This window comes from Musca domestica, unplaced genomic scaffold (assembly GCF_030504385.1).
Source record: "Musca domestica strain aabys unplaced genomic scaffold, Musca_domestica.polishedcontigs.V.1.1 45, whole genome shotgun sequence".
Lineage (NCBI taxonomy): Eukaryota > Metazoa > Arthropoda > Insecta > Diptera > Muscidae > Musca > Musca domestica.
In genome coordinates, this window is record NW_026712335.1 from 7,839,020 (window position 1) to 7,911,108 (window position 72,089).

At 35.3% G+C, this 72,089-nt stretch overlaps 3 protein-coding genes across 4 annotated transcripts; 1 reads left to right on the forward strand and 2 right to left on the reverse strand.

The window, feature by feature from the left end:
• Positions 1-14,835: 14,835 nt before the first annotated feature.
• Positions 14,836-17,672, reverse strand: LOC131804482 (uncharacterized). Its single transcript, XM_059127423.1, has 2 exons — positions 16,530-17,672; positions 14,836-16,459 (listed from the first exon to the last, which is right to left on the reverse strand). The coding sequence occupies exons 1-2, from the start codon at positions 17,639-17,641 to the stop codon at positions 14,836-14,838; spliced, it is 2,736 nt and encodes a 911-aa protein (XP_058983406.1). The 5' UTR covers positions 17,642-17,672.
• A 6,702-nt stretch (positions 17,673-24,374) lies between these two features.
• Positions 24,375-28,157, reverse strand: LOC131804506 (CUE domain-containing protein 1-like). 2 transcript variants are annotated; one of them, XM_059127482.1, is made up of 4 exons: positions 28,012-28,157; positions 27,714-27,941; positions 27,526-27,654; positions 24,375-27,456 (listed from the first exon to the last, which is right to left on the reverse strand). In XM_059127482.1, the coding sequence occupies exons 2-4, from the start codon at positions 27,744-27,746 to the stop codon at positions 26,596-26,598; spliced, it is 1,023 nt and encodes a 340-aa protein (XP_058983465.1). In that variant the 5' UTR covers positions 27,747-27,941; positions 28,012-28,157; the 3' UTR covers positions 24,375-26,595. The 2 variants fall into 2 exon arrangements, with proteins under 2 accessions (XP_058983465.1, XP_058983464.1); XM_059127481.1 differs by having other exon boundaries at positions 27,714-28,127.
• Positions 28,158-39,773: 11,616 nt separating this feature from the next.
• LOC131804529 (uncharacterized) lies at positions 39,774-42,146 on the forward strand. Its single transcript, XM_059127514.1, has one exon. It carries the CDS (start codon positions 40,734-40,736, stop codon positions 41,625-41,627), a length of 894 nt encoding a protein of 297 aa, XP_058983497.1. The 5' UTR covers positions 39,774-40,733; the 3' UTR covers positions 41,628-42,146.
• Positions 42,147-72,089: the final 29,943 nt, after the last annotated feature.

A 72,089-nucleotide genomic window follows, 5' to 3' on the forward strand; every position in this document is an offset into this window, starting at 1 on the left:
TTGTGATATAAACTCCTAATCTACTGGGGTTTTCCTGTAATTATGAAATAAATTAGATTGTGTTGCTTAATCGGAATAACAATTTTTCCCTCCACCCTAATATAGCAAACATTCCAAACACTTAGATTAGCATTACATACATACATATTGTGTACATCCATATAGGTATGTTTATAAGAAGTAATTGCACATGTTCACCATTCTAACAATCTGTTGCTCATTGGGGTTGGTGTCTTATGTTCTTTTTTTCGTCACTCTTACATCTTCTCTTTGCGTTTTTGTTCGTATTTGGGTTTTCCCAAAGAGATGAGTGCGGACTACCGTTGGGGCAAGTCTATCGCAAAATAGCAGCAATACTTATGTGAGTATTTATGTACCCTTGAATGAGATGGGAACTTTTTCTTGTCTTCATTCGTGTTGCTTAGTCACACATTATGGTCATAGATGGGATTTAGAGGGAGAGTAGCATGGGAGCCAGCGGGGCCCTAAGCGGCAGGCCTTTTAGTCATTGTATACCCTCAACCATACATTATGTAACTCATCGAAATAATAATATTAGACATAACAAAGTATATATTCTTAACAGCGTAAAATTTTAAAGACGATTTAAATTCTAAGACGATTTAACCCTGTCCGTTCGTCTATCTGTCCGTCCGTTGTAATCACGCTAGAGTCCAAAACGAATAAAGGTAGGTTGATGATTAAGCTGCATTTTTTCAATGGAATTGTCTAAAGTGTATGCTAGAAGTTTTTCTAAGCACTGCACTCCCTCGAAGCGAAATGTTTATATAGGTCCACGATATCGAATAGCCCACATACAACGGTACCCCCCCCCGATATTCGATATTTTCACGATTTTGGGACACTATTTATTTAGAATTCGTAATGGAAACTACTGTGTATGTCAGAAAATTGGCCCATGCAGGTCTAGGTCTTCGTATAGGCCCCATATATCATTATCTCCCTATATTCGGTATTTTGACTATTTTAGGTACATTTTTCACCGAAATTGTTTGAAATTCATATTTGAAGTTCTAATAGGTACTAAAGCCTGTGACAAAAAATTGGTAACTCTCCCATTCGGTATTTTGATATCCGTATTTATTTCAAATTTCGTATTTGAATAGTGTATGGTTTATGACAAAAGTTGCCTATGCGGTCCGCGTCTTCGTATAGACCCATATAGGGCTATATACACTATTTTTATTAAATTTTACACAATTTTTATACCCTACACCAGGTGGACAGGGTATATGTCTTGTGCATTTGTTTGTAACAGCAATGGAAACGAGATACCCCATAGTTCCTTTTGATGATCTGCATAGAATCACATTCTGAGTCGATTTATGCATGTCCGTCCGTCTGTCGTCTGTCCATGTATTCTTGTAAACAAGTACAGTTCGCATTTATTGCCCTATCCAGATGAAATTTGCACAAATCATTTGTTTGGCCCAAGGACGAACCCTATTGAAATTGGAGATATCGGTCAAAATTTAGATATAGCTCCCATATATATCTTCGTCTGATTTGCCTTTTATGTGCACCAAACGTGTAATATCATCCCGAATAGTATGGAATTTGCACGTACGATCAGATTGGACCTGCAATAAGTATGCCAAATTTGATCGAAATCGGTTCAGATATAGCTATAGCTCCATATATATGTTCATCCGATTTGTTATTTTGTCCTCCGCAGTCGTAATATGCACTCTGTAATAACAATATTTGGGGAAATTATCAACTACAGCTCAGAAATACATTTGCTAAATTTTATCGAGATCGGTTTAGATTTTATATAGCTCCCATATATAACTTCGTCCGATTACCTTTGTTTGTGCACCAGCGTCTAATATTTGCCCAATTTGGATGAATTTGGCACTTACGATCAAATTAGGCCTGAAATAAGTATGCCAAATTTGATCGAAATCGGTTCAGATATAGCTATAGCTCCCATATATATTGTTCATCCGATTTTTTATTTTGTCCTCCGCAGTCGTAATATGCACTCTGTAACAACAATATTTGGGGAAATATATCAACTACAGCTCAGAAATACATTTGCTAAATTTTATCGAGATCGGTTCAGATTTGAATATAGCTCCCATATTAACTTTCGTCCGATTTACCTTTGTTTGTGCACCAAGCGTCTAATATTTGCCCAAATTGGATGAAATTTGGCACTTACGACCGAATTGAGTCTAGAAGCTAGTATGTCAATTTGGTGAAGATCGGTTCAGATACAGCTAAAGCTCCCATATATACTGTCTATCCGATTGTCATATTTGTTACCCACAGCCGTATATGCACTCCGTAACAACGATATTCAGGGAAAATATCAATACAGCTCAGAAATGTCTTTGCCAAATTTTATCGAAATGGGTTCAGATTTGGATATAGCTCCCATATATATCTTATCTGATTTCAAATTAATTTTGCACCAAATGGGCAATACAAGTCTGAATTTAAAAGATACAAATGCTTCGGCATATTTAGTCTTTTGAACTTTAAATTATAATTATAATCATAGCGTGTATGATTGAATTTCTCCCATAAAAACTTTTAATTGTTATGCGCAGCTCTACTAAATTAGCAAAGTGGTGTAGGGTATCATAAAGTCGCCCGACTCGCCCGACTTTCTTTACTGGTTTAATCTCATTTTTAACCTGTCTGATTTGAATTCACATTTAAAGAGTATTTAAAGTTTTAACCAACCCACAAATCAACTATAAACTCTAACTCTTTTGTAAAATATGTTGTAACCCCTAAAATATTCTCCATCAGGTCAGCATACCTTTGTGTGCGGATAAAGTTTACTTTATGATGGAATGAATGGCACTAAATTATAAACAGCATTTTTAGAATACTTTCTTGCTCTCGCAGGAAACATGTGTATGTTTGTATGTATGTCCTAACTGTATAATCCTGTAACATTTTTCAAAGTTGACGAAAGTTGCTTCTTGGTATTGAACTAAAGATGAGTGAGAAGAGCCCACAATACGAACACACTGTATGGACGAACAATCGAACAGCGGCATGCTGCTCGAGGGGACCACATAACTTTCCAGTGAATCTGATGAGCTGTTTAGAGTTCCATGGCAAAACTTTGTTATTGAGTTTCAAAAATTGATTTATTTGGTATTTGTCTCAAAGGAATCTATGGAAAAAATAAATTCGAAAGTAACACGGACACACACCCACACAAATACATGCACACAATTGAAAAGTTTGAGTGTGTGTGTGTGTCGTGTTCTATTTAAATTGATTATTTGAAATGTTAAGGATTTTGATTGATTCAATGAAAAAAGCAAGCAATGGTCTGAAAGGGATAACGATAGATGGAAGGTAACAAATTTAGAAAAGGATTTACAAAGTTGGCATTCTTTGTTGAATAAAGTGTTTTTTCCTTTAAGGATTGTTGCGCTTAGAAGGGATTATGTAGTTATGTACTTTACTATGAGTGGTTGAAATATTTGTGATTTAAAAATAAACTGGGGAAATGCCATTGAAATGGTGAAACCAAGAAAACAAACATAGGATATGAATGATGGAAATAACCTTAAAAATTCACAATTGAAAAAATATTCTAAAAAATCAGAATTATGTCCCTCAAAACATATTCTTAAAACATTTTCCTAAAACATCTACTATTATTGTCATTGAAAAAATATTTACCACAATCCAAGATTTTGACTTTGAATATATTCTTCAAAAATACACGTCAACGCTCTTAAAAATATATTCTTAAATATTGAAGTTTGTAGATCTAATAGTGTTGAACAAATATTCTTTAAAAATCTACACTTATACAGGGTGAGATGAAAAAACTGCAAACTGCTGTCATTTTTAAGCCACCTGAGTAGTGTGCTTATGGGGATGTTGGGAATTCACCACGATTTATCACGGGAATTCACCACGATTTATCACGGCAAATTCTATTGGGGATGTTGATTTGGGTAAATTCACCACGGTGAATTTTAATGGGGATGTTGTCTTGGGAATTGTACCACGGCAAATTCTATTGGGGATGTTGATTAGGGTAAATTCTCCACGGTGAAATATATTGGGGATGTTGTCTTTTGAATGTACCACGGCAAATTCTATTGGGATGTTGATTAGGGTAAATTCTCCACGGTGAAATATATTGGGGATGTTGTCTTTTGAAATGTACCACGGTGAAATATATTGGGATGTTGTCTTTTGAAATGTACCACGGTGAATTATATTGGGGATGTTGTCGTTTGAATTGTACCACGGCAAATTATATTGGGGATGTTGTCTTTTGAATTGTACCACGTCAAATTTTATTGGGGCTGTTGGCGTTGGCGTTGCTAGTTTTAATATGAACTACTAGATGGCGCTAAGTTTAGCGCAGACACAGTCCAAACTGTGTATGGATGGTGACATTTCAAGTTTTAATATTCACCACTAGCAAAAAATGTATTATGATCATATCGAGTGGAGCTAAAGAGATTCACCATGTGAGAAGTGAATATAGCAGAAACACATCTGAAAGAGGTAAGTATCGAAGAAAATCATTTTATCTAGATGGCTCTCAGAATGCTTTTATATAGTCAACATGCTGATTACTGCAGTCAAATGTGCTTATTAATTTATTTGAAAACATATATTTCAAGAAATCGACTTCAATAAATGTGATAATTATAGAAGAGTTTCAATTGACAAATATGCTGCAATTATTGATATTTCAGGGGTTTTAAGAAAAACGATAACGAAGTCGAGTGGGTTGAACACGAAAATCAGCATGTTGGCTATGCAAAACATGATGAGATAAAAAGACAAAACTAACTTTTCGTTGTACTTGTTTTAATTTGTCATAATTTTAGCGACTCAAAAATGTTCAGTCATTTCCCTCGAAACGATATAGGCGACATCTAACGGTGAGTTCCATCCATACTATCCATAAATTATGTTGTAGCATAGACACACTCCAAAACTATTGAAATATGATCATATCGAATGGGGCTAGAGAGATCCACCATATGAGAAGTGAATATAGCAGAGACAAATTTGGTTAGTATCATAGTCAACAAGAAGATGTGTGTTCTATTATTTTGTCCAGATGGCTCTCCAGTCATTTCCCTCGAAACGATATAGGCGACATCTAACCACCAATTAATTGTTGTAGCATATACACACTAAAAAAAATGCTGCTGTAGCCAATCAAAGCAAATTCTTCTTGTGTGACAGGCATTTTGATACATTATATCGATCGCTTTTTGATAGTTTTGTCGATGAAGAATTTGGTTACATTATGTAGCAATTTGAGAGAATTGAAACTGAAAGAGTTTCATGACAAACCCTGCATCAATTCGGTATTGAAGATTGAAGGGATTTGAAGAAGGAAACACCATTGTTTACATTAACTAACAATTGGATTTCTGTGAAATGGATATGAGAATTTGGGGGGAAGCGTTGTTGCAGAGTTTCATGACAATTCTGCTTCAACGATAGATTGGAGCATGAATGAGAACATGCTTAACTATGCTCAAAATTAAAAACTCTAGTAACTCTGTAATATTGTGAAATTCGCGTTAAATATTCGTATATATAGAAGACAATTTCAGTAAGGCTCACAGTATAAAATAAACATTGAACGTGATATTATGGCGAACGCAGATTTAATAAAACTTATTCAATTCTTTCAGTTATAAAAAAATAATAACTTTGAAAGAAATGGAGGATAACAAAGAATACAACATCCATGGCGCCTTTAGAACAAATACAAAATATGGGGAAAGAATTGTGCTGAAAATTAATGATGCTATCCTCTATTTGCCGTCAAGATTCCTCTCGCTGGCGGATGATACATAAAAGAAATAGCTGGTGGGGGTTATTCTGTGACGAAAACTGTGTTGAAAGATGGAAGCGGAAAGAGTCTTTACAAACTAGAATTAAAACATTTGGATCAACCAGATTATTTTTATCAACCATATTTAACATAAACTGAAAAGTAAATAAATATTTTGTTTGAAACTAAAAATTGCAAGCTGTTTTCATTTAATGTGTGCAGAGAAATATTTCAGTTTATTAGTGAAGCTTTAGAAAGGAAGATGTCTCTTCTTAATAAGGAAGACGAACGCTTAAAAACCTTTGCTCGCTGGCCTTTAAATTATCCAGATCCCAAGACAATGGCTGCAGTAGGACTTATTATACTGGAGTAGGAGATATTACCAGATGTTATTTTTGTAAAGTAAACATTCATAGTTGGGATCAAACTGATTGTCCTGTTACTGAGCATTCAAGGTTGACATATCGTTGTCCATTACTGGAAGGGCGTGAAACAACTAATGTCCCAACTATTTCAAAAAATTGGAATTGTACACCTTCTGAAATTGGTGTAGATGTTTGTGGTCGTGGAGCGAGTAAATGTTCACCCATTTTCTTATTATTATTCACTTTCATTACCTTTAATGCTTTAAATAAAGTTTTATGCAAATAATACAGTTGCTTGTTTTTATTTATTAACTTTATTAATTTCATCGTCTAGTATGTAGCCAAGTTCTTTCCAGTTTTGGTTCAATGAATACAAATATCTTAAATATATTATTTACGGCACACTTAAATCTAGTGTCCAAATGTATAGGACAGTTTGTAAAATAATTTTGGCAAGCTCGAAGTTTCATATTATTTTCTAAATTTATAATGGTAGAATGAATATATTTCTGTAAAAAGATTTTCTTTTCTTGTCCAACAACAAAAATATATTGATAATTGTTCAATGGTGTAAGAGCTTTCTCGACATCATTATAATTTTTTTCTCCATCTGTCCAATCTAAGCCATTCACATGTGTCTTGGTGTAGGCATTTGTTCTGCATGCTTCCCAGTAAGTTCTTTTATATTAAAAGGTGGACGAAACAAAAATAATCTGGAACAACAGAAGCACCACACATATATGATAGTTCCTTCACGAAAATACTCTTGTGGTTTCCATGGCAATATTGAAATCAACCAGTGCAATATCCGATCTACTGATTTCAATCATCTTCTTAGGAAAGTTGAATTTGAATGGAGGGGATATCATCGATGTTGGAGTATTTATAAAATTTTGTTCATTTCCAATAAAAACTTTAAACAAAGATGTCCACAATTGTATGTATGAAATCGTTGATCTCTTTATAATTGTATGTAATAGCTGGTCCAAATAGCGTAAAACTTCTATCGGGGGTTGAAGATTACCGAAACTGTCGTAATAGTCGATATTATTATTGATTTTATTATATGCCACCCAATGCGTGCCAGGTCCACTGCTAACATCCAAATTTATGATACCACATTCAATTCGATGTGGTTTCTTAGGTAGATTATCACGCATATAAACACCTCTAAAGTGAGGTATATATTTTTTCCCAAAAAAACTAATATTACATCGGTTAGAGGACCTTTGGGTAGCTGCTTAATTAGTTTTTTGGAGTTTTATTTTCATCAACATAAATTCCATAGCCCTTTTTATATGGTTTGAGATAGAGACCTTTACCCATAGCTATAGCTTCTATTGTTTGTTATGTCTGGTTTGTTCATCCAACTCTTGTTTGGCTTTTTTTGCATTTAAAACGGCATTGGTAATTGCTGAACTACCCGATGCTAAGGCTCCCAATGCTCCTAATCCAGTTAGAATGGGAATGAGAGGAAGAAATCCACCTCTTTTGGGCACGCTTATTACTCGCGGTATAGCGACCTTTGATTTTTTTCCTCGAAACGTCTTTTGTATTTCATGTCTGGCTATTTTTATGGCTTCATCAATATCAGTTGGTTTTTTGCTTTTAAGGGAACTTGTAGCTTTTTTTAAAGCGTTTTTAAAAAGTTGTTGACCCAATATTTGTTTGGGGTTTTATTACCCATGCCTAGCTTTGTCTTAGCCTTCATTATGTTAGTTACAAGATATGCGCTAATTTTTTCTCCAATGTTACTATTTTTCGATTTTACTCGCTCCCAAGCCCGTTCAGTTAGTTCACGATCAGCAATGTGACGTTGTTCAATATCTTTATTTTGTGAATAGGCAATATCGTGTGCTCTACACGCTGCATCTAATGGATTAATACCTTGATCTCCTCTTTGAATACGTTTTCTAGCTTTGTTCCAGGTCCACAAAATTGATATCCTGGTAAATGAAGTTCAACGGGTAAAGAGTTAATCAACTTATTTACCAGTCCTCCTCCTTGAACGTGTTTCTTTCTAATAAATCGCTTCGTGTTGTAAACAATCATTTTATACTTTTTAGCGGGACGCTGAACGAAAGAAATATCGATATTTGATTATATTATAAATATGAATGTTTTCTTAAAACTACTCATTAGTTTAAATCATGAGATTACTGGAACAACAAGCTAAAATAATTGTTCAAAATGTGGATTTTATGCAAAGAAAGACCCCTCGACATAGTACTTTGCTGCCTGATTCTATACGAGCCTTAATAGTAGGACCATCAAATTGTGGAAAGACTAATGTGATGCTTAGTTTGATAGAAAGCCCCAATGGATTAAAATTTGAAAATGTTTACATTTACTCAAAATCGCTGTATCAGACAAAATATGAGTACCTAAAGAAACTGATATCCACTATAAAGGGGATGAGATTGTATACATTTAATAACAATGACGATGTTATACAAACGGACGAAATAAAGCCAAACTCAATCATGATTTTTGATGATGTTGCATGCGATAAACAAAACAACATTAAAAATTACTTCAGTATGGGGCGACATAAGAATGTTGATTCGTTTTATTTGTGTCAAACATACACACGTATACCAAAACATTTATTGCGTGATAATGCGAATTTTATAATCGTGTTTAAACAAGATGATCTGAATTTAAGACATATATTTAATGATCACGTCGGATGTGACATTAGTTTTGAAGATTTCAAAAAAATTTGTCATGAATGCTGGAAGGAAAAGTATGGATTTCTAACGATTTCCAAGGATGACGAAATTCACTCTGGAAGATACAGAAAAGGCTTTCATATATTTATTCAACCTTAATATTATTTAATGTATTTGCAAATGTTAATTTATATTAGTGCACCTACAGCCATGGAGGAGGAAATGCTGAAACGGCTTGTTAAGTCCAGAAATGTCTTGAAAAAGAAATTTCAAAGCATTAAAATGGGTGAAGAAGCTAAAACTACAGAATTGAAAAATACTTTCAAACCAATAACGGAGCCAATAAACAAACTACTAAAGCTTTCAACTGAAAATACTTCCAAAATGATTATGTCTAAGAAAGAGAAAATGGAAATGTACAGAGATTCTATTATTACAAGTACACCCCTTAAGAATTATAAACCAGATGTTAAGTTAGATTCCAATGCATTGGAGGGGTTAAAGCATAAAGTAGATTACACACAAAATTTCGATTCCTTTAATACATCACAAGACGACGACAAATTTTATTCCAACAATGAGGAACCTATGAATCTATCATTCTTGAAGAAAATTAAAAAACTAGATGTAGTCTATGGTCCACACAAAGATAACAATGGAGAATGGAGATTTGGGGACCAACCACTCAAAATAAGCAATGAAAAGATTATGATTGGAAATAAAAATTGGGCATTAACACCCGGTTTGTTTGAACTGTTGTTTTATCAAGACCCCAAGAACTATGATCATACAGAACTCGATATTTACAAAACAATATTATTAGACACAAATGCGCATAAAATAAACTATGAATCTAATGGACGAACAAAGTCCAACAGGGGACAAAAATATAAGAAAATAATAAAAAATATAATAGAGGATACTCACAGCGGCAAAGGCTTACTGACAATAAATCCTGGTAAACCCAACTATATATACTGGGACGATCCCAACGAATTGATAGAACGATTAAAGCTGTTGTTGGCATCACAACAAGCCGGAAACAATAACCATACTAATGAAATTGTTTCTATTATCGAGGAACTGCGAGAAGGAAATATAATATATTAAATAATACTCTCAAGGAGCATACAACATATGACTGTTGACAAGTTTGGACATCATTACAATCAAAAAAATCAATCAATAGCAGTGAGAGAAAATGTTTCGAGATTATTGGGAGTCAATATTGATGAAGATAACAACCTTAACGTGCAAAATAAAAAGATTAGGAATGTTGCATCTCCAGCAGAAGGAGCGGATGCGGTCAACCAAACATACGTACATACGCAAATCAAGCACATTCAAGAAATTTTAAAGAAAAATTTCATTCAAGAGTGCACCTTCCTAAGAGAAGAAATATCACAACTCAAACGTTCACAAAACGAAATATTTAAAGCCTTATCGCAAGCTCCATTCAACTCACCAGCTTTAATATATCATACCGAATAAAACAATGGAAAAGCGGGGTTTGGTAAATGAACTTCATCATCAAGCACGAAAAAACTTTCCAAGACGAAGGGTTATTACAAAGGGTATTGATGATCTCTGGCAAGCAGATTTAGTTGAAATGGGCATTTACTCAAAAGCAAACAAGGGGTTCCGATTTTTGTTAACTGTCATCGATACATTTTCGAAATTCGCATGGTGTGAAGCCCTTAAAACAAAAACGGCAACGGATGTTTCTATGTCTTTTGAAAAAATCTTACAAAGAGGAAGAATTCCAAAAAATTTGCAAACCGATGATGGAAAAGAATTTTCAACACAGATTTTAAAAAACTAATGCAGAAATATTCCATAAACCACTACTCCACATATAGTGTATTGAAGGCCTCAATTGTTGAGCGTTTAATAGAACTTTGAAGTCGCTAATGTGGAAGGAGTTCAGTTATAATGGGAATTATCTATGGATTGATGTTTATAGAGAATTGGTTAAACAATACAATAAAACACCTCATCGAACAATAAAAATGGCCCCTATTCAAGTAAATTCATCGAATGAGAAGGCATTGTTGCAATCTGCTTATAACCACTTAAAAATTTTTAGGAGACAAAACTTTCGTGTGGGTGATCATGTACGCATTAGCAAATATAAACATCATTTGAAAAGGGATACACGCCAAATTGGACTACGGAAATATTCAAGATAAGAACAATAAGAATAACAAACCCCGCTACTTATTTATTAGAAGACTATGAAGGAAATCCCATCCAAGGATGTTTCTACAAAGAAGAACTTTTACCCACAAAATATCCCAACACGTATTTAGTTGAGAAAATTTTAAAAACAAAAGGTAATAAAGTCTTGGTTAAGTGGCTGGGATTCTCAGACAAACATAATTCATGGATAGATAAGAATCATATCATATAATCTTAATATGTAGATATACATATATATACAAGCATATATTTAAATAAATAAAAACCCATATATACGTATGCATATTTTGTGTTTCAATTATTACGACAAAGAATTTTGCAATGTCAAGAACGTTTACTGTGTCCGGTAAATCTCCAATTCTACATTCAACATATTTACCCCCAATTGAATTGGGAAATAGTAGTTATGAGTGTTGCCTAATAGATTTCCAATCATACAATTCAATACCCAATGTGGATAATGATAACAATCTCTTTCACATTGGAGACAATATTATAAAAATACCTATAGGATCCTATGAATTGCAAGATATTGCGAATTACTTGGAAACGGAATATAAAACTATCCACGAGAATAGATCCATTGAAATTAAGGCAAATAATAATACGCTAAAAGTAGAAATCATGTCTTCTCATGATCCTATTTACTTTGATAAAGAAAAATCTATAGGCAAGCTTTTTGGTTTTACCGAAAAAATCTTAGAATCTGGGAAAAAACATACTTCAAACCTTCAAGTCGACATTTTAAAGGTTAATGCCATACAAATACACTGCAATATTGTAACTGGATCATTCATGAATGGGTCGCCAACGCATATTCTACATGAATTTGCTCTTAATGTTCCTCCGGGATATAAATTGGTAGAGAGACCAATGAATCTCATTTATTTACCAGTGAACGTCAAAGAAATCGGTCGTCTGGAGATAAAGATAGTAGATCAAGAAGGTCGCTTTATAAATTTTAGAGAAGAAGAAATCACGCTACGTATTCATATAAGACCAATGCAATCATGATTATCTACAATAAATACAATCATAAACAAATACCAAGACACATTCAACACAAAGTTGTCAAACCGACAAGACCTACAATTTCAAAGGAAAATAAAGAGTTTTTAAAACTTATTAAGCTTAAAGTCAAACCAAATGTCTGAAATACTTAACATTAATGAGCGTCCATTCTCGGATGAGAATATTGTAAAGAGAGACTACCACAGCTATGTTCCATATATTCAATCATTTAAAAATAATGATGAAATTCGGATAAGTATACAAAATCAGGATCTTTACATACTTCCATCGGAGAGTTATCTATTCATTGAAGGAAATTTGAAAAATAGCAAGGGAGAAGTATCGCAAAATGCAAGACTGAGAAATAATTGTGTGGGATACATGTTTGATGAAATTCGCTATGAACTAAATGGAGTTGAAATTGATCGTACTCGTTATCTAGGAATAACTACAGAAATTAAAAATTGGATTTCTCTAAGCGAATCCGAAAGTAAGGTTATGAGCAAAGCGGGATGGAAAGCTGATAATGATTTATCAGTAGGATACTTTAATTTTTGTGTACCCTTAAACCGTCTACTAGGGTTCGCAGAGGACTTTGATAAAGTAATTTGCAACAGCAAGCATGACTTGATTCTTTTGCGTAGTGCCAACGATAAAAATGTGTGTTATTCAACCATGGATACGGAGGAAATTAAACTCACCATAACAAATGTTGTATGGAAAGTACAACACATTCAATTATCAGACTATAGAAAAATCAGCTTCTTGAAAACTATTAAGGATGGAAAAGCGTTGCCTTTAGCATTCCGCAGCTGGGACTGCTACTTTAATCCAACTTTTGCTGGTGGAAGACAACACAGTTGGAGTGTTAAATTGTCTGTCAATCATGAAAGACCACGATATGTTGCTTTGATATTTGAAAAAGACAACAAGCTGGAACATTGCGAACTTAAAAACATCAAAGTTCACTTGAACTCTGAAACCTATCCTTACGATGATTTGAATGTAAAGTTCGAAGAAAATGGCTATGCAGTACTATATGACATGTATACAAAGTTTCAACAATCATATTACATGAGGGAGCCACAACCACTTCTTACATATGCAAGTTTTAAAGACAAGCCCATCGCCGTTATTGACATTAGCAATCAAAACGAAGCTGTTAAGAATGGACCAATCGATTTAAAAATCCAATTTGAAACCAATAAACCAATTCCACAAAACACTTCTGCGTACTGTTTAATTATACATGATCGTCTGGTCGAGTACGTTCCATTAACAGGAATTGTACGAAAAGTAGTATAATCTATTTTATACTCACCTTTGCAAAAATATTTCAATAAAACGCAATTTACATAAATTTATAAACAAAAATATTTTGTTTTATTTTATAATAAGAATAGTTAAAGACTAGTTAAAATATAATACACTTATATTTACTTAAAAATTAAACATTTTGTGTTGCGAGAAAATATTAATATGATGACATTTATAGTGAGTAAAGACAATTAAATTAATATTATTACTATGCTCTTTTATCTATATATTGAAACTTAAATCATAATTAAATTTATATTTTAATCCAAGTCCATTGAGACAGATTCATTTGAGTTATTTACATTTGTTTCATGAAGGTTATTTAATCTATAGTGGCCCCAAGCATAGGTGTGAATACCATCCTCTAGAATAAATCGTTTATCATCTTGATGGCTTAGCGATATTTTAGTAATTTTGTCTGTATATATTGTATGCTGTCTTGACCTAAACGAAAACATGGTACCGTAAAAAACCTTTTTGTTATAAAGACATTCTCGATATTTATCTATAGTATACTTTTTTAGGACCGACTTTTTAACTCCCTTAGATTTTTTTACTTCTTCGCTATCAACTACATTGATGGCATACATTTTAGGACGAAGGCCTACAAATTCAACCATTGTTTTTCCGTCATTCTCATCTTTCATCATGCCAAGTTTTTTCTTATTAATTAGAGGAAGTTTATATTTATTTTCTTTTGAAAACCCTGAGGTGTCAAATCTAGCCAATATTTCATCTAAAGATAATTCGGAATACAAATTTCGTCCGTAAAATGTTAATATGAACGAATCTGTATCCATATAATTTAGAATAAAATCCTCACCAAATTTCACTTTTAGAAAATCATACAGAAAATCATACATCACCCACTTTGATAAATCTAATATGCAGAACCCTAAGTACAATGGTCTATCATATTTTACTCTGACATTCCTAATTTGAATAGCAACCATATTTTCGGAGAATATCGAAAGGCTGTGAAAATTTGGCTTCGAGATTAATTTACTAGCAACATTCCTTCTTCTTTGGTTTGCCTCATCTACCCACATTGTCACAATTTTCACAGTTTTTCTTTTGTCGATATTCTCCATTGTCTTACCGAATGAAGAGTTATTCAATAATTTAAAAAAATCTTTTTCAAAGGCATTTTCAGCCTTTTCCCTATGTTCATTATTCTTCAGTATGTAAGGAGCTAACCAAGCGCTTTGTGTGAAAGCCAAAACTCTATGGACTTTCTTAAGAATTAGTCCATGTTTCAGAGATTGCTTAAGTAATTTGTAGTGTATGGTGTATGATGTTTTGTCAGTAAAATCTGCAATCAGTTTTTCAGTTTTTGAGCCTTCAACACACTTTTTCTCCGCCAAAAAAGGTAAATCGTTATGTTTGTCGTGAAGGTGCGGTGGATATTCAATATCAACCTCTAAAATAAAACCAGTAGGAGCGTTGTCAGGAATAGATAATATTACAGCTGGATCATTGAATTTCTCCATTTCATAACCCTCCACCCATCTAAAATCTTTTCAGGGAGACACTCAGTCATAACTGTACCATATAAATTATTTACATCCAAATAATAGATATTTACCTCTGGTTTGGCACTATTATAATTGGGAGCATCTTCATTATTTGCTACCGAGTGTCTGTTTGAGCACTGGGTAAGCCCTCCCCGAATACCATTTTTGCAGAAATTGTACATGTCTATATCTCTGAGTAGCTCAAGTTCGACTTTAGTACATAGTAGCATTGCATCCCAAGATAGAGATGGTGCTGTGAGATATTGACAAGGGTCCAGTTCGTGAATTCGCATACATAAGCTCCTGAAATTTTCAAATACGTCTGCTAAAAGCAAGACATCAGCTTTTAAGTACAAATCCATGTAGTCTTGCATAGTTTGACATCGAAAATGTGACCAAACATTTGTTGCATGCCTATAATCGTCTGACGAGCATTCAGTATCGGTCAACTTATTATAAAATTGGTCTATAGGGGGAAGTTGTTTCTCCTTCAATTTTTCAAATGATGACATATATTCGTAGGGAAATACTCCTTTCCTAGTCATAAGTTCAAATGATTCATCATCAGGAAAATGAGATCTGACAGCAACAAAAGAATCTCGAGATAAATTCCTTGCTAATTTATCCAAACTAGTAGGCATAAATCGAAAACTATCTAAGAAACGATGCTCTAATCTATTCATTTTCTTTTTCTTCTCTTTTTTGCCCTCACTTTCCTCTTCTTGCTGGAATTCCTCATCATCTTCCTCACTCGAATCTTCTTCTTCTCCTACAACAACTGTACTTTTTAAAGAACTAGAGTCGGTTGACTCGTTATCCATATTAATGAAATAAGACATTGAAATATATTTTTCTTTGTTTTGAGGTATGACTCTTATTTCACCTCCAAATTCAACTAACTCTTTAAAGAAGAGGTGACAGTCGTACGAAGAAAAATTGTGGAAATATATTGGAATAAATTTAGGTAGATGATATTGCAGATTGCAATGGTTATGTACCGCACCTCGATATTGCCCCGTTAAGTGACAATGATCTTTCACCCTATCGTTACCTAAAATGTCGCCACATATACGACAATTGATATCCCTAAGAAAGGCTGTCTCTTCTTCGGGGGTTAGAGTATTCATAGGTTTCGTTTTGGTTAGGTAACTATCATACAAAAATTTACAATCCTGAATTAGTTCTTTCAGAAAAACATTTGCTGCGTCGGGACCACTATATATAAATAACTTATTTAAATTTTCATTAAAACTACATTTAATAAAATAACTAAAAGCACATGGAATATGCTTCTTTACCTTTTCCGTTTTTTTACTCGCCCCATTGTTCTCATCTTCCTGCACGTCTTCCAGTACACTTTCGGAGTCAGCATAAATAACGAAAGGCACCTTATCCTTTTTCTTGTGATTGACGAACTTTAGTACGGCTTCTTTTTTGTTCGGCAGGGCACAGACTACTTTTCCACACTGCTTTTTGTGAGTCATACATTTATTTTCATCGTGGAAACATTGCAGGCATCCAAAACAAAAGTAACCTTTCTCCTTATGACTTGTGAATTGAGACCGCATAAGACTGAAAAAAAAAGAACAAATACATGATTATTATGATATGGTTTTGATTGATAAGTTTTGTTTATAATTACCAAGACATATCCATAACCAAAATGTAATGGAAATTTTCTTCGTTGTGCAGCAATATTAAATTAATGTGATTGCTTTTCGTCTCCTTTGTTAAGTAATATGGACCAACGACCGACTTGTTTTCATAACCGAAAACATTTACGCTAATCTCTGGGTTGTTCATTTCAAATTTTTTTATATATTTAAGACCCAATGGGAAATTTAATTGTTCGAAATTTAGCGATATTCCAGACTGCAGAATAATGACATCTTGGTGTATGTCTACGTTATATGAAGAGGTTATACTCGGATCTCCATATGCAGTTTCCCCCAATGCAACAACCATACACCACTTAAAACAAAAGTCATCATAGTTTTTGATGTTAAGGCACGCACCCTTCTTGTTGCTTAATGATTTCGGAGTTGGAATATAATGTGAGCCACGTGTTAAGTTGGCTCTCAACACATTTATGTCAAGTTTTAAAAGTTTCTCCAGGGCCCAATTAGAGCCTCTTTCTTGGAACTCTTCTGATTTAGCTATAATTTCCACACAGTGGTTGAAAACGACCTCTTCCAAATCATCTCCCAGGGTTAATAGCGTTGTTTTTGAAATATGATTAAATATATTTTCAATAGTTAACTCTTTGGAAGTTGAAGGTCCATCTTTTTCATTGTTTGGTTTCACATACAGTCCTTGGAGTTCCATATTAAATTTTATGAGCGTTTTACCGTTTAACTCATTTTTCAAGGTTTTAATTATTAATTCTTTTGAAGCATTAAGAAAATCGATCGGGTACAAAATGTCTTTATTGTTTTGTATCTCATAGCTGAGTATATTTTTGTTAAATGCACTTTTAACAATTTTTATGTCAGAATCCAGATTTTTTCTCACGGTGGATCGATGTTCTTCGCTACGAACGTGTGATCGTATATTATTCACAATTTTATCACAATCACCACAAAACTTTTCCACCTTCACAGCTGATTTATTTTCATGCTGCTGCTTTAGTTTTTCTTGTTGTTGATCTCGATTTTGTTTCATTACATGCTCATCTCCATGATGGTTCTCTAAGTGCAATTCTAAATCGTTTACACTTTCACATAAAACATCACAAAACATACAATGCTTTTTCATATGTTTCACAAATTCATTTTTTTCCTTGTAATAAAGGCTGCATGACCAACAAATTTTTTGAGACATTATAAAAACTTTTTTAAGAATATTAAGAAACGATGCTTATTAATCTGTGACTTGTTGAGTACTGAAATTTCTTCCAATCCAATCAATACATTATTGACTACATTTTGTAAACAAATAGAAATTCTGTGATTGAAGCAGAATTTGTCATGAAACTCTGCAACAACGCTTCCCCCCAAATTCTCATATCCATTTCACAGAAATCCAATTGTTAGTTAATGTAAACAATGGTGTTTCCTTCTTCAAATCCCTTCAATCTTCAATACCGAATTGATGCAGGGTTTGTCATGAAACTCTTTCAGTTTCAATTCTCTCAAATTGCTACATAATGTAAACAAATTCTTCATCGACAAAACTATCAAAAAGCGATCGATATAATGTATCAAAATGCCTGTCCACACAAGAAGAATTTGCTTTGATTGGCTACAGCAGCATTTTTTTAGTGTGTATATGCTACAACATTAATTGGTGGTTAGATGTCGCCTATATCGTTTCGAGGGAAATGACTGGAGAGCCATCTGGACAAAATAATAGAACACACATCTTCTTGTTGACTATGATACTAACCAAATTTGTCTCTGCTATATTCACTTCTCATATGGTGGATCTCTCTAGCCCCATTCGATATGATCATATTTCAATAGTTTTGGAGTGTGTCTATGCTACAACATAATTTATGGATAGTATGGATGGAACTCACCGTTAGATGTCGCCTATATCGTTTCGATGGGAATAACTGAACATTTTTGAGTCGCTAAAATTATAGACAAATTAAAACAAGTACAACGAAAAGTTAGTTTTGTCTTTTTATCTCATCATGTTTTGCATAGCCAACATGCTGATTTTCGTGTTCAACCCACTCGACTTCGTTATCGTTTTTCTTAAAACCCCTGAAATATCAATAATTGCAGCATATTTGTCAATTGAAACTCTTCTATAATATATCACATTTATTGAAGTCGATTTCTTGAAATATATGTTTTCAAATAAATTAATAAGCACATTTGACTGCAGTAATCAACATGTTGACTATATAAAAGCATTCTGAGAGCCATCTAGATAAAATGATTTTCTTCGATACTTACCTCTTACTTATATTCACTTCTCACATGGTGAATCTCTTTAGTCCCACTCGATATGATCATAATACATTTTTTTTTTCGGAGGGTGTCTCTGCTAGTGGTGAATATTAAAACTTGAAATTTCACCATCCCATACACAGTTTTGGATTGTGTCTGCGCTAAACTTAGCGCCATCTAGTAGTTCATATTAAAACTAGCAACACCAACGCCAACAGCCCCAATAAAATTTGACGTGGTACAATTCAAAAGACAACATCCCCAATATAATTTGCCGTGGTACAATTCAAACGACAACATCCCCAATATAATTCACCGTGGTACATTTCAAAAGACAACATCCCCAATATATTTCACCGTGGTACATTTCAAAAGACAACATCCCCAATATATTTCACCGTGCTGAATTTCCCCCAATCAACATCCCCAATAGAATTTGCCGTGGTACAATTCCCAAGACAACATCCCCATTAAAATTCACCGTGGTGAATTTACCCAAATCAACATCCCCAATAGAATTTGCCGTGATAAATCGTGGTGAATTCCCAACATCCCCATAAGCACACTACTCACCTGTCCGACAGCTTTTAAAATTATTTCAGTGACAGCTTATTATATTGTTTACAAAAGCATTTTGGTGAGAATTTTCCAGAAAAAAAAAAACTTATTCCTGATGGAATTCAAGCGTGATAGTGTGATTTGTTTATATTTGGCTGGAAACCACAAATGGCTATCGTTAGAGCACTCCAACATTTAAATGTGAATAAATCTTTTGTGTCTTGTACCATCGCTCGTTACCGTGATAATGGTAGCGTATCCCGACGTCAAGGAAGTGAACGGAAGGAAACAGCAACATCAGAAAAAAAGGTTGGAAAAGTAAAGAAGCAACTTGATCGAAACCCGCGTCGCAGTGGCCGAAAAATGGCTTTTGAGCTGAATATTGAAGGATAAGGTCGGGGTAAAACCATTGAATTTCCAAAAAGTGCAAGAACTTACACCGCAACAGAAAAAAAATAGACTCAAAAGAGCTACAGAGTTGTTTCGCTTGGCCGAAAGTGGTGAACTGACGAAATTGGTTTTCTCCGATGAGAAAACATTCGTTGTTCAGCAGTTTGTAAACAAACAAAATGATCGTGTTCACTTGTCAAAGATGTCAGCTGAAAATGTGCACCTTCGGTTGGCCACCAGAACTCAAGCGCCGGACATGGTGATGGTGTGGGCCGACATAACAGACGATGGTCGCTCTTCGCTTGTATTAATCGACCGTGGCATTAGAATACATGCCGAATCTGGAGGGTGTATTAAAGCCTTGGCCACGCAAACATTTTGGCCGCAGACCTTGGACATTCCAACAGGACTCAGCACCAACGCACTCAGCATCCGTCTCCTAAGAATGGTTACAAAATGAGGTTCCTTGCTTCATTTCCAGCGCACCATAACCACCAAAATCTCCGGATACCAATCCGTTGGACTATTGTGTCTGGAGTATTTTGAAAAGCAAGGTTGGCACTAAAAAATGCCAAAGTGTCGATAACGTCAAGCAAGCGATTCGCCGGGAATGGGCCAAAATACCGTAGAGCATCATTCGGGTAGCGTGTGGCGGTTTCGTTGGCCGTTTGAAGGCCATAATTCGTGCCAAAGGTGACCAATTCGAAAAAATTAAAACTTATTCTAAAATTTGATGCTACTTCCGACATTTTTTTGCTTTAAATCAAAAATTTTTTGGCTCTGTTGCAGTTTTTTTTATCTCACCCTGTATTTTTTTAAAAATTTAGGTTTATATCTCTGATATTCTTAAAAAAAACTCACGTTTATAGCTCTGATGCTCTTCGAAAAAAAATATTCTTAAGCATCCACGTTTGTACCTCTGATGGAGCTTAAATTTCTTAAAAAAAAAAAAACATGTTTATAGGTCTATTGTTGTTGGAAAAAAATATTCCTTAAAATTAATGTTTATAGACCTTGACAGATTCATATAGCCCCAATGGGCTCGGAAAAATGTTCTTAAACGTGTACAGCTTTGATGTTTTTGGAAAAATATTCTTAAAGACCGATATATAGCTCTAATGTTGCTAAAAATATTTTCAAGTTCAAGAAGTTCTGGTTTATAGCTATGATGTTGTTCGAATTAATATTCTTAAAAAATCAACAATTTTAATTCTGGTGTTGTTGGGGGAAATATAAAAATATAAAATTGAAAATTGTAGTTTTGAAAAATCACGTTGCTAATTTTTTTTTTAAATCACTGATATTGCTGAAAAAAAATCCATTCCAAATCCAAGTTTAGAAATCTGATGTTCGAAAATGTTTCATAAAATCCCGATTTATAAAATAGATGTTGTTGGAAAAATACTCCTAAAATATCCACATTTATAGTTCTGATGTTATAAAAAATATTTTAAAAAAAAACTTCCACATTTTTAGCAGTTAATAATGGATGGTGCGTAAAATATTTAAAGATTAGACAAAATAAAAATAAATCTGAAAAATCACCTAAAGTCCTTCAAAATTTTCTTAAAAAATCAACTTCTCTGGTGCAAGATGAGGCCCAATACGATGGCAATCAAAACCCTCACTTCGAAAAAAAAAACATTTCTTATAAACATAATAAACATCATAAATCCCGAATTAAATAAATTAATACCTCTTAAGGCGGCAGACCCAACACACATGAGCTTTGCAGCAAAATTCTGGAAAAGTGGGGACAATGTGTGTCATCATGACATGTCTCTCATATTGTATGGAAGCACGCTTACATACATACATACATATCTATATATATATGTATATAAGTATGACTAGCTATTTTATGCAGAACTGCGGAACTGACTGACTCCTAGGGTGGGTGTGGTAATGATCTGATAATAAATTTAATATTAGCCTGTTAACTGTGAAGAAGAGACTTCCAACTTCCACGAACACAATGTAGACATTAAATTGGACATATTTATTTAATTGAAAAAGATGTTGGGTCGGCGATATGAATTTTGCCAAAAAGTCTCTTCGTATTCTTTATTTTTTGAGACAGACATTTTGTGGCTCAAACAGAGCGAACAAAATCCACTCAATTTTTCTGGAGGGGCGATTCCACTCATATGTTGTCATATTCCCCCTTCGGTTATGAAAACAAATTTAATTAATAAATTTAAAAACTTTTGCCATGTGTGTTGCGGGTTGTCAGTTCTTCTACCGTTCTTCGGTCAGTCAAAGTCGAAGTCATTGTGGTTGAACTTGGTTTGGATTACTGATTACTGCCGCCGCTATTCTTGGGAAACCCTCATTATGTACAGGTAGCCAAACCAAGCGTGAGTATGTGTGTTTGGTAAGACACTCAAGAGATAACTACATATGTATGTACATACAAATTTACTTATGTGAACATGTCGCTTACCACAAGCCCTTGCCAAAGTAGATAAACATAATAAAACCCTTAATAAGGGAAGTGTGCGAGCGTGTGTGTGTGTGGGGGGGGGGGGGGGGGAGTACAAACAGGAAAAGGTGTCATCGTAAACAGTTTAAGGCATTACATTTGCATTTCTATTAGCATTAAATATTCTCAACGTGTCACTTGATTATGAGCACGGTGGGATGGAATGTAACAAGAGGAAACAATATAGAAGAGTCCCAAAAAAGTTGATTTTGAAATATTTTAACCAGGGATTTTTAAGAATATTTTTCATGGACCATCAAAGCAAAAAACGTGAACTTTTTAAGAATATTTTTTCTATCAACCTCAGAGTTTTTTCGAAGACCAATAGAACCATAAACGTGAAATTTTTAAGAATATTTTTTCAAGACTTTTGGAACTATATACGAGGATTAAAAAACTAAGGCCATCGGAGATACAAACTTGGAATCTTTTAGAAAACTTTTTTTAGACCAACTTGAATTTTTTATAAAAAAATTATTTCAATTCCACATTTGTTACATTTTAATTTTTTTCCAATTTTTTTTTTTCAGAACATCGAAGTTATAAATTTTACATTTATATATTTTTTTAGACACATTCCGAGTTTTAGGGGTTTTGGAAATTCGAATTTTAAGGTTACGAAAAGCTCAAAAAATTTTCCATTTGGCACTTGGTATGAGAATCGAAACAGCTTGATATAGGAAAGCGGGAAACGTGTACTAAGTGTGCGAACTGTACTAAATTTGGAACAGTTTTGTTTAGGGTCAACGAATGAAGCTGGAATTTTTAAATTTTGTATTGGGGTCCCTGTTGGTGGTTGGTTTGAGTTTTGGAAATGGGTACAAAAAGTGCACTAAAAATACTATATTTCGTACCATTTTGTATTGGGTGAAAAGATTGTGCTTGAAATTTGATATAAGGGTCACTGTTCATGTGTAGCCTGGATATATGGAGGTGGTTTCGGAAATGTGTACTTTAATTGTACGAAAAGTACCCTGTAGTAGGTGAAATAAAAACTGCATCAAAATCAAACGCCATAATTTTTACTTGCGCTTGAGTTCTGTTGGCCAACCGAAGGTGAAGATTTTCAGGTGCCCTCTTTGCAAGTAAACACGATAATTTTGTTTGTTTACAAAATGGTGGAAAACGAATGCTTTCTCATCGGAGAAAACCAAATTCGCCAGTTTATCACTTTCGGCCAAGCGAAGCAACTCTTTAGCTATTTTGAGTCTATTTTTTAACGCCACAGCCACATGTGGTTTTCCAGCCAAATATAAAGAAATTACACTATCACGCTTAAATTCCATCTCTAATAACTTTTTTTCTGAAAAATTCTCACCAAAATGCTTTTGTACGCCTGTAAACAATATAATGACCTGTCACTGAAAACATTTTAACAGCTGTCGCACGAGTGGCTTAGAAATGACAGCAGTCTGAAGTTGGTTGCAGTTTTTTCATCTCACCCTGTATTTTTTATTTATTTTTTTAACGATCTTTGTTTTTCCCAATGAAAATACAAACATGATTGATAGATTTGTTAAATTATGCATTTATTTATTTTTATTATATTGTATTTGGAGCAGTTGTTGATGTTTTCCTTTTAAAGAAAACATTTCGAAATCATTTCTTTAAATAGAAATCACCAATATCGGGTTTTGTAGTATGTACTTAAAGATTTTGTTTTTCGTTATTAACTCTATAGTTATAATACATGTTTTGCATTTGGGTATTTGGTAATGTTGTTGTCATCATGCGTTTCATTTTGTTGTCATTTTATTTCATTTTAATTATTTCTCTTTTTGTATTACACAATTATTTTCATAATAATATTCTTTGGAAATTTGTTTTTAATTATTTTTCATAATGTTTTTCTCATACTTGTTTCTTCTTAAAACGAGACAAACAAAATTCAATCGAACAGGAATAATTCTAAATGAAACACTTGATCTATTCTCAGAAGCATGATATGAATTTGAATAATTGTTTTTATTTCTTTATTTTTATTTATTTTGTTGATAGTTATAGAGATGCATATTTAATTTTTATTTATATATGAATTTCCTGTTGGTTTTTTTTTGTTTATTTAAAAAAACTAGAGTATTAAAATTATTAGTTAGGGTTTGGTTTTCTTTTGTTTGTTTTAATTTCTCACTTCTCAATACTGTATGGATAAATGTTAATATTTTTTTTGGGATTTATTTGTTTAATATTATTGACATAATTTACTGATAAGTTATAACGGGTTTTATATAGTTTATGTTATACTTAACTCAGGATGTGTGATAGTTTCAAAAGCAGGAGCATAATTCGGGAAAAATGGAGATTATTTTAGAAAATATTTATTAGTTGGGAATTTAAGCCAACATTTTTATAATGTTAATAATTATAGATTAGTAACAAAATATATGCAAGAAAATGTGAACAAAATATTTTGATACTCTGAGTAGTAAAATTTAGAAAATATTTCTTTTTTAATCACAGATTTATGAAATACAATACTGCATTATCAAAACGATGTATACTTAAGTTAAAAACAAAGATACTAACAATTCATAAATTGGAAAGATCATTAAACATTAAAAAAAACAGGTAAAAAAGCTGTAAGTTCGGCCGGGCCGAACTTTGAATACCCTCCACCATTTGGAACGAATTTTGCAATTCTCAAAAACAATAAAATATGTTAAAAATTCGGTTACAATCTTAAATGTAGCTGCAATATTAGGGTCTATACGGCGACATGGATCTGCATAGGTAATTTCTGTCATAAGACTTTACAATATTCATATGCGAAACTTAAAAAAAAATCGGTGTATAATGTAGCTAAAATCATCAGAATACCGAATATAGTGAGGTTCCGTTATATTGGGGCTATACGAAGACGTGGACCTGCACAGAAAATTTTCTGTCATAGGCTGTAGTATTCATTCCGAACTTCAAACACCAAATTTGAAACAATTCCGGTAAATAATGTCGCTAAAATCATCAAAACACCGAAAAAAGGGGGGCACCATTATATGGGGGCTATACCTAAACGTGGACCTACATTACCCATTTTCAATACCAAAAGCCCTTCAGACATAATACACATTTGAGTAAAATGCTATCAACCTACTTCATTTCGCTCGGAAGCTAGTGTGATTTCCACAGACGGATAGACCAACGGACATCGCTAAGTCGACATAGAATTTTATACTGATCAAGAATATATATACTTTGAGGGGTCTAAAATGTATATTTCAAGGTGTCACAAACGGATGACAAACATCATATACCCTCCATACTATGGTGGAGGGTATAAAAAAGGATAATTGTAATGGAGGAAAATTAAATGGCCAAATAACGTCAATATCTAATTAATTTGACTCTTAAATTATATACTCAAAAATCAAAATTTGTCTCTCTTTAAGATTTTGATTGGCCCTAAGACTTGGATTTAGTCTTAATTTTGTGTGGGTTTTTAAATTATAAGCTAAAAAAATACAATTCAAATATACTATATAATTTACCCCAAAATCAGTCGAAACCCTTTGTGTGGAACTCTAGATTTAAGGCCATCAAAAATAATTTAAATCTACACTTATTAATTCCAATATATATATATAATCAAATTATAACTTTATTTACAACAAAAAAAAAAAAAAAAATCAAGAAAAAAATAATTAACAAAAAAAGCAGAAAATATTTACAAAAAATCATAAAACTAAAACAAAAAATAGTAAAATATTGCATTTATATTGCACAAATTATAGTAAATCATTTAAAATAAACTATAGATCTTATAGTTCTACAGTAGAGGAAGCAAAATAAACTCAGATCAAAAAATAAAAATAATTGTGATGTTCAAAATTCCATTCAATGACACTTTGAGATAAAAATATATCAAAATATATACTCGTTTATAAAAAGGTTAGTTGGTACAAGAAGAAAAAAGAGTTGCCAGTTAAAATCTAATATCGAATGTTTTACAATATGACACAAATAATATAAAAAAAAATCAAAGGAGAAAAATGAGATTCCCGTGTTAACGTCTTTTTAGTTTGTTTCTTTCTATGCGATATACATTTGTTTACGCTAAACAACAACATTTCGATAATGTATGTGAAGTATCTTACGTTCATACCTACATGTTACTATGTATGTATGCCTGCCTTAGTAGTATAATTGCGTTTCATTTGAGATTTGATTTTATCCAAAAATAAACATAATTAAAAATTATAACAAGCCTTATGATAACAAATTAAATTATAATGATAAGCAATCTTAAGAAATTTCTACACTTTGCTTTTGTTCGTTTCTATGCTTTTTTTGTTTCTTTGTCTCAAGGAATACTCTGCCATCAACGATTCTTTGTTGGGGCTCTTTTTTGATGTTTTGGTAGCCTGCTAGCCAAACACTTTGAAAACTTACTTACGTTGTTGTTGCTGCTGATGCTGTTGGGAACTTTGTGTGTGAGAATGATCACCGGAGATGTTATTCCTTGCCTGATGATGGTGATGATTTTCCTCATCGTCGCTGGGCTCTTCTTTCAATGGCAACGAATCAATCTGCTTGGCTGTGGTTACTTTTTTGTTACGCTGCCAAGTAAACACCCGGGCCATTTGTAGGAATTTCTTACGTGACATTTTTCCCATGTGTTTTAGACGTTCCTTAAAATCAGCATCACCATCCGGCTTGCCCTTGCCGGCATGCTCCTTTTCCAGGGCATTCATAAATTCTTGATTGATGCGCAGTTGATTCATGAATTCCTCATTTTGCAGCATCATGGCAAACTGTTCATCGGGTAAATCGAAATCTCGATTGGGGTCGTAGGGCAGGGCAATTGTATTGCCCCCACCACTGCCAATGGGATTGAGTCGTAAAAATGTTGAAGGTAAAGGCAACAACATGGGTGGGTTCCATCGTCGATTGATGCCTGTAGCCTGGCTACGATTTGTTTGCATACGTTTGGGGGTACTACCCTGGGAGGATTTTTGAGATTGCAATTGGGCAGGCGGTCTCACTTTCGGTGAGGCGCCTGTTGTGCTGTGATTTGGTGAATTAGTGCCCAGATTTAATAAAACTCCAGCGGAGGGCAGAGATTTGTCTACAGGCCCAGTGACGCCACCGCCACCACCGCTAATGCCATCAATATCATCCACATCAATTAATTGCCCGGTGGCTGGTTGCCGGTTAGTACGACTGGCGGCCTCTGTATCACTGTCGCTCAAATTGATGAGACTTCTTTGGGGCGAAACATTTTCCAATTCGTTGCGTAGTTTTTCATTCTAAACGCAATGCAAAAAACATTCATAATTATAAACATTTCCAAAAACAGAATTCCATGCTCCACTCACCTGATTATCTGTTGACATTTGCAGCAGCTGATCAATTGTGGCATCCACAGCTCCTTGGTTGGCACGCAATACCGCCTCAATCACATCCCTATCCATGTCGGGAAACATAATTTTGAAATCCGACATCGCCTGGAAATAAACGAAAAAACTTTAGCTTTAATTATACAGGAATCATAGTCCCTACTAACCTGGGCGAATTCCAGCTGCATCGTTGATGCCATTTCTAATGTTTTGGTGTGTATGTATGTGTGTCCTTGGCTGTAACACTTTCCAAGGGGGTCTTGTCAACCTTTTAGGTGTGCACAGCAGCTGTATATTATCAATTACCAAAGGGGAGAAGGATATTTTCTTTCCCCCAAATATGTGTTTTGAAATAAATTTTCCCCTCTGCTTCACATATGTTTGGCTTCGCGCTGCTGTTGAATGACCAAGCAAAACATGAAAACTTTTCCGTTTCCTTGTGTACTTTCTTGATTATATATTTACATTATTTAATTTTTATGGACAATTTATGATACTTTATTTCTTTACTTTCTTTTCACTTTCGTCTTTACACACTTCTTTGACGTTTTCAGCCATCTTTGAACTAACCAAATTGGAAAACGTTCCAAATAGATTCAAATAAGAATGGCAAAGAGAGTGAGCGATAAAGGCTAAGTTGAAAATAAAATAAGCGACAAGTTTTTGTTTACGAATGTGTGTAATGAATAACGGCCAACAGCCAGCTGGTGTATTAGGGATACATAGCTAAGAGACACAATCGAATATGATATCCGTGGTACTATCGATAATTTTATTTCTTGTGTCTATTTGAGTCCACGATAATTCAATTATTTTTAATAATTTGTATAAATTATTGAAAAATCTTGTTTGTGGAGCCAAAAGAGCAGTTTTCCGACCGATGTGACAAAATTTAAAAGACTTAGGCAATGCTTATTGCTCTGTTCTAGAACTGGAAGTATGTAAAACTTTTGACTATGATAATCGATTTTCCCTTTTGTCGTGGCAATCTTACTGCCAAGTTATGTGAAGTTGCGGGAATGAGGAACAATGCTAACATGTCAAGTATCGAAGTAGAGAGCCATCTATATGTGAAAATATATCAATAGTAAAACGACGTGCGGTCCACACTTTTTACTGCAGCTAAGACGCAACCCCGACGAGTTATTGTTACATTAAATATTTGTTTGATTAAAAAATGTGTGATGGACATTACAACTTTTCAAACCACTCCACATCGTTTAAGGTTTGTCGTATTAGGTTTGCCCAGTTATTTTTACTGATGCTATCTGTGTTTGAGATTCGGCGGCGGTTTGTACTAGAAGTACTAAATGGTAGTACATTAGGATACGGCTGAAATCCTCAAATTAGATATTGGGGTCCCTGTTGGTGCCTGGATTTGAGATATGGCGGAGAAAGAGAATACCACCTTTCTTTCATACATATCTTGGACATTAACCAGACAGACCTATTATTTAATAAATCCACTTTTTGGAAAAAAGGTATTTCAAAGTCTATGACATAAAAATATATTGTTAAAATAACAACGACATTGTATTTTTGTTTATCTCAACTTCGCCAAAAAATGTTGTAAAAAATCCACTATCATCTCTTTGTTAGTGTGTTAAAAAAATGTTGCTCATAAAATCCACGCTTATACTTCATTTATACATCGGTGTGTACATAACTACCTTCATAGATTCCCATAATTCGTCAAATCGAATACGTGTCGGTTATTCATCATTTGAACTCAAAACAACCACAATTACATTCGCGCTCAAAGTTCAATGTGTGACAAAAACCCAAACTCAGGACACAGCTGGTATTCAAATTCAAACAACAACAGCAACTAACATGAATAGAAGAATGGCACACACACACATACGCAAATGTGGCTGGAAAACAAATGAACGTACAAGTGATGAAATAGACGAATGAATACCGCGACAAAACATGAACATTTACCACAAATTTGTTAGCAATGACATTAAACAATGGCGAAAACACAGCAGCGTGTAAAAGATCAACAATCAAACAAACCAAACACAGCCAGCCAGCCACTGTGTCAAAGTTCCTGTGTTTTTATCGCGTTCTCTCCCCTCTCTCTCTCAGATAACTCAGAGTAATTCCTAGGTGGGAGATGACAAATTTATCATTGTGTGTTTTAACATCCGTTACCGTTATACACCAGTTAAGTGTTATTGGGAGACTGATGATGTACGAGCAGGTGAGGGTGTGTGTGTGAGGTCGGCGAACATGTATTGCAGAGAATTGAATTTATATCATTAGTGTAGACATGTTTTGCATATACCCATGTGTTTTCTGTTTCCGTTATTGTTGTTGTTGCTGCTGCTGCTGTTGTTGGTGTTTTGGCAATTTACCATGTCGTGAGTATTTTAATGTGTGTGTGTATGAGTGTCAGAGTATGTTATGTTTTATGATTACAGGAGCAATTTCATTGTAGATTGGTAACTTGTTTAACTATTTAAGTGATTTGCTCTAAGGTATTTTAAGGTTATCATTGAAGAGAAAAACTCTTAGAAATGGAAATGGAGATTAGATGAGAATAATAATGATGGCGAATTAGTTTTCTATAACTAGTGGCAGTCAGTCAGAGAACAGCATAGTCACAATTGTGGATTTTTAAGGATATTTACTATCACCGTAAACTCTAAGAAATATGCACTTTTAAGATTTTTTATTTTTTTTTACAATTATCCTTAATTTTGTCGTTGCTCAAAAATGTTCTTTTTTCTCACATAATTCTGTTTTTTTCAATTGATGTTTTTTTCAATCGTATGTTTTCTATCATTCTGAATTTATAAGGAATCTTTCGTTAATAATTATTTAAAAAAAATAGCAAATTTGAAAAAAAGAACATTGTGGACATTCTTAGGTAATAAAATGGCGGATTTAAACAAAATACAAAAATTATAAACGTGAGTTCTAAGAGATTTTCTACATCAACAGAGCCATCATTGTCGTTTTTATATCCTCCAACATATACTTCGTAAATATATTTTCAATCAGGGTAAAATTCTAATTCGATCTAGCGATGTTCGCCTGTCTGTTGTAATCACGAATTGGGATAGAAGGCTAAAACTTTGCACATATGTATCTGGCTTTTGTCAGTAGACAGGATAAGTTCGTAAATGGACCATGTCGATCAACCTTGTAGAATAGCCCCATATAACCGTGCACTCTGATATACGGAATTTAGGTCACTTTTTCTACCAGAATTGTTTAAAATTCGACATTTACAGTTTGTCACAGGTTCTACCTCCTGCGTCAGATCATTGTATACATAGGTTCACGTTTAAATAGCCCTCACATCATTTTAGCCGTATTTTCTAACGGCTAAATGATGTGAGGGCTATATTGCTACTTAGAGTTGGTAATGGCTTCTGCTTTTCGTGGGAGATTATTGTCTATATAGGTCCACGTTTGCCTGCAGCCCCCCATGTAACCATACCTCCCCATATTCGGTAGAGTTTAGAGTTTGTAATGACAGATTACTTCACCACCCATAAAGCGGTACCTTCGCATATTTGATATTTTGGTCATATTATCCACCTTTTTAACATACTTTTTATTCACTCAGCTATTTGACTACATAGGGTATATATCATTTGATTCGATCAAAACGTGCCTCATCGAAATAATGGTTTTAGACCCTAGGTCTCTTTGGATTAAATTCGATTCAGGACACTTGGAGACTATAGAGAGGTGTCCGTCCGTCCACCTGTCTGTCTGTCTGGATGGCTGGCATCCGGTTCCATTCAAACTTGGCACATCTTGATATTTCTATCAACACAAGATATGTTATAAAGATGGTAGAGATCGGACCATTCCTTCTGGTACCTTCCCCACAAAGGGTCAACCTTTTGAACAGCTACGAAGCTCATAAAAGTCGAGATAGCCCAAATCTGGCACGTCGTAATATTTATATCATATTTAGTGCGAAATGTGCAATATTGGCCCATTACTTCGGAACTTTCTCCATAGAGAGTCAACAATGTGAATAATCACAAGAGAAGCCGAAATATGTTTCAATAATCGAACATTGGTTGAGGGTGTACTTCTGTTGGCAAAACCGGCTAATATTTTTAACTTGTTATATCTTCCACAATAGTATGGAGGGTATATTAAGTTTGTCATTACGTTTGTAACACCTCGAAATATATATTTTTGATGGGCATACAATTCTATGTCGATTTAGCGATATCCTTCCGTCTGCATGCCGGTCTGTGGAAATCACTCTAGCCGTCGAACGAAATGAAGTAGGTTAATAAAATTTTACTTAAATGTGTGTTTGATCTGCAGTATTGAAAATGGGCTATATAAGTCAACGTTTAGATATAGCCTCCATATAAATGTACCTCTCTATACATGATCATTTTACCGACATTACTCACCGGAATGGTTTAAAACTACGTATTTGCACTTAGTAATGGCTATTACAGTCTGTGACAAAAAATTCTCTACGCAGGTGCAGGTTTTTCGGTATTTTTATGATTTTAGCGAAATTATTCACCGAAATTGCCTCAAATTGAAGTTCCTATTAGGTTCTACAGCCTGTGACAGAAAATTGTCTGTGCAGGTCCAGGTTTTCGTATAGCCCCATATATAGCGGCACCTTCCGAAATTCGGTATTTTGATGATTTTTGTGACGTTAAAGTTCGTACGGGATATTACAGCCTAACACAGAAAATTGTCTGTGCAGATCCAGGTTTTCGTATAGCCTCCATATAACGGTAACTCCCGATATTCGGTACTATAATGATTTTAGCGACATTATTTACCGGAATTGTTTCAAATTTGGTATTTTAAGTTCGTAATGGATACCACAGGCTATAACAGAAAAGTGTCTGTGCAGGTCCATGTTTTGCTATAGGCTCCATATAATGGTACCTCCCTATATTTCACATTTGAATATTGTAATGGCTTATGACAAATGTTGCCTACGCAGGTCCACGTCGTCGTATAAACTCTAATATAAGGGCTACATTTGGCATTTTTAGATTTTAACTGAATTTTTAACGGATTTCGAAAATTTCCAAATTCGTTCCAAATGCTGGAGGATATTCAAAGTTCGGCCCAGCTTTTTTGCTTGTTTTTATACCCTACAACACTATGTGTTGATTGGGCCAGAATTTATGTAACACCTCGAAATATTGGTTTCCCATATAGGAAAGTATATATGGATCTTCCTAGCTCGCCGAGCTGAGTCGATCTAGCTATGTATGTCCGTCCGTCCGTCTGTCCGTCTGTCCATCTGTCCATCTGTCCATGTTAATTTGTAATCACTCTACAGGTCGCAATTATGGTCCGATCTTCACGAAATTTAAAATGGAGGTGGGGCTAGGGTCAGAATAGAACCCTATTTCTTTCGGAGATGATCGCATAATATTTAGGGGTCGAAATGGACCAAATACTGAAAAAATATCGGATTTTGCAGTTGCTATACAGGTCGCAACTATAGACCAATCGAATTTCGTGTGTAGCTAGAGTTTAGGGCTGGGAAAAAGCCCACCAATTTGGGTGGTCATCGGATAATATTTAGCTGATAAAATAAACCATATCTTTTGTGTTGAAAAAATTCAAAATTTTTCATTAAACCGCGAATATTTTAAATCCCGGCGAAATCACAAAGCCATGACAAGGTTACTTCTGATCTTTACATTAATGTTAACATCCAACAAAACGGATATATAGCAAAATATGTGCGATATATATGTCTATCAAAGAAGATACGCTTGAAAGATCTTATATATGTCAAGAACGGCTGAACTGATTTCGACAGTTCTTATTAATTCAGAATGGCCTCTTGGCAGAAAAGAAAAACGTCTAAAAAATCGCATAAAAATATCTCCCTAAAGATGAAAATATTGATTTTGTAATATTTTCTCATATTTTTTCAATTTTGTCATTGTTCATGCGAAAGTTTGATGATCTGGTCACCCTAATTCAAAAGTTAAGTTTCGCGCGCACTCGTAAGTTGTGCTTGTGCTGTAGCGCTCAATCACTCAATATGTCCGTTTGTGTCCTCTCTGTGGTTTTTCGATTTTCCTTTGTTCCAAATAAAATCACTTGTTACCTTAACGTCAACCACAACTGTTTGAATTTGGTAAGCGCTATTCAAATCTTCAAATTTGAATTCTAAATAAAGAACCAGAATTGTTCTTTCAAACAAAACTAATACGCTCGTTTTATTTCCTTTCCTTTTTCCTTATCCACATCTGCAAAACGAGAGTAAAATATTTCGAATTCCACGGAATAGTTTTCTGTCCAAAACAGCAGTATAACCAGATTTCTACTCCACAGAAATACCCATATTTGGTAAATACATTTGGTCCATTCGAACCGGATTTAACTGCCGTGCCAAAATTGCCAATCATCCATACTATCCTCCTTATCCATTTTTTCCATCAAAATCAAGGTAAGTTTGTGCTTTAATCATCCAAAAGTGAAATTCAATAGTGCGATTCAATATCCAAGTGATTAACTCAAAGTGCGTTTTGCCGTCAGCAAATTGATATTTTCCTTTTTTTGTTTCTATCAACGCACAGTGTTCCGATTTTTTAACTCCAAAGTTTAAAGTTAAAATTACTTCCAAATCATCATAAAATATTTAAATTTTCCTTTAAATATTTTTAATCGAATTTAGTTGAAAAATATTTTTCCTTCCATTAATATAATTTCAATTATTTTCCCGTTTAAATTTCCATTAATTTAAATAATATTCAAATATTTATTTATTTCCAATTCGCGACAGTGTGTTTGTTCTTCATATTTCTATTTTTCTATTTTGCCGCTAAACCATTTCTACTTGTTGTGTGTTTATGCATATTATCCATCTCCGTTTTATTCTATCACTGTAGTTGTTGTTGTTAGAGAGATTCCCACTACTGGATATTCTCGTCAGCACGCTAACTATTCATCCACACATAAGCACACATACTATTATCATTCCTTGTTGGCCGCTGTTGAGTTGTTCGTCCACTCAGCCACCACAGTGTCTATTCATTATTTTCACTCAACAGTGATTGAAATATTCTCTTCGTTGCGCTCTTTAATAAACGCACACCCTACAGTCGGTCTGTTTATATGGTCGCACTACAACCTGTTTGTGACACCTATATATTATTCTATATTAACATATATATAGCCGTGAAGTGTTGGAATAATTTAGTCTTGCAGACTAGTAATTCATCATTTGGCCGCTAGAGGGCGCTATTTATATATAAAAATAGCCGAAAAATCTTACTTTTTATCAATTTTTTCCGATTTTTTCTGGGTTTCCGCCATTATTACGGGTCCGTTTACACCAGAGTATTCTCCCACCACTTGTCGTCATCTGAAGTGTCCATAATCGCCACTAGGTGTCGCCCTGTAAATAAGGAAATATCTCCAAAATTCCCATTTTTTGCTGTTTTTTCTAGATTTTTCGTGAATTGTAATAATTTTTGAACATTTCTTCAATCCTGCTGGGCTTATTTGCTGTCTCAGATACGTAGTGCTCCATATCGCCGCTAGAGGTCGCTTTTAACTGCTGAAAAGACCTGGAAAAACTGATTTTTGCTTCAAAATTCCAAAATACGTCTTGTTTTTGAATTTTTTTCTGTAAATTTCACACTTCGGTGAATTATTTTTCCTGTTCTGTTGTATACTTGTGAATTTAGCCGCTAGAGGTCGTATTTTCTATAAGAAAACATCATCAAACCACTCGATTTTCCGAATTTCCGTTCATTTTCGTACTTTTTTTCCCAATATTCTCGAGAATTCCAACAATTTCGCTGTTTCTACTGAGTTTCGACTTAAGAAAAGTTCCAATTTTCGTAAGTTCCTCTTCATAACTCCTTCCAACAATGTCGTTAGACGCTTTCATTCGTAATGCTGACCAGCTGGTTGCATTCAATGCTGGTATCGGCGATGGAACTATCCCGGCGACTTCCGCTCAGTTAGTCAAGGTCCATATTTCCGAGTGCACGGGCTTGTGGGAAAAGGCAAAGTCTTCCTTTGATCTTTTCATGATTGAGCAAGCTAATGAAGAAGGTGATGAGGAAGAGGGTGGTGAGGATGTAGCTTCAAATCGAGACACATTCCAGGCTAAGTACAATAGCACATATGTGACTTATTGTACGTGTTTAGCGCGGTTGACAGAACTTTTGGAAAGTTTTCAGCCTCCACCTGTTTCAAAAGATCCGGTTGCTTCTCCAGCGTCAACCGGCGGCAGTCCCATTTCAGACAACCGTGCAGAGCAAAGCTCTAGTCATTCGTTCCACCTTCCTCCGTGCGACACGGAAATCTTTGATGGCGATTATATGTCATGGCCAACATTCCGAGACATGTTCACGGCTGTGTACATCAAAAATTCCAGGCTCAGTCCAGTTGAGCGTTTATTCCACTTGTCTCAGAAGACCAAAGGTGAAGCACGTGATATAGTCCAAAGGTCTCCATTGACTAACCAGGGATTCCAATTGGCTTGGCAGAACTTGTGTTCGAGGTTCGAAAATAAACGAATTCTGGTAAATGGTCAACTGAAGGTTCTTTTCAATCTTCCTTTCATTAAATCTGAATCTGCTTCTGCGCTAAAGGACCTTCAACGCGATATTAATTCCTGTATATCTGCGCTGGCATTATACGATATCGACGTCACAAGTTGGGATCCAGTTTTCGTCTTCCTTTGTTCCAATCGCCTTCCAGACTCAACTCTGACGTTGTGGGAGCAAGGTCTGACAGACAAAACATCACTTCCTAGGTGGGAAGACCTTGATTCCTTCCTCACAAATCGGTATCGTACCCTTGAGTCCGTTTCAGAAATGCGAAACAATTCAAAATCTGAGGACAACAAAGGTAAATCCAATTCCAAACCAAATCCGAAAGGTTCGAAATTCAGTTCTTTCCAGACTAAGGTTTCTGCTCCGAAGTGTCTATTGTGCACCAATTCTTTGCATATTCTTCGGAAGTGTCCTCGATTCATAGCAATGGACATTAAAAATCGTATGTCCGAGGTGGAAAAGCAGGGGTTATGCCTGAATTGTTTCTCCAAAACACATCATGTCCGGAATTGCACTAGCAAAAACAATTGTTTCGAGTGCCAAAAGAGACACAACACAATGCTTCACGATAGTTCAGTGCATTCACGACCATCCAACCCTTCTTCCAACTCAAATAGTAGCGCCAATCTGAACGCCAGCTCTGTTCCATTCACTCCTAATTCCGTACAGTCCACTAGTTCTGGGAACGGAGTTATCCAATCCTGCTTCACGACGAGTTCTAGGGGAGTATTATTGGGGACCGCGCTTGTAAATGTCATGCACTTAGGAGTTTCATATCAAGCACGGGTTCTTCTTGATTCCGGTTCCCAAGGAACATTTGTATCCGAGAAATTCTTCAACAAATTAAAGCTTCCCTATGAACGAACGAACGTTCAGATTTCCGGCCTCAATAATACCACTGCAGCTTCCGTTCGAAAACTTTGCAGTGTTCTTTTATGCTCCAGATTTGACAATTCCATGCAAGTTTCCGTGCAGGCGTTTGTACTTCCCCATTTGTCGGGAGATCTACCATCACAGACTCTGCCGACGTCCTTATTCGCTCGTCTTCCCAACATCAAGCTAGCAGATCCACATTTCTATAAGAGTTCCATTATTGATCTGCTAATTGGAGGTGATTTTATTCCGGAAATAATGAGATCAGGGGTTATGCACAATGTGTGCGATTCCTTAATGGGCCAAGAGACCATCTTCGGATGGATTCTCACTGGTCCAATTCCTATTTCGAGTCCGACTACTTCCACTGTCGTCTCTAACTTCTGTGAGATTTCTCTTGATAAGGATATTTGCCGTTTCTGGGAGGTAGAGAATTGCCCCAGAAAGAAATTTGTTTCTAATTCCGATAAATTCTGTGAAGAATTATTTGCTTCAACTACCGCGAGGAATAAGGATGGCAGGTATGTCGTTCGTCTTCCCTTTAAGGAAGGTTTTCCGAATAGTAAACTCCTAGGACACTCCCGTCCAAGCTCCGTCTCTCAATTCCTTCGCAACGAGAGCCACCTACTCCGAAATCCAAATTTCAAGATAGAGTATGATCAGGTTGTTAAAGAGTACATACAGCTGAACCATATGATTCCGGTTCAGGCTCCGAGTTCCAATAGCGATACCCTCCACTACTATATGCCTCATCATTCCGTTATTAAACCGGAGAGTTCTACCACAAAGGTTCGTGTGGTATTCAATGCGTCTTCTGCTTCATCCAATGGTCAAAGTCTTAACGACATTTTGCATACAGGTCCAGTGTTGCAGAATGATTTGACCACGCTAATTCTCAAATGGCGCTTATTCCGCTACGTGTTCAATGCTGACATCCAAAAAATGTACCGCCAAATTCTCGTCCATTCCGATCATACTCCGTTCCAAAGAATTGTATTCCGCAACCACCCAGGTGAAAGCATCCAAGATTTCGAGCTACAAACTGTCACATTTGGTGTCAATTGTGCTCCGTACTTGGCTATTCGCACACTTCTTCAACTAGCTGATGATGTCCAAGTTAGCCATCCGAAGGCAAGCTCGATTATCCGTAATTATATGTACGTGGATGACGTACTTTCTGGTGCACATTCAATTTCCGAAGCAGTTCAATCCAGAAACGAGCTTAAATCCGCTCTGGCATCGGCTGGTTTCTCCCTTCGAAAATGGACAGCGAACACAAAGGATATTCTAGCGGGTCTTCCAAATGACCATTTGTTGTGTGAAGATTTCCTAAACTTCGACGATAGTAGCACAGCGAAAACGCTAGGAATTCGTTGGAACGCTCGTTCAGATTCATTTTTCTTTGTCACAACGCCTTTTCCGTCTTCATGTTCCTATACCAAGAGGGAAGTTCTTTCTCAGATCTCCAGACTGTTCGATCCTGCAGGCTGGCTTTCCCCATGCATCGTTGTGGCAAAAATTATAATGCAGAGAATATGGTCCGATGGTACGGATTGGGACGAAGTTATCAGTCCGGCCACATTGTCCCAGTGGAAGATATTTCAATCCGACTACTCGAATCTTGATCAAGTTCGAATTCCAAGATGGCTCCATTATGTTCCTTCCGCTGAAGTTCAATTTCATGGGTTTTGCGATGCCTCTGAAAAGGCATACGCGGCCGCTATATATGTGCGAATAGCTCGAGGTACCTCCGTATTCACACACCTGGTGTATTCCAAAACAAGAGTTGCTCCAGTCAAAACGTTATCCATTCCACGTCTAGAGCTTTGTGGGGCTGTCCTCTTAGCAGAGATGATTGATACGTTACTTCCGACTCTCGATCTTCCTAACTATTCCTTGTTCTGCTGGACAGACTCGACAATCGTTCTCTCCTGGCTTTCCAAACCGCCATGCCATTGGTTAACGTTCGTAGCCAATCGTGTTTCCAATGTTGTTCAAGTGGTGGATCCTTCTAAGTTCCATCATGTTCCTTCCGAATCCAACCCAGCAGACTTAGCAAGCCGCGGTCTCTTCCCATCCGATATCATTGATAATGATCTCTGGTGGCACGGACCGGTTTGGTTACGAGAGTCTCCAGATCAGTGGCCAGACTTTTCTACTGAAGAACTGTCCGTAACCAGCGTCGAACGAAAACCCGTTCGTGTTCATTTTCCCTATTTTAAGGCGACGGACGATATTGTGGGGAAGATTTCATCATATCAACGAGCATTGCGAGTTTTTTCATATGTGTATCGTTTCCTTCATCGTTTCCATCCTCGTTACCGTTCTCCTGGTGCACAACCACTCTGTAATTCCGATATCATTGGAGGTCGGAATATTCTTATCCGATGGTATCAAAAGTTCAGTTTTCCAGAGGAGTACAGATCCCTATCGCTCAGGAAACCGATTTCTACGTCCAGTTCCCTTCTATGCTTGAATCCGTACCTTGACTCTAAGGGGATTATCCGTTCATGCGGACGTTTAGAATCGGCTCCTGGCATTCCTGATGATGAGAAGCGTCCAATCATTCTTCCATACAATTGCAAGCTAGCTCGTTTCTACGTTCAATTCATTCACAATATCACTATTCATGGTGGAAATCAGCTTGTTCTTCGATTAATACGATCCCAGTATTGGATTCCTAAAGTCAAGAACCTGATTAAAACAACGATCAATAAGTGTCGCACTTGTCTTCTGTATAAGAAACGATGTCAAAGACAGATCATGGCTGCGCTCCCTCCTGAGCGCACTGAAATTTCTCGTCCCTTCGCTCGCACGGGCCTCGATTTCGCTGGCCCTTTTGAGATCAAGAGCTATTGCGGTCGCGCATGTCGGATCACGAAAGGGTATGCGTGCGTTTTCGTTTGTTTCTCGACCAAAGCGATTCATCTGGAGGCAACATCCGATCTTTCCACTCCCACGTTCTTGGCGGCTTTCCATAGATTTGTTTCACGGCGCGGATGTCCAGCACATCTGTATTCAGATAACGGTACGACCTTCGTGGGGGCGTCCAAAATACTGGCGAGAGAATTTATCCAAGCCTCTCGCACAGCGCTAATAGAAATTTTTTCCGTCCAAAATCTGAGTTGGCACTTCATTCCACCCGGAGCACCTCATATGGGTGGCCTCTGGGAAGCTGGGGTTAAGAGTTTCAAAACCCATTTCCGAAAGTTCGCCGGCTCCTACAAGTTCACGTTTGAAGAGTTTTCGACACTTCTCTCCAGAATTGAGTCCTGTTTAAACTCTCGTCCATTGTCTCCTATTTCCAGCGATCCAACTGATTTTGCTGCGTTGACGCCAGGTCATTTCCTCATCGGGACTCCCATTTTAGCTCCTATTGATCCAAATATTGATGAGAGTCCAATTTCCTTGATAAATCGTTGGAAACGTTTGAAAGCGATCCATCAGAGTTTCTGTGCTCGGTGGAAAACAGAGTATCTCCGTGAGCTTCAAAAGCGCCACAAGTGGCAGACTCCTGAGAAAGATATTGAAGAGAACACACTGGTCGCCATATATGATGAGAATCTTCCGCCAAATTCATGGCGTCTGGGTAGGGTTTCCAAGACGTATCGCGGCTCTGATGGCCATGTTCGTGTCGCAGATCTTGTGACTCAGAAAGGCGTTATCACTCGTCCAATTACAAAACTTGTTGTCCTTTCCGATAACTAAGTTCCGAATTTCTTTTTATTTCTTTCCGTCCTATGTTGTTCTGTCCTTACCTTGTCCTTAGCAACCATGCCCAAACACGTTTCCAACAACAATAAACGCAGTCATTCCAATCCAGCTCCATATAAACGACAGTTTCTATGCCCTCTCTGCCAGCGTCCTCATGCGTTGCGTCGATGCCACAAGTTCCTGGATATGAACATGTCGGAACGCTTAGATACTGTCCGTCAGCACAAATACTGCGTGAATTGCTTGGCAGTAGATCACTCGAATGGGTCGTGCTTCAGTGACAAGGGGTGTCGCCATTGCAAGAAGTTTCACCACACTCTCCTTCACGTCAATCCCAAAGTCCGCGATCAGATTTTACCACGACATGCGCCCTCGGTTAGTTCCGGAGCCAGTTCTCGGTCCCCTTCACCGCAGCCGTCGACTTCTACGGCGGCTCGTCGCCAACCTGCGTCTGCACCGGCACCAGCGAAAAGGGGGTCCCTAACATCTTTGATCCAGCAGAATCGGACCATTTTGTTGCCTACCGTCCTGGTGAGGATTGATGCGAAGAATGTGGCCAGGTGTCTCTTGGATTCCGCTTCGCCGGTCAGCAGAGTTTCGAGAGCGTTTGTGGAGAAGATAAAGTTAAACACGCTGACCCTGAGAGAGGAGACGGTATGCCAACTGACATTATTTTCGAGGTTTGATTCGAAGGTGAAGATTGAGGGCACATTCCGGGTTGACAATCGGATCACGACAAAGACGCCAGCTGAATCGCTCCCGGAGGAGTTCAAAAGGAACTTCCCTCATTTGTTCTTTGCAGACCCCACGTTTTATAAATCTGCAGGGGTCGACATAGTGATTGGAGTAGACCTATATCCGAAGGTCGTGTCTGAAGGGGTATATGCAAGGAGCGGGTTGCCAACGGCTCAGAGCACGGTGTTTGGCTGGGCGATATATGGGCTATGTTCATAATTGGGACATCCCTATTTTTTTTTCTATTCTCTTTTCTAAACTCAAATGAATTACTAATAAACATGAACTGAAGAATGCACTATTGTTTTCCTTTTCCCCCAAAGCACAAACTTTATCTTTCCAGATGTCCCTCCTGAAGTTACAGATGCGAGTTCGGATTCCTTTCGGCGCTGATGTTAGATGTAATCCTCCCGCTGTTTCATCATTATATTTCTTACTTACTATAATCTCATATCCATTTCATTCATTACTTTACATCGCTTGTATTGTAAGCAGTGGGGACACACACGGGTTTTCCGTTTCATTCTTTTATTGCAGTGATACTGCAAGGGGGCCGGTAATGTTCATGCGAAAGTTTGATGATCTGGTCACCCTAATTCAAAAGTTAAGTTTCGCGCGCACTCGTAAGTTGTGCTTGTGCTGTAGCGCTCAATCACTCAATATGTCCGTTTGTGTCCTCTCTGTGGTTTTTCGATTTTCCTTTGTTCCAAATAAAATCACTTGTTACCTTAACGTCAACCACAACTGTTTGAATTTGGTAAGCGCTATTCAAATCTTCAAATTTGAATTCTAAATAAAGAACCAGAATTGTTCTTTCAAACAAAACTAATACGCTCGTTTTATTTCCTTTCCTTTTTCCTTATCCACATCTGCAAAACGAGAGTAAAATATTTCGAATTCCACGGAATAGTTTTCTGTCCAAAACAGCAGTATAACCAGATTTCTACTCCACAATTTTTGGCATATTTTCAATTTGAATTAAACATTTGGTAATATTTCTACAGCTAACAAAACTAAGTAGTTGGGATATCAGGATATCATATACAAATCGCATTTATGGCCCGATTCTTACGAAATTTTGCATGGGGATAAGATGAGGGTCAGAATAGAAGCCTACTCTTTTTAGGGGTTGAAATGGACCAAAAAACTGCAAAATTGTCAGGAGGTTGTAATTATCGCCCGATCCTCACACACATTTGAATGGGGGTTACCGGACATTGCAAAAGCCAAGCAGTTTTGGATGGCCATCCAAAAATATTCAATGTGTCCATTCCAGTGACTTTTTGGAGAATTCACAAATACAGGAAAGACGCACTTCTGACTATTTCGTTAATTAAATTGGAAATATATATAAACTGTACGTTTATTATAGTGTTGTAGGGTATTCAACGATCGGCCCCGCTCGACTGTAGCCTTTGATTACTTGTTTTTTTTTTTAAATCTGTGTTTTATAAAAAATTGAGTTTTAATTGGGTCACGCTAGCACACCAGTTCCCAAGCTTATGAGTGATTTTATAAATTTCATGTATTTCATATCACTCATACACAAAATTCTCATACAAACGATCGAAGTCTGGAGAACTGGATAAGAAACTAATTCTATCGATCGAACTAGATTGCCAAAACACTACTCATCTGTCTATCTGCTATTCAATTCCAATTTTTGCCATATTTTGAAATAGTCAATTATTCCCAAAACGAAAGCAGACGCTCCAAAAAATGCTTTGAATATGTAAATATTTGTGTATAATTTGTACAAATTGCCAACCCTGATGACAATGTGTAGTGTAAACGCACAAACAAACAAACTTGCCAAGTTACCTACATTTGTTTGGGTTTTCGAGCAAAAGAATTCTTGTAACTATTGTTGTTGTTGTTTCAGCCTCTGGGCTATTGCTTAAAGTTCAAAATACTTTGTAGTACCAACGGCGTTTGTTGGTGATGCCTTACTGGCGTTATTTTCTCTCTCTCTCTCTGTTTCATTTTCAGTTGCTACAACTCTACACACACATATATACCACATTGCATTGTGTGGGTGTAGAATTGTTGTAAACTATGTTAATGTATTCATATGTTGAGGGGTGCTCACTTGAAGATTTTTTTTCTACCAACAAAAATAAGAGTATGAATATGGGTATGTGTGTTTGTCGGCATGTAAAGAAGGTTTACAGAGATCCTAACTCATGCAGTTGTTGCTGTTGCTTATTTTTTTTTGTTTCTAGTCCATGTATACACTTGACTGACTAACTGACTGTGTGTGTTTGTGTGTGCGTGTTCTCATTGTCGTCGGCACACAACAACAACACCGAAATGAAAAAGAATAACAACAATATACAGTACCTGTGGATTCATTTTGTTTACATTTGAATGTTTTTTCTTTAGCCCTTTGGGGCAAATCTTTAGCATTAACCAACCAAGCATCCAGTCAGCCAGCCAGCCAGAGTAACATGCATTTGAATGGAATGCCTGATGAAATATTGTTGTTGTTGCTGTTTGCCATCCTGACAGTTTATTGACATCGAAATGCAGTCGTTTTTGTGTCAAACTTTTATTTTTATTTTCATTTCATAAATGTTTTAATATTGACTTCGTTCGTTCGTTGTAGGTTATTCCGTTTTAATCCTGACAAGGATTTTTATTTCAAGTGAAGCAAAAAGTTATGGAGATTACGAGAAGCAAGTGAGGGAGAGAATAGGTTGTGTTGGAATTTAAGGAGTGCGATGATTTCTAACATACATACACAATGAAGAAAGCAGGTGTTTTCGCTTGTGGCAGTACGTTATCGGAATTTGGAAAGATAGAGTGTAAGGACATGCCAGTTTCCCTTAGCTTCTTTGTGGAGATATAATGATATTTTCCGAAATGGGTATTCGTCAACATCTTTGATTTGGAAGTCGAAGTCAAGTGGAGCATCTTTCGATACATAATTCTTTACAAACTTCCGCATTTAATTGCAATGGACTCCGGAAAAGGACGATGTAGGTCCATACCTTCTTTTACCTCTCCTATTATGGGTCACAATTTGAATATTCTCTAGAATATAAAAGAGAAGTGATATAACTGACAGACTGATCGAAATTTAATGCCCAGACGAAACAGCTGAAGCTAGAATCCTGAAACTTTGCACGAGAGTCAGTGTGATAAGGCTGGGTTTTGGGAAATTCGTTATAAAAGGTTATGAAAAAAATTTAATAATTCGTATAGGGCACACGGAATGAGAGTCGATGATGGAACGCGGGATCGATGTACCAAATGTTTTTTTGGAAATTCGAACTTTAAGATTACGAAAAGTTCTAAAATGGTACTAAACTTCTAAAATGGTACAATTTGGTATTATGTGAACGGATAAAGCTAAAAACTAGACATTTGATATGAGAATCAAGATTGGAAAGTAAGTTTGATATATGACGGTAGTTTTGAAAATGTGTACCAAGTATGCGAACTGTACTAAATGGTACTAAATTTGGTTTAAGGTGAAGGGATGAAGCCGGAATTTGAAAAAAAATGTATTGAAATCACTGTTCGTAATAGGTTTGAGATAAAAAAAAAACGTGATTTTGGAAATATGTACTACAAATGCACGAAAAGTACCAAATAGTACTATATTTGGTACAATTTGGTATTGAGGGAACAGATAGTGTTTGTTATCTGAAATTTGGTATTAGGGCCGCTGTTTATTTGCAGACTGGAGATATGGAGGTGGTTTCGGAAATGTATACTATAATTACACGAAAAGTACTAAATGGTACTATATTTGGTATTGGGTGAAGGGATAGAGATATAATTCTGAAATTTGATATTTAGATTACTGATGGTATATGTGTTTGAGATTTTTCGGAGGTTTAGAAAATGCGTCTTAAATTAAATTTTGTATTGAATTTGATATTGAGAACTTATTTGGTATCTTGAATTGAGATATGGAGGTGGTTTTGGAAATGAGTACTAGTACTAAATAGTACGCAATGTACTAAATATGGTACCTGGTGAAAGGATAGAGTTGGAATGCAGAAATTTTATGTTGAGGTCTCTGTTTGTATGTGGCATTCAGATATGAAGTGGTTTTGGAAGTGTGTAGTACATGTGTACGAAAGGTATATTTAGTACAATTTGGTATTGGGTGAACATATAGTGCTTGAAATCTGAAATTTGGTAGAATGGTCGCAAAATTCACGTTTGATAGTCCTTGGAAGATATTTAAAAAAATCCACGCTGCTGATAGTCCTTGGAAGATATTTTAAAAAATCCACGCTGCTGATAGTCCTTGAAAGATATTTTAAAAAATCCACGCTGCTGATAGTCCTTGGAAGATATTTTAAAAAATTCACGCTGCTGATAGTCCTTGGAAGATATTTTAAAAAATCCACGCTGCTGATAGTTCTTGGAAGATATTTTAAAAAATCCACGCTGCTGATAGTCCTTGGAAGATATTTTAAAAAATCCACGCTGGCGATAGTCCTTGGAAGATATTTTAAAAAATCCACGCTGCTGATAGTCCTTGGAAGATATTTTAAAAAATCCACGCTGCTGATAGTCCTTGGAAGATATTTTAAAAAATCCACGCTGCTGATAGTCCTTGGAAGATATTTTAAGAAATCCACGCTGGTGATAGTCCTTGAAAGATATTTAAAAAAATCCACGCCTGATAGTCCTTGGAAGATATTTTAAAAAATCCACGCTGCTGATAGTCCTTGGAAGATATTTAAAAAAAACCACGCTGCTGATAGTCCTTGGAAGATATTTTAAAAAATCCACGCTGCTGATAGTCCTTGGAAGATATTTTAAAAAATCCACGCTGCTGATAGTCCTTGGAAGATATTTTAAAAAATCCACGCTGCTGATAGTCCTTGGAAGATATTTTAAAAAATCCACGCTGCTGATAGTCCTTGGAAGATATTTTAAAAAATCCACGCTGCTGATAGTCCTTGGAAGATATTTTAAAAAATCCACGCTGCTGATAGTCCTTGGAAGATATTTTAAAAAATCCACGCTGCTGATAGTCCTTGGAAGATATTTTAAAAAATCCACGCTGCTGATAGTCCTTGGAAGATATTTTAAAAAATCCACGCTGTTGATAGTCCTTGGAAGATATTTTAAAAAATCCACGCTGCTGATAGTCCTTGGAAGATATTTTAAAAAATCCACGCTGCTGATAGTCCTTGGAAGATATATTTAAAAAATCCACCCCTGATAGTCCTTGAAAGATATTTTAAAAAATCCACGTCTGATAGTCCTTGAAAGATATTTTAAAAAAATCCACGTCTGATAGTCCTTGAAAGATATTTTAAAAAATCCACGCTGCTGATAGTCCTTGGAAGATATTTTAAAAAATCCACGCTGCTGATAGTCCTTGGAAGATATTTTAAAAAACCACGCTGCTGATAGTCCTTGGAAGATATTTTAAAAAAACCACGCTGCTGATAGTCCTTGGAAGATATTTTAAAAAATCCACTCTGCTGATAGTCCTTGTAATATATTTAAAAAATCCACGCCTGACAGTCGTTGAAAGATATTAAAAAAAATCCAAGTCTAATAGTCCTTGAAAGATATTTAACAAAAAAATTCGTGTCTGATAGTCCTTGGAAGATATTTTAAAAAATCCACGCTGCTGATAGTCCTTGGAAGATATTTAAAAAATCCACGCTGTTGTTATTCTTTGGAAGATATTTTAAAAAATCCACGCTGCTGATAGTCCTTGGAAGATATTTTAAAAAATCCACGCTGCTGATAGTCCTTGGAAGATATTTAAAAAATCCACGCTGTTGTTATTCTTTGGAAGATATTTTAAAAAATCCACGCTGCTGATAGTCCTTGGAAGATATTTAAAAAATCCACGCTGTTGATAGTCCTTGGAAGATATTTTAAAAAATCCACGCTGCTGATAGTCCTTGTAATATATTTAAAAAATCCACGCCTGACAGTCGTTGAAAGATATTTAAAAAAATCCACGTCTGATAGTCCTTGAAAGATATTTAACAAAAAATCCGTGTCTGATAGTCCTTGGAAGATATTTTAAAAAATCCACGCTGCTGATAGTCCTTGTAATATATTTAAAAAATCCATGCCTGACAGTCGTTGAAAGATATTTAAAAAAATCCACGTCTGATAGTCCTTGAAAGATATTTAACAAAAAATCCGTGTCTGATAGTCCTTGGAAGATATTTTAAAAAATCCACGCTGCTGATAGTCCTTGGAAGATATTATAAAAAATCCACGCTGCTGATAGTCCTTGTAATATATTTAAAAAATCCACGCCTGACAGTCGTTGAAAGATATTTAAAAAAATCCACGTCTGATAGTCCTTGAAAGATATTTTAAAAAAACCACGCTGCTGATAGTCCTTGGAAGATATTGTAAAAAATCCACGCTGCTGATAGTCCTTGTAATATATTTAAAAAATCCACGCCTGACAGTCGTTGAAAGATATTTAAAAAAATCCACGTCTGATAGTCCTTGAAAGATATTTAACAAAAAATCCGTGTCTGATAGTCCTTGGAAGATATTTTAAAAAATCTACGCTGCTGATAGTTCTTGGAAGATATTTTAAAAAAAACCACGCTGCTAATAGTCCTTGGAAGATATTGTAAAAAATCCACGCTGCTGATAGTCCTTGTAATATATTTAAAAAATCCACGCCTGACAGTCGTTGAAAGATATTTAAAAAAATCCACGTCTGATAGTCCTTGAAAGATATTTAACAAAAAATCCGTGTCTGATAGTCCTTGGAAGATATTTTAAAAAATCCACGCTGCTGATAGTCCTTGTAATATATTTAAAAAATCCATGCCTGACAGTCGTTGAAAGATATTTAAAAAAATCCACGTCTGATAGTCCTTGAAAGATATTTAACAAAAAATCCGTGTCTGATAGTCCTTGGAAGATATTTTAAAAAATCCACGCTGCTGATAGTCCTTGGAAGATATTATAAAAAATCCACGCTGCTGATAGTCCTTGTAATATATTTAAAAAATCCACGCCTGACAGTCGTTGAAAGATATTTAAAAAAATCCACGTCTGATAGTCCTTGAAAGATATTTTAAAAAAACCACGCTGCTGATAGTCCTTGGAAGATATTGTAAAAAATCCACGCTGCTGATAGTCCTTGTAATATATTTAAAAAATCCATGCCTGACAGTCGTTGAAAGATATTTAAAAAAATCCACGTCTGATAGTCCTTGAAAGATATTTAACAAAAAATCCACGCTGCTGATAGTCCTTGTAATATATTTAAAAAATCCACGCCTGACAGTCGTTGAAAGATATTTAAAAAATCCACGTCTGATAGTCCTTGAAAGATATTTAACAAAAAATCCGTGTCTGATAGTCCTTGGAAGATATTTTAAAAAATCCACGCTGCTGATAGTCCTTGGAAGATATTATAAAAAATCCACGCTGCTGATAGTCCTTGTAATATATTTAAAAAATCCACGCCTGACAGTCGTTGAAAGATATTTAAAAAAATCCACGTCTGATAGTCCTTGAAAGATATTTTAAAAAAACCACGCTGCTGATAGTCCTTGGAAGATATTGTAAAAAATCCACGCTGCTGATAGTCCTTGTAATATATTTAAAAAATCCACGCCTGACAGTCGTTGAAAGATATTTAAAAAAATCCACGTCTGATAGTCCTTGAAAGATATTTAACAAAAAATCCGTGTCTGATAGTCCTTGGAAGATATTTTAAAAAATCCACGCTGCTGATAGTCCTTGTAATATATTTAAAAAATCCATGCCTGACAGTCGTTGAAAGATATTTAAAAAAATCCACGTCTGATAGTCCTTGAAAGATATTTAACAAAAAATCCGTGTCTGATAGTCCTTGGAAGATATTTTAAAAAATCCACGCTGCTGATAGTCCTTGGAAGATATTATAAAAAATCCACGCTGCTGATAGTCCTTGTAATATATTTAAAAAATCCACGCCTGACAGTCGTTGAAAGATATTTAAAAAAATCCACGTCTGATAGTCCTTGAAAGATATTTTAAAAAAACCACGCTGCTGATAGTCCTTGGAAGATATTGTAAAAAATCCACGCTGCTGATAGTCCTTGTAATATATTTAAAAAATCCACGCCTGACAGTCGTTGAAAGATATTTAAAAAAATCCACGTCTGATAGTCCTTGAAAGATATTTAACAAAAAATCCGTGTCTGATAGTCCTTGGAAGATATTTTAAAAAATCTACGCTGCTGATAGTCCTTGGAAGATATTTTAAAAAAACCACGCTGCTAATAGTCCTTGGAAGATATTTTAAAAAAGTCCACGCTGCTGATAGTCCTTGTAATACATTTAAAAAATCCACGCTGACAGTCCTTGAAAGATATTAAAAAATAAACTTTTGATAGTCCTTGAAAGATATTTAAAAAAAACACGTCTGATAGATATTTAAAAAAATCCAAATCTAATACTCTTTGAAAGATATTAAAAATATCGAAGTCTGATAGTCCTTGAAAGATATTAAAAATTGCAATTTTATAGTCCTTGAAAGATATTTAAAAAAAATAAATTCACGTATGATACTCCTTTAAAAAATTCGCATTTATGGTCGATAGTCCTTTAGATAATACATATTTTATGGTTTGAAAGTCCTTGAGAAAATATTTGTTAAATCCACGTTTCATGGAGTGTTATTTCTTGAAAAGTATTCATGTCTGAAAGGCCATGAAAACAAATTAAAAATCCTAAGGTCTTAATAAGCAATATTTTGAAAAAAGTTCTTGATTTTTTTTAATTTGGCTTTAAAAGAGAAGTTCTAAGAAGTCTCGTCACAAGATTATTCAATTTTAGCAGATTTTCTTTAAATCGAGATAAAAATCGTTTCGGTAGTTTCGATTCGAATGATTGGAAAATTTCTTAATGTTTTCCACTACCAAATTTGGTGCTAGTTTTCCTCAAATCATTTTCCCCAAGCGATGTGTCTGTGTGTTGTGTTGGGCATAATAAATCCATACAAATCAGCAAATTCGTTCAAATTACAATTTGATTTGCTTCCGAACAATTGATGCTGAACTGAACTGTGTTCAAAATCGACGACGTCATTTCCTACAAATAAAATACCAATATGGTCTGACACTCACACAGACGCACACACACACACACACAATCGCACCTCACACTTACTCCAAATCCAATTTTCAGGGTATTCGTTTAACGAACGTTACCCTAGAATTTAAATTCGTTTTGCAACGTCACAATACAAAATCACACACACATAGAGAGCGAGACACACACACAGACGACATGTAGATGCCGAACATACCTATTTTGGAAATAAATAGTTTAAAGTTGAACAACAGAAAAAGCACTAGCAACAACAACGATACCAAACAAAAACCGAAATCAGTTTATGCTCCAAAATGAATCGCTTTTTGTGTGTGTGTGAGTGAGTGAGTTTGTATGTCTGTAGTTGTGAGGTCACGCAGTGACGTTATAAATTTGGGTTGAATAAAACTCCATATACTATATTTTTAGAAAGAGTTGGCTATGCTTCGTCACATTTCATTCGGCTTATTATAGAAGAAGAGGAAGAAAAGGAAAGGTCATAGGTGCAGAGCCAGGGCAGGTCATGTCCATTTTTTTTGGGTTATTAATGTTCATAGGTTAAGGTGGGAGATTACATCAATGAAAAATGAATGGAATTAATTCTGGATTATGTATTGGGATTTTGCATACTGGAGGGTACTTTCAGTTCTGTGTTATTATTTTAAAATATTTAATAATTCACGTTTAAAAAAGTGATCAGAATTGGAAGCTAAAACGCTGAAATGTCAATATTTAAGGAGTTATGGTCATTTTAAAATATTTTATAAGTCATGCCTATGAAAGTGATCACAAATAATAGCCAAAAAATGCTGAAATGTCAATATTTAAGGAGTTAATGCCGTTTTAAAATATTTAATATTTCACGCCTAAAAAGTGATCCCAAATAATATTAAAAAACGCTGAAATGTCATTTTGTAAGGAGTTATGGCCTAATTTAACCAAATGTAGTTCTATTTAGCACTTTTCGTACAAATGTAGGACGCATTTGCAAATCACCGCCAAAGCTCTAACCCAGATATCATTAGTGATCGTAACATCAAATTTCAGAATTGTATCTCTATCCCTACACCCAATGCCAAATATAGTACCTTTCTGTACAATTATAGTAAACATTTTCGAAATAACCTCCGTATGTCCATGAACCGCAACCCTAATATCAAATTTCAGATTTCAAGCACTAATTATTCACTATTTTTACTATTTAGTACTTTTCGTGCACTTGCAGTACACATTTCCAGAACCACCTCTTTATCACAAACCAATCACCAAATTTCAGATGTTCATATCTATCCCATCACCAAATAAAGTATCATTCAGTATTTTTCGTACAATTATAGTACACATTTTCGAAGCCACCTCCATATGTCTAGAATGCAAATGAACAGCGACCCTAATACGAAATTTTAGATTGCACCAAATATAGTAATATTTAGTTATTATCGTTAACACAAACCAAAATTCCAGCTTCATCCGTTTACTCTAATCCAAACTATCTTTAATGTAGTACCATTTAGTACAGTTCGCACACTAAGTACGCATCATATACCAAACTTATTTTCCAACCTTGATTTTCGTACCAAATTTCAAGTTTTAGGCTCTATTCGTTCATTTCATACCAAATAGTACTATTTTAGAACTTTTCATAATCTTAAAATTCGAATTTCCAAAAACCTTTTGGTACATCTATCCTGTACTCCATAAGGGACTATCATTGCTAGTTTCAGAATTATAGCTCATTCTTGTTATCCAATACATAGTATTCAATTTTTAGAAACTTTTTCGTACCCTTCTAGTACGAATTTCCAAGTACTCCAACCTTATCTGACCCTTTCTATATTCTAGCTTCAGATTTTTTCAAACTTGGTATATCTAAATATTTAACCCACTTTTTTATTTTTATCAGTATAAGAGGAATACTTTGGTCCACTATATCTGGTACTTGAGGCACATTTCAACATATTCCAAAAATTATCACTAGCGATGTCCGTCCCCGTTCGTCCGTCTGCTTATCTACCTGTCTGGCTGGATGGTGCGCACGGTAACTCTCGAAGGGAGTATCCGATTTGTTCCAAACTTGGTACATCGTAAGATAATTATCAAACTTAGATCGAGTTCGGAGATGGGCAACATCGGTCCACTTCTTCTGGTACCTTCCCCACAAAAGGTTGAAATTTTCGAAAAATACTTTACTGGACAGAAAGAGAAAGGATAATCCGATATTTCCATCAGTGCTAGGTCAGGTGAGAAAATTCCATTCCATCAAGTACCTCCCCACAAAGCTTCAAAATTTTGAATAATTATAACTCTTTTAAATTGTGATGTAAGAGTCCGATTATCTTCAAAATACACACATTCCAATATTTTTACCAACCCAAGATCTGGCGTGAATATGGAATATAGAGGACTCTTCCCCTTCTCATAAAACGCAAAATTAACATCTGATTCCATGCAGACTTGGCAAATCTCAATATTTCTATAAGCATAAGGTCTGTTATAAAAATGGTGGAGAATTTGGAAATTTCTTCTTGTATCTCCTCCACTAAGGGTCATCATTTTGGATAACCAAAATGATCATTAAATCCGAAATAAACACCCGTTCTTCTCACAAGCCATTATTTTTACTAACACAAAATCTGCTGCGAAGGTGGGACATATCGGTTTACCCCTTCTGGTACCTCCCCCACAAAAGGGTCAAAAATTGTAATACCCATGAAGCTCATAAAAAAAGAAATCAATATTCGATTTCATTCAGGCATGGCACATCTCTATCAACGCAAGATCTCTTGTAAAGATGGTAGAGATGAGACCATTCCTTCTGATACCTGCCTTACATAGGGTTGAAGATTTTGAAAAACAGAAAGCTCAAAGAAAGCGAAATCAGGATCCGATTCACTTTATATTTCACAAACACAAACATTTTTGCTAACACAAGAACTGTTGTGAAAATGATATATATCTGCGAACACCTTCTGGTACCTCATCCACGAAGGGTCACAATTTTCAATTCTTTTATCTGTTATTTCTTGCGAAACAAGTCCGTGATTCTTTACAACTTGCTATATCTAAATATTTCGCTCAACCTGAAACCTAAGATAAATATGGAATTTATCGGAATTTATAATTTCGCATAAAATTGGAATTGAATGTTCAATTTTCTTGTAATTTTGCGCATATCAATATTTTTATCTTTACTAGTTGAAGTGTGAAAATGGAATACTTCGGTCGACTATATCTGGTAGGTCGCGCACATTTTAACATTTTCTAAAAATTATCGCATACCTCATATAAAGTGAAGGAAGTAAATAATATAGTATAAATCTGGTAGTTTGCAATATTTATATTAGATTTATTTAGATCCGATACGAAATGAAGGATATTGGGCCATTCCTTCGGAATCTACTCCAAAGAGGGTCAACCATTTCAATAATCATAACAGAAGTCAAAATATATTTAAATAATCGAGAATTGGCTGAGGGTATACATCTGTAGGCAAAAATCGGCTGATACTATGTAACATGTTAAAATATAGATTTATTTATGTTTCCTTAATTCAATTCATTAACTTCCCCCCTAACACCATCCATACCCCCCTCAATGTTAATGAAATGAACTTTAAATAACAATCACAACAACAACAACTTCCATGAATATAAAAATGTCCCATTCACAGTTGACTGACTTTCTGTGAGGTTCCGGGGAGGGGAAGTGCCGCCTAAAATTTTGACTGTTGAATAAAAGCATGAATAGTTTTCTGTTGCTGAATTTGTTGTTGTTTTTCTTGTTCTTCTCCTCGTGGTCTTTCTGCAAGAGGAAACGACAATGACGAAGATGCTTCGTTTAATATACAAAAACACATTATATTTCGTATGCCATGCGAAATGGACATACTCTGGCTGTGCTCTTTTTAACGAAGCGACAATGCTCACAGCCACACTCGCACTCACACTCCTGTTTACGCAGACATTATAACACTCGCACACACACACACACACACACACAGAGAGAGACACCCAAACAAACTCACTTACAACCAACGATGGTAAAGCACGTGTTTGCCACAAAAAAAAAAAAAAAAAGATTGTTGGTCTGTCTGTCTGTCGTTTGGTCGTTCGGTTCGAACCCTCTTTCACCCATAATATAGAAATTGAGGCAATAGTCGGTCTAGCATCATTTAGTGTATACTCAAATAAAAGGCGACACATATACAAACACACCGGCACACACACAGACAAACACATAACTTGGTGAAAAGTATTGCTAACTTTTGTAAGTGGCATAAAATCGTTTGAATTTAATTACAATTTGTGATAATTGCCTCTTTGGGGGGCCTATGAAAGAGTTTGAGAGAGAAAGGTCACCTTGTCGTATACGTGATGTCAATACTTATACTACATGGGGGATCAATTTGAATTTGTAATGCGATATACAGATTATGTGCAGGTTTACAAGCATAAGTGTCAGTCGGGTTTGTCGTGGTACGTAACCTCAACTTATGACCAAGTTTAGATTTTAGAAGAGGGTTAAGTTTGGGGTTTATATGAAATACTCCAACTTCGGTGTAGATTTTTACTTAAAAAGTTTGTCTTAAAGAAATTGAGTTTTTGAAAGAGAAAACCAAAGGAAAACTGATCATTTGACCATTTGCAGTGGAGGTACCAGAAAACATAATTCTCATAAAACGTGAAATTAGTGTTTGATTTTTTAAATCTTCACACATGTCATACACGATGCCGCGATTTACTTTAAACTTCGCATAGTTTCACTTTTACTTCAACTGTAGGTCTAGAGTGAAAATGGGATATATCCATCTGGAACCTCCCCCTCAAACGAACAAGTAAAAAAGATATATGTATATATTATAAAAACCGAAGAGGAATACTATTTGATTAAGATCTCACATGTGCAATATTTGTATGAAACTGAGGTCAGATACATTGATTGAAACATTGGTCCATTTTGCAGCTTCTCCACAAAAGCGTCAAAATTTTGTATAATATCTCAATATTTTGGCGCATATTTTATGTTGCGTGAATGGGGGACCGATTGGTCCATTTCTTTTGGCATCTCCTCGACGAATGCTTAACGTTTTGAAAAATTGGAACATACGTTTTAATCCTATGTCCTCGATAGCTTCACGAATTCCATTTTTGAGGACTTGAACCGATGCTAGGATGTTGGCGTAGACCTTTAGTGCAATTCCCTAAATCGTCGAGAATGGAGAGATCTCTCTTAACTTTTACGTTTTTCGAGGTGAAAATAGGCCTTATTTGTCAGGGCGATTTTTCGATGGTGATTCGTATAATTTTGTTGGTGATCGAGTTCTTGCGTATTGACATGGTGTTTCCCAACGATCCTAAAATGTTTTATTTTTGACCGACTTCGATCCATCAGGTACCTCCCCCACAAAGCTTCAAAATTTTGCATAATTATAACTCTTCTAAAATGTAATGTGAAAATCCGATTGTCTTTAAATCACACGCATCACAATATTTTTTTATTAACACAAGGTCTGGTGGGAAGATGGAATATATCGGCTCACTCACTATCGGTGTACTAAATAACCATGAAGCTCGTAAAACGAGAAATTAACATCCAATTCTTTTGCAATTTCATAAATTCCAATACTTATACTTAAGTAAAAAATTTTGTGAAGATGGTAGATATCGGATCACTCATTCTGGTACATCCCCCATAAAGGGCCAACATTTTGCATAAAAATTTATAAATTTATAAAATTTTAACTAAGAGTCCGATTATCTTAAAATTTTACACATTTCAAAATTTCTACTAACACAAGGCCGGACCTTCTTGTACCTCCCACACAAAAGGTTAAAATTTTAAATAACCATGGAGCACATAAAACGCGAAATGAGCATCCGATCACTTTAAAACTCGGCACATTCCAATACTTCTATCAACGCAAAATGTGTTATGAAGATGGACAATATCGGACTACTTGTTCTGGTACCTCCCCATAACGGGTCAAAATTTTAAATAACTATAACTCCCATAAACGCAAACTTTTGGGAATATTATGAAACATCTAATTTAAAATGAAGCTAGTAGTCGATTTAAAATCTAAATCTGATAAGTTTTAATATTTTTTATAAGACTTATGTCAAATACGAAATGGAAAATGTTGCCCCACTCCTTCGGAACCACTCCTATAAAGGGTAAACAGTTTGAATAATCATAACGCCAGTCAAAATATATTTAAATAACTGAATATTAGAGAGTGTGCAGCTGTCGGCAATGCCGACTGATTCCATTTAACTTGTTTTTTTTTTTTGCCAATAGCTTTTTTTAAAAATATTTTTGAAGTCGTCTAGACTAGTGGACTTTAAGAAGATTTTATATAGACTTCTCGGCTTCAAATAAATCGAGATTTTTTTTAAATATCTTGCAAAGTATCGTGAATTTTTACGCCCTGACCAATAATGTGGATTTCTAAAAAAGAATATTTTAATAGACCTCTAGTTAAAACTTTTAGTTTTTAGGGTTATTTTTAAACGTCACAATTCGTGTAGTTTTCTGGAATGTATTTAAGGGCGTCCTGACTCAAATCGAGAAAATTATTTAGAAACAACTTCTGACAAAATATGTTTTTTTTTAGGATTATATTGAAGGTCGTCCTGACTAAAAATCATGGCTTTAAGAAGGCTCTGAACAAAAATCGAGGACGGAAGTAATGAACAAAAATCGTGGATTTTTATAACATAAATAATTGTTAGGATTTGTTTGAATGGCGTCCTGACCAAAAAACTTTGTTTTTAAAGTCGTGGATTATTTAATACCATTTTTTAAAGACTTCCTTTCAGAGTTTGTGGGGTTACTAAGATTCCCAATATCATCCACGTTCGTTCCTAAAAGATATTGAAGTTTATCCTGACCAGAAATATTATATTTTTAGATAAAATAAAAAATATCGAAAAACCTCTTGACCGTAGATTTTTTAACGAAAATATTGAATTTTTTGATATGTTTTTTTTTTTTTTTTGCAACAAATACTTGGATATTTTAAGAAGGTATAAAGTGCTTATTAAATATTATGGATTTCTAAAATATCGAAGTAAAAAGTCTAAAAATGGGAGGTACCATTATTTAGGGGCTATAACCAGTGTGACCGCTGGAAATTTTCAAAAAGTATCACAAAAAGTATAATTTCTTGAAAAAAGTGGCACATATCATTTTAAATGGTGGCACAGAAAGTGGCACAAATTATTTCACATTTTATTTAAAAAATAACAGTTTAGAACAAAACAACAAATTCATCTATATGTAATACTATATAGTAATAATATATGTATGTACATATTGCATATTTAACCAGTAAAGAAAGCCTTAAAGTCGGGCGGGGCCGACTTTATGATACCCTACACCACTTTGCTAATTTAGTAGCGCTCCGCAAAACAATTAAAAGTTTTTATGGGAGAACTTAATCATACACACTATGATTATAATTATAATTTAAAGTTCAAAGATCTAAATATGCCGAAGCATTTGTATCTTTTAAATTCGGACTTGTATTGCCCATTTGGTGCACAATTAGTTTGAAATCGGATATATATCCAAATCGGAACCGATCTCGATAAAATTTGGCAAAGATTTTTCTGAGCTGTATTTGATATATTTCCCTGAATATCGTTGTTACAGAGTGCATATTACGGCTGCGGAGGACAAAAATAACAAATCGGATGAACAATATATATGGGAGCTATAGCTATATCTGAACCGATTTGGCATACTTATTTTCAGGCTTAATTTGGCTGTATGTGCAAAATTCCATACTATTCGGGCCGATATTACACGTTTGGTGCACAATAAAAGGCAAATCGGACGAAGATATATATGGGAGCTATATCTAAATTTTAACCGATTATCTCCAATTTCAATAAAGTTCGTCCTTGGGCCAAACAAATGATTGGTGCAAAATTTCATCCGGATAGGGTAATAAATGCGAACTGTACTTTGTTTTCAAAAATACCCTCCACCATATGGTACAAATTTGGTAATTTTCAAAAAACTAAAATCCATTAAAAATTCTGTGAAAATCTTAAAAATACCGAATGTAGCCGGATATTAGGGTCTATACGACGACGGGGATCTGCATACGCAACTTTTGTCATAAGCCTGCACAGACAATTTTCTGGCATAGGATCCATTTACGATCCATTACAAAATACTATATATCGGGGTACCGTAATATGGGGGCTATACGAAGACGTGGACCTGCACAGACAATTTTCTGTCATAGGCTGTAGTAAAGTAATTAAAAATGTATCTTAACAGTCGTTCCAGAAATAAACAAACAGAACAATTTTGACAACTTTGAGCATGCGAAAACCACTCACAAACACCTAATATAAGAGCGTTCGCTCTGAAATTTGCTATCGCTAATTGGAAATGGTAGCGCACGACGCTTTTCATTATTTCATTTCATTGTTTTAAATACAGCGTTTAGATTAAAATATATGTAGTTTAAAAAAAGTGGCACAAAAATTCAAAAAAGTGGCTCATTTAGGATCAAAATAAAAAAGTGGCACAAAGGTATCAAAGCCCAAAAAAGGTGGCAAAATTGATACTTTAGTGGCACAACGGTCACGCTGGCTATACCAAAACGTGGACCTACATCACCCATTTTCAATACCAAAAGTCATACAGACATAATACACATTTGAGTAGAATTTTACCAATCTACTTCATTTCGTTCGGAAGCTAGAGCGATTTCAACAGATGGTCAGACGGACGGACATCGCTAAATCGACAATTATATGCTGATCAATAATATATATACTTTGTGAGGTTTAAAATGTATATTTCGAGGTGTTACAAACGAAATGACAACCTTAATATATTCTTCATACTATGGTGTAGGGTAAAATAAATAAAATCCTGGATTATATATTGTGGAGTGGTTAAGAAAATACCCTCCACCATTTGGAACGAGTTTAGAAATTTTCAAAAAAAATAAAATCCGTTAAAAATTCTGTTAAAATCTTAAAAATGCTGAATATAGCCTTTATTTTTATATTGGGGTCTATTGGGATCTATATAAGACCCCAATCTGCACAGATAATTTTCTGTCTTAGGCTGAAGTATCCATTTCGAACTTCAAATACCAACTTTGAAAAAAATCCGAAGAATAATGACGCTAAAATCATCAATGTACCGAATATCAGGAGGTATAGCTATATGGGGGCTATACGAAGACGTGAACCTGTACAGACAATTTGCTGTTTTAGGTTGTAGTACCCGTTGCGAACTTCAAATACGAAATTTGAAACAATTTCGGTGAATATTGTACCTAAAATCGGCAATATACCGAACATAGGGAGGTACTGACATATGGGGTCTTTACGAAGACATGGACAATTTTCTGTCTAAATACGAAATTTGAAACAAGTCAGGTCAATAATTTCGCTAAAATCATCAAAATATCGAATATTGAGAGGCACCGTTATGTGGAGGCTATACGAAGGCGTGGGCCTGCATACGCAATTGTTTGTCAAAGGCTGTAGTAGCCATTTCGAATCTACGAAATTTGAAATAAATCCGCTGAATAATGACCTTAAATCGACAAAATATCGAATATCGGGGGTACCGTTGTATGTGGGCTGTACGATTTTTTTCCAAGGGGTAAAGTATTTAGAAAGAACTTCAAGTATGAATTTTTAGACAATTCCATTGAAAAATGTACCAAAAATTATAAAAATGCCGAATACCAGAGGTATTGTTATATGGGAGATATACGAGATCGTGGACCTATACAGACAATACTCTTCGAGGGGTAAAGTACTCAGAAGGAACTCCTTTTGTGGATTTTCAGTCAATTTCATTGAAAAATTTGGCAACAATCATCAAAGCATAGACAAATAAATGTATATAGTAAAAAGTTTTAAAATTTACCCCTTCCGGCAGATGTCACTATGGTTGATCTTGGGCCAGTAAAGTCACTCAGGGCTAGTGAAGTCACTCGACTCGAAAACAATTTATTAATTTTTCTGCTATTTAAGGTCTATATTTTTATATTTCACTACATAGTTGGGTAATGTAAATGGAAACAAAGTCACTGTTTCATTTTCAATTGACAAATAATAATAAATCATAAAAATATTTAATATTTTGAGAGAATTGTGTGAATAGTCTTATGCTCTCTCACAGCATGGACGACATCTATTGAAGCACTTTTTTCGAAGATAACAGATGAGACAACTTTTTAGTCTATACATTTATATGTCTATGATCAAAGTACCGAATATCGGGTGGGTACCGTACCCATCTTCGAACTTGACCCGCCTGCAGGCAAAAGAGTGGAGGGTGTAAAAATTTGAAATATAGTTTTATAATGCGTTCCAAGTAAAAATCTTATAGTTTTTATGATTTTTTTTTTTCGATTTTTCAATGAGACACATATTTTACACTGATAAATTCTTCCTGTATCGATAGGAACTAATTTCTTGTCCGAAAATTTAATAAATCGCTTTGAGGACACAAGCATTTTCCAAGAAAATGAACTACATTTTTGTATTTTAACGAAAATGAGCATCCATTTATTTCCAGCATTGAAGGAAAAATCTCTACAACGACAACTCTGAATACGAAGTAAAGTGCCAAAGAAGAAGCATCCTCACACTCATTGTTGTTATTGTTGTCCTTTTTGTTGTTGTTGATTTTCAATGCTCTCAATAATACAACAAGATGTTTATTGGAGAGACGACTACAATAAGTGCAAAGTACTACAGAACTATATATACGTGTGTGTGTGAATGTAGGCAAATTGTCATGAATGAGAGAATAACTGTGTGTGCGTGTGTGTGTGAATATTAAAGTGTGCATACATGTTTGGGTCTCCCATTTTGGGGCGAACTGTGTCTGTGTGTGTGTGTGTTTAAATGTTTGCTGCAAGAATGAAGAAGAAAACGATGAACAAAACAAAAAAAAATCACAACGGCAAATACCAAACGAACATCATACGGAAACGAAAAGATATTACTGAAAAGTGTGGCAGCAACAATAACAAGAACAACAACAGCAAGCAACATCACAAGCATCGGCATCGACACCAAAGCTAGGCATCCAGCCAGCCAGCAGCCAGCTTGGAGCAGCATATGATGATGGCTAGGCGGCCAACGACGATTTAGTTTGTTTTGTGCTGTGGCAGTGGGCACTTTTCAGTGGCATTCAATAGCAAAAAAGGCAAATTGTCGGTTGTAGTGCGGTGATTTTTTTCGTTTATTTTTTCCGTTCTCCGTTATTTTCCCTATGTGATGCACACTTGCACACACACACCCACACATATTTACATCTATCTACCGCATATGTGTAGTGCACACAGAACTCTGTCTATATTTCTATCGTACTCCAATTTAACCCGTTACCCTCTGTGCCCACACTCTCCGTCTACTATCTCCGTCTACGTCTCGGTTAAACGTTTGATTCAGTGACTTTGATTTTTTTTAACTTGGCCACGATTATTGCTGTCGTTGTTGTTGCTGCTCTTGTCGTCCTACTGCTGCTGCTGCATTTGTTCTAAGTGTCGTTTAGAGAAAAGTAAGGAGAAAAAAAAAAAAAAAAACAATAACAATAACAAAGTATTTAACGAGGGTGAACGGCAACGTGTACGTGTGAGAATAAACGTGTTTGTCCGTGCCAAGTCGAATGCCCAACTTCTGTTACGCGCGTGTATGTATGTGCCCATCTGTAAATAATGATGCTCCTTGGCTAATTATCACTGAAAAGTTGGTCTGCAACAACAGCAGCATCGCCATCGGCTGTTTATATGCCGTTCTAATGTGACCATTATTTACGTGTTATATTCCTTCGAACTATTTTAACCCTGTCCTAAGTCTGGAAGGAGCATTATCACTGTTTGAGTTTCTAAACAGATATTTAAGCTGCATGGTTTTTATGAGTGTTTTAATGTTGGGAACACGGTGCTACATAAAAATGTTTAATGCTTCTATTTGAACCCCCTTTGAGAAGATTTATATTGAAGAAATAATCGAACACTGGGAATGAATTAGCTTTGATTTTGAAATAAAATCGACACATATTTGTTACGCTCTCCCCAGAAACAGATTTAAAATAAATCGCTCATTTACTCAAAGTCTCACATTTTTGGAAAATTTATTCAAAATAACCCTGACCAAAATTCAATTCAAATATCTTATTTTTTTAGGAATATATTGAAGTTCGATCTCACACAAAATCGTGAATCTAAGAAAAAAGTTAATTGGAAAAACCAGCTACCAAAAATCGGGGATGAACATATTGAAGGGCCTCTGGATTTTTTGATTTCTTACGAACAATCAGTGAAAATTGTTTTTATGAAAGTTCTTCTGACCAAAAACCCTGGATTTATTAGAATATTTTTAAGGACGTCCCGAATAAAAGTCATGGATTTTTATACCCTACACCACAAGGTGGTCAGGGTATTATGTCTTTGTGCATTTGTTTGTAACAGGCAAAAGGAAACGAGATAGACCCATAGTTCCTTTTGATGATTTGCATGGAATCACTCTGTGAGTTGATTTATGCATGTCAGTCCGTCCGTCCGTCCGTCTGTCCATGTATTCTTGTGAACAAAATGCAGGTCGCATTTATAATCCGATTGAGATGAAATTTTCCAAACAACATTTGTTTGGCCCAAGGACGAACCCTATTGAAATTGGAGATAGTCGGTAAAAATTTAGATATAGCTCCCATATATAACTTCCTCCGATTTGCTTTTTATTGTTCACCAAACGTATAGTATCAGCCCAAACAGTATACAACCAAATTAGGCCTGAAAATAAGTATGCCAAATTTGATCGAAATCGGTTGAGATATAGCTATAGCTCCTATATATATTGTTCATCCTATTTGTTGTATTTGTTACCCACAGCCGTAATATGCACTCCGTAACAACGATATTCAGGAAAATATATCAAATGCAGTTCATAAATACCTTTGCTAAATTTTATCGAGATCGGTTCAGAGTTGGATATAGCTCCCATACATAACTTCGTCCGATTTACCTTTTATTGTGCACCAAACGTCTAATATTTGCCCAAATGGGATGGAATTTGGCACATACAACCGAATTGAGTCTAGAAGGTAGTATGCCAAATTTAGTGAAGATCGGTTCAGATATAGCTATAGCTCCCATATATATTGTTCATCCTATTTGATGTATTTGTTACTCACAGCCGTAATATGCACTCTGTAACAACGATATTCAGGGAAATATATCAAATACGGTTCAGAAATGCCTTTGCTAAATTTTATCGAGATCGGTTCAGATTTGGATGTAGCTCCCATAAATATCTTTATCTGATTTCAAATTAATTTTGCACCAAATGGGCAATACAAGTCCGAAATTAAAAGATACAAATGCTTCGGCATATTTAGTCCTTTGAATTTTTAATTATAATTATAATCATAGGGTGTATGATTGAATTCTCCCATAAAAACTTTTAATTGTTATGTGGAGCTCAACTAAATTAGCAAAGTGGTGTAGGGTATCATAAAATCGGCCCCGCCCGACTTTAGGACTTTCTTGACTAGTTTAAGAACAAAAGGCTTTTAAAAGGCTCTTGAACAAAGTTGGAGAATTTTTTGGAATGAATATAATATAAAATAGGGATGTAGAAGAAACCAGGGATGTTTTAGGAAGAACCTAATTTTTCCTACCATTGAAAGCTAATTTCCACAAAATGCTGAAATTTCGAAATTTGGAAAATAGGGTTTGAACAAGAAACAAGTTAAAAAGTATTTGTCGGTTTGGCCGACAGATATATACCCTCAGCCAATGTTAGAGTATTTAAATATGTTTTGACTTCTGTTATGATTACTTAAATCATTGACCCTCTATGGTGTAGGTTCCGAAGGAATTGGCCAATATTGTACATTTCGTATTGGACCTAAAGAAATAAGATATAAATATTGCGACGTGCCAGGTTTGGACTATATTGGTTACATCAGACTTCTCCTGATTATTCAAAAAAATTCCAAGAAAATCGAACATTTATGTCCAACTATAAATCATAATCACAAAATCATATTAATCTCAGATTTCTGGTTGAGAGAAATATGTAGATATAGCAAGTTGTAAAGAATCGCTGAGTTATTTCACAAGTTGTGACACATAGAATTATTGACAATTGTGATCCTTTGTGGTGATGTATCAGAAGGGGTTCGCAGATATATATGTGTGAAATTTAAAGAGAGTCGGATTCTTATTCCGCTTTCTTTAACCGTTTTATTGCTCAAAATCTTAAACCCTATTTGGGAGGTAGGAGAAGAAATGAACCGATTTGTATTGTCTTTCTAAGAGATCTTGTGTTTATGGAAATATTGAGATGTAGAAAATCTGAATGGAATCGTATATTAATTTCGCGTTTTAACCCTTTCAGTGTCAATGAAAATTTTTGTCGAGATAAAAGTCTGAAATTCCGTACTAATTTACTAAAATGTGCTCAGAAATTCGAAAACGAAACTAATAGAATAGAACTGCAATATTTTTAAATAGCGAACGTGTCTGTTATTAAAAAATATCAAAAATAACGGTTCGTAAGAAAAACAAAAAATGGCAAAGAAAGAGAGTACTTTTAAATGTCAAATATATTTGACAAAAACACTGAAAGGGTTAAGAGCCTTTTGCATATTCAAAATGTTGACCCTTTATGGGGGAGGCACCAGAAGAAGTGGACCGATTCACAGTAGATCTTGTATTAGTGGAAATAATGGGATGTGTGAAATATGAAGAGAACCGGATGCTTACTTGGGATTTTATAACCGTTTTGGTTATTTACAACCTTGACCCTTTGTGGAGGATGTACCAGAAGGAATGGTTCGACTTCTACCGTCTTTATAACGGATCTTTTGCTGATAGAAATATTGAAACGTGCCAAGTCTGAATGGAATTGGATGTTAATTTCGCGTTTTATGAGCTTCGTGAATTTTCAAAATGTTGATCCTTAGTGGGGGAGGTACCAGAAGGAGTGAACCAATATATCCCATCTTCACAGCAAATCTTGTGTTGGTATAAATATTGGGACGTGCGAAATATTAAAAGAATCCGATGATTATTTCGGACTTTTGATCTTAGTTTGATAATAATATTACGATGTATCTAGTTTGGACCAAACCGGATACTCCCTTCGAAAGTTATCGTGCGCACCAGCCAGACGGACGGACGCAAATCGCCAGATCGACGGTGAATGTCCTGAAGCGGATTTGGTTTAAAGGGACCTAGGTTCTAAAATAATCATTTCGATGAGGAACGTTTTGGCCGAATCAAATGATATATATCATCTCTAGCCATATGGCTGAGGGTATAATAACTTTCTAGAACTCAATACAAACAAGTAAAAAAGCTGTAAGTTCGGCCGGGCTGAACTTTGAATACCCTCCACCATTTGGAACGAATTTGGCAATTTAATAAATAAAAAATAAATAAAATCCGTTAAAGATTCTTTTAAAAGTTGTTGCAAATCGGTCAGGCTTAATCCCTTTATTGTTGTTTTTTTCAAACAACATTTGTTTATTAGTGGAGATCGATGGTAATGTTCACCAGAGAGTAAGGCAGGGAATACCTAGGTTTCGGAAAGAGCCAGCAATCCTCATTAGTTTCCTCGTTTTTTTTGTTCTGGGATATTCTCCTTATGTAGGGTCTAAAATTTATCCTTCGAGGTGTTACAAACGGAATGACAGACTTAATATAAAAATTAAGTATAAAAAATAGAAAGTGATAGAGGATATTTTTGGAATTTTTTTCTAATTTTTGTAGGAGCTTATTCTTGAATCTGAATTCATTATTTCCTGTTTGCATTTTCCTTCTATATGTATGTAGCGTCGTGCATCACTACGTCTTTAAATATATGTGTTAAAGCTAAAAGCAATCCCAAAACAACTATTTTTATTTGTTTATTTATCAAGTTTAACCTTTCTTTTCCACCTTTCTCCTTTCTTCAAAACAGAAAGAAGCACAAACACGACAAGCAAATCTATTTCAACGCCACACCGTCATCATTGAAAGGACCAATTAAATGTTAGCCATTGCATAAATTCCTCAGAGAGCGTTAAAAGGCAACTAATAAACCAAAATCCTAAAACGGTTATAGCAAAAACAACAACCAAGGAGTGAGAGTGGGAGTCCAGTTACATACTCAACAGGTGTGAAATTTGTGGTCCGTTACCTTCTCTTCTCTCTCTCTGTCTAACAACGACGTCATGTTGCTGTAAACAACAATACCAAACAGCACCTTTAGCTGTAGCCGCAGTCGCAGCATCAGCCAGCCGCACACCAGCATTTATCGACTGCATTACACCCGGTAGCCCAGCTTCGGTTCTAGGTGAAAAATATGCTGGAAGAGTTCATTGAAAAATTACCCAATATTGACAGTGATAAACGTTACGAGGTATGTACGGTGGCTGGTGAGCGCCATAAATCATTTTGGGGATTAGCTAGAATTGTTGTTGTCGTTGGTTTTTTATTTTTTGTTTTGTTTATTGTTGTATTGCCATTGCTTTCATTTGTCATGTGTGATTACTTGGCGTAAAGCGGGGGCGGGAAGGGGAGGGGCATAGTAAATCTGTGTGAAAAACAAGGCGTTAACCCACTTTAATTTTATTTGATATGTTTTCGGGTTTTCTTGTTATTCGGAATTGTTGATTTTTTTATTAGCCATTATTTGTGGTAATGTATGCCGCCCACAGTGGGAGGAATTTATTTTCGGTTGCAGAAACAAAGTTGTATTTATATTTGGTTTTAAGCAAAACTTTTATGAATGTATTAAAATTATTTTGGTCTGTCATAAAATTCTAATGTTGGTTTCGAAGCAAAGGCAACACCCTAAAAAATCAAAAGGCACATATTTATCAGAAACTAAGATTGCAGTCATACAAACATTTTTGGCATACAGGAAGAATTTCACAGAATATAGAATTGTTCCAAGTATTTCCATAGAAAGAAAATCGTTTATTTGCCATCTACAGGGTGAGATACAAGACTGCAACGAAGTTAAATGCGATAATTTTTACATTTTTATACCCTCAGCCATATGGCTAGAGAGGGTGCCTAGTCGAAATAACGATTTTAGACCCTAGGTCTCTTTGGACCAAATCCGTTTCAGAACATTTGGAGTCGATCTAGCGATGTCCGTCCGTCCGTCTGTCTCTTTGGCTGGCTGGGGCCCACGATAACTCTCGAAGGGAGTACCCGATTGGGCCCAAACTTGGTACATAATAATATTTTTGTCAAACTTAGATCGAGTTCGGAGATGGGCAATATTAGTCCACACCTTTTGGTACCTCCCCCACAAAAGGTAAAAATTTAAAAAAAATACATTTTTTGGACAGAAAGAGAAAGGATAATCCGATTTTGCTCTAACTTTGGAAATCCTAATATTTGCGTCAGTGCTAGGTCAGGTGTGAAAATGGACAATATCAATCAAGTACCTTCCACACAAAGGGTCAACATTTTGTCTAATAATAACTCTTATTAAATGTGATGTAAGTGTCTAATTATCTTCAAATTACACAGATCACAATACTTTTATTAACCCAAGTTATGGTGTGAATATAGAATATATCGGTCCACTCCTTCTGGTACCTCCCCCATAAGGGGTCAAAATTTGGAATATTAATGAAACTCATAAAACGCGAAATTAACATCCGTTCTATTCAGATTTGGTACAGCTCAATATTTCCATAAACACAAGATCTGTTAGAAAGATGTGAGAAATTTTTTCTGGTACCTTCCTTTTTTCTGGTACCTCCCCCACATAGGGTTCATGATGTTAAAACACAAACCGCTCAAAGAAAGCGAAGTAAGCATCCAACTCTATTTAAGTTTGACACATCCATATTTGCTAACGCAAGATTCGTTGTGAAGGTGATATATGTCTGCCAACCCCTTCTGGTACCTCACAAACAAAGGTTCACAATTTCCAATATTTATATCTGACATATAGTTCCCGAAAAATCTTTTAAATAGTTCTTAAAAAACCTTCTAAGCCCATCCTTGGAAACCAGATAGTCCATCAAAACACTTCTCAAAAACCCAAGATTGGAGGTCAAATAGTCCACTCATAACAAATTGGCTTAACATTTACGGTTGTTAGTAAGATAGTCTCCTTAAAAATAGCTATAAAAATGAATAAACAGTCCATCAAATTTAAAAAAAAAAACACGCTTGGAAGCCAAAAAGCTCATCAAAAAAATTGTAAACATTCCGTTGGGAAGTTGGATCGTCTCCTCACAAATTGTCTTTAATTTCCATGTTTAGAGATAAAGTTGTGATCAAACCAGCTCTATAAAAGTAGATGCTTGGCGGTCAGATATTCTCTTAGAAAATCATATTAAAAATTCACGGCTGGAGGCTGATAGCCGCTGATTGCCTTAAAAATTCTTTCTGGGATGGCAAGTACTCCCTAAAAAAATCTCCTAAAACTCCACTTTAGGAGGTCTGATATTCCCCTCGAAAATGGTATTAAAAACGTACGTTTGAAGATTAAAGTGTTTCCTTAGCAATTTTCTTAATATCTTCACCCAGAGTTCATGTAGTTTGTTCAGATATAATTGTCCTATGATTGTAAGTCAGATAGTTTGCTCAAATGTTGTGTAGAAAACCAATACTTGGATCCCATCCAAAATAGTTTTAAAAATCCTTTTTTGTTTGTGAAATGATTCCTTATATTTGCGAAATCTAGTTTCAGTTGATAACATAAAATGAGTACTCTTTAAGATGAACGATATTTGATTAATAAACCTGTGTAGTACTTTGGGGCGTATGATAGATCCTTATTAAAAATACGTTAATTGAAAAATAATAATACGTCATGTGGTACCATGGCACTAGACACTTGACATAACTTACGTTTCAAGGTGGTCAGGGTATTATGTCTTTGTGCATTTGTTTGTAACAGGCAAAAGGAAACGAGATAGACCCATAGTTCCTTTTGATGATCAGCATAGAATCACATTCTGAGTCGATTTACGCATGTTCGTCCGTCCGTCTGTCCATGTATTTTTGTAAACAAAGTACAGTTCGCATTTATTGCCCTATCCAGATGAAATTTTGCACAAGGACGAACCCTATTGAAATTGGAGATAATCGGTCAAAATTTAGATATAGCTCCCATATATATCTTTGCCCGATTTGTCTTTTATTGTGCACCAAACGTGTAATATCAGTCCGAATAGTATGGAATTTTGCACGTACGATCAGATTGGACCTCAAAATAAGTATGCTAAATTTGATCGAAATCGGTTCAGATATAGCTATTGCTCCCATATATTCTGTTCATCCAATTTGTCATATTTGTTACCCACAGCCGTAATATACACTACGTAACAACGATATTAAGGGAAATATATCAAATACAGCTCAGTAATATCTTTGCCAAATTTTATCGAGATCGGTTCCGATTTGGATATAGCTCCCATATATATTTTTATCCTATTTCAAATTAATTGTGCACCAAATGGGCAATACAAGTCCGAATTTAAAAGATACAAATGCTTCGGCATATTTTGTTCTTTGAACTTTAAATCATAATTATAATCATAGCGTGTATGATTGAATTCTCCAATAAAAACTTTTAATTGTTATGCGGAGCTTTACTAAATTAGCAAAGTGGTGTAGGGTATCATAAAGTCGGACCCGCCCGACTTTAAAACTTTCTTTACTGTTTTTTTTTTCAAGTTTTGCTTCATATTTTGCCTCACTTTGTATTTCATTGTATTCCTTGAGAGTAAAATTACCTCCCCATTTTTCATAGTTCAAACGCTGAAACTCTTTGAGTGTAATTGAGATTTTCCTGTTAACACCATTTACCGCTTTCTTGCATTGTTCTCTGTTTTTAGCCATTGTAGAGTAATAACACCGCTCTAATTGCATGAATGCTGAAAGGATTAGCCAACTTTTTTCTAAAAAAAATATTGTTTTGTTTTACCGTTGCTGTTTTTTTTTTCTTTTTTTATTTCTAGGACATTTCACCCATGGAGCATGATATGATGGTGTCGAATGGTCTGGGCAGCATTGCGCTGCGACGTGATGATGACTATCGCATACGGATAATGAGAAGTAAGTTTTGTATTGTGAGTGAATGAGTGAGTGAGAGAGTGTATGTGTGTGTGTGTGAGAGAGACTCATTTTTTCCTTATATAAAAAAAAAATTCTCTAAATAATTACACTTGCACTTTACCAAAAAGGACTGCAATTTGTTGTTGCAGTTTGTTTTATCGTCCTGGTTTTTTTGCGCAACACAATACACAAATAATTGCTTACATTTTCAAATGACTGACCCGCTAAAATCCTTTTTTTAATTAACTGCACTGTCACTGTTGCAACAACCATGCAGGCCATGCCTTGCCAGGATTATTTATGGTGCCAAAATATAGCAACAACAACACCAGCGGCAAAGTGGTGGTTGCCAGAGTAAACCCATCATTTGGCATTTTGACTCTTAAATAAAAATTAATTTTTATATCAACAGCATGGCAACATGGGTGGTAAAACGAGAGAGAGAGGGAGAGAGAGAAGGAAGGGGGGTTGGTCATACACAACGGAAATGTAATTGAATTGTGAAAACTGTGTAAGCAATTATAAATGTGGCTGTGCAATAAATTTTATTTATCTGCGCGGAAGAATTGAAAACTCATGATTTCAGTGGAAAAGGCTTTAACGTCATACAAGGCATTGTAAAAAAATCTAAAAATATTAAAAAAAGAATAAAATTAAAAAATATATAAAATAGACATTCAAGAAAAAAACTGAAAATAAAATACAGAAAAATGACAATATTTATTTTTATACCCTACAACACTATGTGTTGGGGGTATTATAAGTTTGATTGGGCCAAAAATTATGTAACACCTCGAAATATTGATTTCCCACATAGGAAAGTATAAATGGATCTTCCTAGCTCGCCGAGCTGAGTCGATCTAGCTATGTATGTCCGTCCGTCCGTCTGTCCGTCTGTCCATGTTAATTTGTAATCACGCTACAGGTCGCAATTATGGCCCGATCCTTACGATCCTCTTGGCAGGAAAGAAAAAACAAATTCGCATAAAAATATCTCTCTAAAGATGAAAATATTGATTTTGTAAAATTTTCTCATATTTTTTCAATTTTTGTCATATTTTTGGCATATTTTCATTTTGAATTAAACATTTGGTAATATTTCTACAGCTAACAAAACTAAGTAGTTAGGATATCAGGATATCATATACAGATCGCATTTATGGCCCGATCCTTACGAAATTTTGCATGGGTATAAGATGAGGGTCAGAATAGAAGCCTACTCTTTTTGGAGATGATCGCCATATATTTAGGGGTTGAAATGGACCAAAAAACTGCAAAATTGTCAGCAGGTCGTAATTATCGCCCGATCCTCACGCACATTTGAATGGGAGTTACCGGACATTGCAAAAGCTAAGCAGTTTTGGATGGCCATCCAAAAATATTCAATGTGTGAAATAGTTTGCCAACTTTTGTAGACAAAATAAGAAAATGTCCATTCCAGTGACTTTTTGGAGAATACACAAATACAGGAAAGACGCACTTCTGACTATTTCGTTAACGCTGATTTCGTTGAAGAATATAGTCAAATGTCTGTATCTCATATAGATGCGTTTCAGTCAAAAACCAATAATAAA

Excerpts from the sequence above, each read along its gene's own strand:
- LOC131804482 (XM_059127423.1), bottom strand. The coding sequence starts at position 17,641 with ATGAAAAAGCATTGTATGTTTTGTGATGTTTTATGTGAAAGTGTAAAC. Across the intron at positions 16,460-16,529 it reads TTGGTTATGGATATGTCTTG|TCTTATGCGGTCTCAATTCA; the intron begins GTAATTATAAAC and ends TTTTTTTTTCAG.
- LOC131804506 (XM_059127482.1), bottom strand. The coding sequence starts at position 27,746 with ATGGCATCAACGATGCAGCTGGAATTCGCCCAG. Across the intron at positions 27,655-27,713 it reads TGCAGCTGGAATTCGCCCAG|GCGATGTCGGATTTCAAAAT; the intron begins GTTAGTAGGGAC and ends GTTTATTTCCAG. Across the intron at positions 27,457-27,525 it reads AAATGTCAACAGATAATCAG|AATGAAAAACTACGCAACGA; the intron begins GTGAGTGGAGCA and ends CATTGCGTTTAG.
- LOC131804529 (XM_059127514.1), top strand. The coding sequence starts at position 40,734 with ATGCCCAAACACGTTTCCAACAACAATAAACGCAGTCATTCCAATCCA.